The sequence below is a fragment of the Miscanthus floridulus genome, chromosome 2, assembly GCF_019320115.1.
Source record: "Miscanthus floridulus cultivar M001 chromosome 2, ASM1932011v1, whole genome shotgun sequence".
Lineage (NCBI taxonomy): Eukaryota > Viridiplantae > Streptophyta > Magnoliopsida > Poales > Poaceae > Miscanthus > Miscanthus floridulus.
Genome location: NC_089581.1, coordinates 152,826,216 through 152,887,163, shown reverse-complemented (window position 1 = coordinate 152,887,163; position 60,948 = coordinate 152,826,216). Strand labels below are relative to the sequence as shown.

At 45.9% G+C, this 60,948-nt stretch overlaps 6 protein-coding genes across 6 annotated transcripts in view; 2 read left to right on the top strand and 4 right to left on the bottom strand.

The window, feature by feature from the left end:
* Positions 1-12,885: 12,885 nt before the first annotated feature.
* On the bottom strand, positions 12,886-14,863 carry LOC136533360 (protein IN2-1 homolog B-like). Its single transcript, XM_066525920.1, has 10 exons — positions 14,799-14,863; positions 14,544-14,618; positions 14,398-14,458; positions 14,202-14,288; positions 13,984-14,082; positions 13,780-13,888; positions 13,618-13,694; positions 13,375-13,482; positions 13,120-13,200; positions 12,886-13,033 (listed from the first exon to the last, which is right to left on the bottom strand). Exons 1-10 carry the CDS (start codon positions 14,819-14,821, stop codon positions 13,025-13,027), a joined length of 729 nt encoding a protein of 242 aa, XP_066382017.1. The 5' UTR covers positions 14,822-14,863; the 3' UTR covers positions 12,886-13,024.
* Positions 14,864-16,319: 1,456 nt separating this feature from the next.
* On the top strand, positions 16,320-26,443 carry LOC136537279 (uncharacterized). The gene is made up of 8 exons (XM_066529311.1): positions 16,320-17,219; positions 17,446-17,723; positions 17,811-18,055; positions 20,834-21,170; positions 21,403-21,441; positions 21,710-21,764; positions 26,127-26,198; positions 26,270-26,443. Exons 4-8 carry the CDS (start codon positions 21,160-21,162, stop codon positions 26,441-26,443), a joined length of 351 nt encoding a protein of 116 aa, XP_066385408.1. The 5' UTR covers positions 16,320-17,219; positions 17,446-17,723; positions 17,811-18,055; positions 20,834-21,159.
* A 56-nt stretch (positions 26,444-26,499) lies between these two features.
* Positions 26,500-28,704, top strand: LOC136533343 (serine/threonine-protein phosphatase 7 long form homolog). Its single transcript, XM_066525907.1, has 5 exons — positions 26,500-27,210; positions 27,288-27,496; positions 27,595-27,889; positions 28,092-28,175; positions 28,252-28,704. Exons 1-3 carry the CDS (start codon positions 26,569-26,571, stop codon positions 27,644-27,646), a joined length of 903 nt encoding a protein of 300 aa, XP_066382004.1. The 5' UTR covers positions 26,500-26,568; the 3' UTR covers positions 27,647-27,889; positions 28,092-28,175; positions 28,252-28,704.
* A 1,717-nt stretch (positions 28,705-30,421) lies between these two features.
* On the bottom strand, positions 30,422-31,524 carry LOC136540154 (uncharacterized). The gene is made up of 3 exons (XM_066532151.1): positions 31,331-31,524; positions 30,932-31,247; positions 30,422-30,846 (listed from the first exon to the last, which is right to left on the bottom strand). The coding sequence occupies exons 1-3, from the start codon at positions 31,421-31,423 to the stop codon at positions 30,647-30,649; spliced, it is 609 nt and encodes a 202-aa protein (XP_066388248.1). The 5' UTR covers positions 31,424-31,524; the 3' UTR covers positions 30,422-30,646.
* A 22,592-nt stretch (positions 31,525-54,116) lies between these two features.
* Positions 54,117-56,596, bottom strand: LOC136537278 (uncharacterized). Its single transcript, XM_066529309.1, has 4 exons — positions 56,420-56,596; positions 55,390-55,574; positions 55,112-55,287; positions 54,117-54,712 (listed from the first exon to the last, which is right to left on the bottom strand). Exons 1-4 carry the CDS (start codon positions 56,594-56,596, stop codon positions 54,117-54,119), a joined length of 1,134 nt encoding a protein of 377 aa, XP_066385406.1.
* LOC136533336 (uncharacterized) overlaps positions 56,130-60,948 on the bottom strand; it is a 5,364-nt gene continuing 545 nt past the window's right edge. Inside the window, exons 2-3 of the mRNA XM_066525899.1 lie at positions 58,943-59,012; positions 56,130-57,528 (exon numbers count right to left, since the gene is read on the bottom strand). Of these exons, the coding sequence (XP_066381996.1) occupies positions 56,824-57,528; positions 58,943-59,012 (775 nt within the window). The 3' untranslated portion in view covers positions 56,130-56,823. The remainder of the gene's footprint in view (positions 57,529-58,942; positions 59,013-60,948) is intronic.

Here is a 60,948-nt window from a genome sequence, read left to right as displayed (position 1 = left end):
TTGTGTGGGCGCGGCGCCAAGGGGACAAGGCCGTGCCTCGGGCGTGACCCCCCCTGGCCCGCCCCTGCCACGACTATCGGCCTCCGGTCGCGCGGTAGTTGAGGCATGGGGGAAGACGACACTGTGGCGGGTGTGCGGCTGACATGCGGGGTCCAGCGGGCAGCGGCTGCGGGCGAAGCAAAAAGGGGCGCACGGGTGAGCAGCGTGTGGGGCTGGCTGCGTGGGCCGCGCGCGAGTCGGGCCGGCCTGCTGCTGCGCGCGCGCTGGGTGAAGGCGGGCGCGGTTGGGCTGGCTGGCTTGCACGGTGGGGATGGCTAGGCTGTGAAGCCGAGTGGGCCTTGGCCACAGCGAGGCTTCCTCTTCCTCATTCCCCTTTTTTTGTTTTCTTTTTCTTCTTCCTTGATTTGAATTCAAATTTGGTTTGGGTATTTGAATTCAAAATGGGTGTACCAAATTCATTGATGTTTTAGATATGAGGCCCACCATATTCTTTTATATATATATTAGGAATTTATTTAGCTATTTTGTATATCAACATAGGTGTAGTTTGTTATATATAAAAAATAGAATTAGTTTTCTCTTTTTACACATTTATCCTTTGGTTTGAATAGTAATTACTTTATGGTGTGTTTCTTTAAAAGAGTTGTTTAAGCATAACATAAAACAAATGGAAATCCAAACCACAATTTGAGTTAACCAAGTATGCATCACTTTATTTGTTAGAAATTAAATAATCATAATCAACAAATGACATGCCATGCTTATGTGTTGACTTGGGTTGGGGTTAGACCTAATGCATCTCTTAGGTTGGGTTTCTATACATGACACTCATCATCACATGTAAGTTTTAAGAAAAAAATTTTGTAGTTGGTATTTTTGGTGTATGGATTTTTGGGTTGTTACAGTCCTACCCCCTTAACAGAATCTCGTCCCCGAGATTAAAGCGTAACGTACTCTTCGAAGAGATAATGATACTGTAGCTGGAGGTCATACTCTTTCTCCCATGTTGCTTCTCTCTCAGTGTGATTACTCTATTGGATCTTGCACATAGGAATAGTCTTGCTTCGGGTCTCTTTGGTATCTCTGTCCAGAATTCTGATAGGATGTTCTTTATACTCAAGTGTATCTTAAATGTCAAGTGTATCTGTTGGAACTACTTCATCGGGCACTCTCAAACACTTGCGTAGTTGTGAGACATGAAATACGGGATGTACACCCGTCAATTCCTTAGGTAGCTCAAGTCTGTAGGCGAGCTTTCCAATCCTCTTGCAAATCTTGTATGGGCCAACAAATCTAGGGGCAAGCTTCCCTTTCACATGGAATCTGACAGTCCCACGTAGCGGCGATACCTTGAGATAGACAAAGTCTCCCACATTGAACTCAAGTTCTCTTCTCTTTTTATCAGCATAGCTCTTGTATCGACTTTGTGCAATTCTCAAATTCTCCTTCACTTGAGCAACTCCTTCTACATCTTGTATTTTAGCGGGATCAAAGAATGATCTTTCACCCAGTTGAGACCACATCAAAGGTGTCTTACAAGGTCTACCATACAGAGCTTCAAATGGCGACATCTTGATACTGGCTTGGTAGCTGTTGTTGTAAGAGAACTCTGCATAGGGTAGGCATTTCTCCCAATTAGAGCCATAATTCAGTACACTAGCGCGAAGCATGTCTTCTAAGATATGATTTACTCGTTCTGTCTATCCATCTGTCTGTGGGTGATAAGCGGTACTAAAATCAAGTTTGGTTCCAATGGACTTGTGCAGGGCTTCCCAGAATCAGGACACAAACTGAGGACCACGATCAGATACAATACTAGAAGGAGCTCCATGCAGTCTGAGAATATGCCCAATATATAGATCTGCTAATTTTTTGGCATTGGTCTTTGTCTTAACTGGTACAAAGTGAGCAATCTTGGTCAAGTGATCAACAATCACCCAGATGGAATCATTGCCTTTCTGTGAACGGGGCAATCCAACTATGAAATCTATGGATATGCTCTCCCACTTCCACTCGGGAACGTCAAGAGGCTTTAGCAAACCTGCAGGCCTTTGATGTTCAGCCTTGACTCTATTGCAGGTGTCAACGTGCCACATGTTCTGCAATGTCTGTCTTCATGCCTTTCCACCAAAAGTGTTTCTTCAAGTCTTGATACATTTTTGAACCTCTAGGGTGAATACAGTACTTGGAATCGTGAGCTTCTGACAGAATTTCCTCTCGTAGTACTGGGTCAGATGGAACACAGATTCTGTTCTTGAACCAAATGGTTCCTTATTCATCTTCTTGGTGGTTGGTCTTGTAGCCTAGTTTCATCAGACCACGGAGATATTCGACCTCTTCGTAATTTTTCTGAGCTTGACGGATGCGATCTGTGAGATCATACTGTATGCGGAGCTCATTAAACAAGCCATACGGTAGTATCTCTAGTTGGAAATCATCAATCTCTACCTTGAGCTCAGATGGTACGGATTCAGTGATTAAGGTGTGACAGTAACTCTTGCGACTGAGAGCATCTACGACTACATTAGCTTTTCCTGGGTGATAGTGAATTTCCAGGTCATAGTCCTTGATCAACTCTAGCCATTGGCGTTGCCTCATATTCAAATCTTCTTGAGTGAAAAAGTACTTCAAGCTCTTATGATCGGTGTAGATATCACACTTGTTGCCTATCAAGTAGTGTCTCCAGATCTTCAAGGCATGCACAACTGCTGCTAACTCAAGATCATGAGTAGGATAACGGTTCTCGTGTTCTTTCAACTGTCGAGATGCATATGCTATCACTCTCCCATCTTGCATCAATACACAACCAAGTCCTTGACGGGATGCATCACAATAGACTATGAAACCTTTGCTGATATCAGGCAATGCTAGCACAGGAGTTGTGGTAAGCTTCTATTTCAATTCCTGGAAGCTTTGTTCGCACTTGGGCGTCCATTCAAACTCCTTAGTCTTCTTCAGAAGGTTGGTCATTGGACGGGCTATCTTGGAGAAGTTCTCAATGAATCGGCGATAATATCCGGCCAATCCCAAGAAACTTCTAATTTCTGTCACATTACGGGGTTGATCCCACTCTTTCACGGCTTCAATCTTGGCTGGGTCAACTCCGACACCTTTGGCTGATAGTACATGGCCTAAGAAGGCAACTCCTGTAGCCAAAACTCATATTTGCTGAACTTTGCGTATAGCTGATGTTGGGCTAGTTTCTCAAGCACCGTTCTCAGATGATGTTCGTGTTCTTCAGCGGTGGATGAATAGACAAGGATGTCATCAATGAATACTACCACGAACTTATCCAGTTCATCCATGAAAACCTTATTCATCATGTTCATAAAGTATGTGGGAGCATTCGTGAGTCCAAAGGACACCACGGTGAACTCAAACTGCCCATACCTAGTTACGAAAGCTGTCTTTGAAATGTCACTCTCTCGAATCTTTATCTGATGATAGCCGGATCTGAGATCAATCTTGGAGAAATACTTGGCACCTCAAAGCTGATCAAGCAGATCATCGATTCTCGGTAGATGGTACTTGTTCTTGATGGTGACTGCGTTCAAGTTCTGGTAATCAATGCACATTCTCATCGAGCCATCCTTCTTCTTAACAAACAGAACAGGGGATCCCTAGGGTGAAGCACTGGGTCTGATATATCCTTTCGAGATGAGCTCATCAAGCTGTTTCTTGAGCTCAGCCAGTTAATCAACTGACATGCGATAGGGTCTCTTGGCAATGGGTCATGTCCTCGGCAAGAGATCAATGATGAACTCTACATCACGGTCTGAGGGCATACCCGGTAATTCTTTAGGGAATACATCGGGATAGTCTTTGACCACAGGCACATCATGAACTGTCTTCTCCTCTTTCTGTGATTCTGAACTGGCTTTAAGGGCACACAAGATAGAGGTGGACTTTTCGGACTGGGGTTCACATCTAATGACTTGGCCTGATGGGTGGGTCACTTGGACGTATCTAGGTGAACATGATATGTACCTCGGTGAATGGTTAACCAATCCATGCCTAAGATGACATCTAGGTTAGTGGAAGGTAACAAGGTTAGGTCGGCTTTAAAGGTAAGACCCTCAATGGTAAGACTCACTCCCTTATAGATGTGGGTGCATTTTAGGTCTCCTAAAGGTGAGCTGGTGATGATAGGCTTTTCACGTGGGGTTACAGGCAGGTCATGCTCTCGTGCAAACTTGGATGATATGTAAGAACAAGTTGCTCTAGAGTCAAATAGAACTGATGTAGTATTGCCATTAACTAAAAACATACCGTACACAACATCAGGGGCAACCTGTGCTTCCTCGGCGTCCAGATGGTTGAGACGTTCACGAGTAGCAGATCCCTTGAACTGAGACTTCTGAGCAGCTGAGTTCTGAGGGCACTCAGTGGCTTTGTGACCTGGTTGGCCATAAGCAAAGCAGGTGAAAGGCGTACCGCCTGTAGGGGTTGGCACGGGTGCCTTCTAGTTTCCAGTGCCTGGTGCGGAGCGGTTCTGTGCTGGACGTTCATTCGCTGAGCGGGGATGGTAAAAACGGTCCTGAGTGTTGCGGTCCTGAGCATAACGGTCCCAGGTGTAACGATCCTGAGCAGGGCGGGAGTATTTGGCGGTGTAGCCTCCACTACCCCTACTCGATCCAGGGTTGTCATCCCTGTTGTGGCGAGAGCGTTCCCTGGATGGTGCATCTCTACGGAACCTCTTGCGATCACGACCACGGAGAGACTCCTCAGGCTTACGCTTCCTCTCCCTATACTCTTCTCCAGCTTCAGTGCGATCTTTCTCAATCTGGATGCAGCGATCCACCAGAGCACGCAATGTGTTACTCTCAATACTGCCAAACTTCAGCTTGATGTGCGGGTTAAGCCCCTTGCGGTAATAGTACAGCTTCTCCTTCTCAGAGTTCACAACATAGGAAGGTGCATAGCGTAGAAGGTTGGTGAAACGAGTAGTGTACTTAGTCACCCTGTCCTTTCCCATCTTGATGTTGCGGAACTCCTCAGCTTTGGCCTCCATGATACCCTTGGGAATGTGATACTCAGTGAATGCTTCGGCGAACTCTTCCCACGAGATGTTGGCAGGGTTTTCATGGGAATCACTGAAACTATCCCACCAGGCGCGTGCTACACCTGTGAGCTGGTGTGCGGCTGTTCCAACACACTCATCATCGGTGAAAGTAGTGAGGTCAAGCTTCTTCTCCATCTCCTTAAGCCAGTCATCGGCTACAAGTGGGTCAGGGTCGGTGCCATCATAGGTAGGTGGCCTTAGCTTTAGGAATCCCTCTAGCTTCCTTTGGAAGTCATTCTGTTGACCTCCCTGGCGACGGTTTGCTCCTTCAACAAGAGCTGCAAGAAGCTAGGTCTGTTGTGCCATCACTTCTACCAGGTTCGGTGGTGGTGGTGGAGGAATGTTCTCCTCAGGCGGCGGGGTATTCTCTAGGTGGAAGGGTATCCCTCCACGACCATGGCCACGGTTGTTGTCACCACACCCCCCATTTGGTTCAACTGGTTCAGGGGTGGGCGCACGTCCACGGTTCATTAGGTGATTAGATCGACGGTTCGGCATCTGCAACACGGATCATAGAGAATTTAGTGCTTGTGCCATAAGTGCTTATAATTCAATATGATTACATGATTTTGACGATTTAAAGAAAAACATTTATACTATCCAACACTCATTACAAAGAAGCAATAAGATTCATAAAGATGCAATAAGATCCGAAACATTCATTACATGGGTTTTATTACATAGCATCATCTCCAGTAGCTACACTTGAAGACGTGCGAGAATTGTACTACGCATAATGTCTCATAATACATCTCATAAGGGGTACATCATGGGGTACAACTTACGAAAGCTACTGACATGACTCATGACCACGCAGGGTCATTCTACTCTAACTCGTACACCGCAGCTGGGATACGACTGTTCTCGATCTCGATCTCGTCAGACTTGTGAAGTCGGGACACGTACTTCAAGGCCTTGGCGAGCTCCTTAGTGGGCTTGGCTCTAGGTAGGGTAGGGCAGGCGTCTAGGTTGAGGCGAGTCAGGGCTAACTCAAACTCCGCTATCCTAGGCTTCGTCTTGCTGTGAATCTCCTTGGGTAGCTAATCCCACATACCCTTCATCTCCCTGAGGCGCTTCCTGTCAGACTTCAGCCAAGCCTGCCATGTCCTCTCACACTTGTCCTGTAGGTACTCGGTCTGCCTGAGTGCCTCGATCAGGTGTCCCTGGTTGCGAACGGCCTTCTTCTTGAACTCCTCTAGCTCGTGAGTCATGGTCTTGTTCTGGGATTGGATTTTCAGCATATCAATCCCCTTGGATCTCTCTCTGTCTCCCCTGCGGTTGAACTCGGCCTTCTTGTCGTCCAACTCTCTCTGCAACTCCAATACCTTGCTATCGAGGTAGCAGTTCCTGTTGCCTAGGTCGGCTGCTTTGTCCTGTAAGTCAGCGACCTCGGCTCTGTGGGCTTCTTCACGATGGTTGAGCTCGTCCAGTAGCTTGGCAACTGTCTCCAGTAGACTAGCCCGCTTCTAAGCTCCCTGCGAGTCTCGCTCCTGGTGCTCCCACTAAAGGGCCTGGTCCTGACGTCTCCTCTGCTCTAGCTGGGTCACGTACCTGTCCTGCTCCAGTAGGTGAATAGCTGAGACATGAAGGCATCTATCCTCCTCTGCAAGGATAACTCTGCCTGCTGCGAAACTCTACTCACTAGGGGTAAGGCTGAGGTCGAGGGCCTAGGGAAGTAGATGGAACTCTGTCGTCTTTAGGTGCTCGTAGTGGTCCCTCATCACTCTACAAAGTGTCTTGTGTGAGATAGCCTGCAGTCCTTCCTCGACTGTGTCCTCTATAGTCAACTCGGTGAAAGCTGGGACAGAAGGCAAGGTATCGCTAGCTGGGAACTCGACTGAGGTGACAATAGGTCCTTCGATTCCTCCTTCCTGAGCTGGCTTCCCGGTGAAGGTGACCTTGACAAGCTCGTCGGGGACACCTAACGTGATGAGAACTTGGCAGAGGGTCTGTGCAAAACCCTCGAGCTCACATAGGTCGAAGGTAAGCTTGGCGTGGTCCAGAGGTAGCGGTCCTAGAGGCGGCCAGTCGATGTTCGTTGCCATCTGCATGTTTTAAGGAATCAGGTGTTAGCAGGTCCATATTAGATAAGCCTTGCATAAAAGTAAATGTAGGGTCGGTATATAACCGAAAGAAGGGCTATCCATGTCCTATTCTATCGTTCGTTTCTAAGGGTTTCGTCCTATGGTCCAGTATGGCTCTAATACCAACTAAAGCGACCCTGATTTTCACGAAGGGAAATCCACAGCGTCGAAGTGTAATAAGACCGTTGTAGATCATATTACCCAAATTCTAGTCGAATATCACATCTATACAATGATAATACCAGAGTACAAATAGTACGGAATTACATGAATTATTACATCACCGCATTGGCGGAATAAAAAGTATCATTCATTCAGAATAGCTTGAAGATAAGATCGCCAAACTCGAGCGTAGGCACGGACCCCTTATCCGTCATACTCCTCAGAGCTATACTCCTCAGCAGAACCTATGTGCCAAAATTTATCAGTACGATTTGTACTGGTCACTCCCAACCCTATGAGCATTGCTTTGTGGAAATTGGATGCAAGTTGGATATAATCAAAGGAACCTATAAGGCTGGGGTTTCCTATGCATTCAGCATATCAGGTATGAATAAAAGTATAATCAAGTTTTAACACCATTCCCACTCACATTCCACCCCATTCCCATCCCAGAGCCAGGTTTTGATCCTGTGATCGATATACCACCATCTCCACACCATCACCATACCATAACCATACCATCGCTCAGTCGACAGGCTAACTTCCTCTTGGCACTGTCTCAAGGCCCGTAGCCCCTGGCTACGACCGAACACTCACTCCCAGGGGAAGAAGAGAAGGACTCATCTCACTATCTAGTTTAAGCGAAACCCAGGAAAGGTCCATAGCCGACAAGTCGGCAAATGCATCGATCGATCAACCATACACTCTGCAGAGGTTTTACATAACCACAAGATCCGCCTTCCTCGCCGACCGTCGTCAACTGGGCTGATTCCGGCCGCTTGCTAGTCTAGGATAAAGCCACTCTAACATTCAGCCCTGGTTCACCCCAAGTCTAGTCTAGGGTGGCTAAAACTGTGAGTCATGAGCCAGGTCCACAAGGTCTCCATGAAGTCTCAGAAGGGTGTGGGGGAAATCCTCCGCGCTCCGTACCTCCTTACACTGTCCGCTATCAACCTAGCAGTAGTGGCAATATCCTACCAAGTAGTCTGGTCGTCCCGCATCATATAGGGCGAGTGGTACGTAAGGCTTCCCGGTGAATCTAAGTACTAGTAAGTCCTTAGGGTTGACCAAGCTAGAATGTCTTCATTAGGGTTTCCATTTATCGTGCCACCACAACACCTCCATCTTGGGCTCCCATCACAGGTTCACACCCAGGACCACCTCATATACCATTTACCCACCACAAGTATCCATTTCAGGGGTGCCCAGGTAGCACCCCATGGCAAGACTTGCCCCAGGCTCGTCGTATACTCCAACTTGGTCAACACAACCCTCACCCTCCACGCACCCAAGTCACATACGCAGCACTCTCCCCATGGTCCAGATAACACCAGTTTTCATCACGCATCAATGTAGTGCAAGCGTAGTAGAAGTAATAAGCAATGAAATATAATAGCAAGCGTGTGACTAGCCTAACAGCTGGGTGAGTAGGGATAAGGTTGCGTCAAGGTAAAGGCCATCAAGAAAGCATACTACCATGCAAGTACTACCATAGTGTGATCACGACAATAAAGTAAAGCACTAGCATTTCTATTTTAGCCATGCGTAATAGATGCTATGAGATTAGGTGGGATGTGGCACCTTCAGTGTAGTCGTCTCCGTACTCCTCACGGTACTCACGATCCTCGTCCGTCCGGTTCTCCTCCGAGTCTGCAAACGATCGCGTTATAGTCACGTTAGCGACGTCTATAGAATAGCACAAAGAAGCAATGAAAATTCAAAAGAGCCAAATGCACTCAAACATGGGTTCATTGCGTAGAGCTCGATTTTAGATGAATTTTGGTCCTAGTTTCGTATTTTTCTGAGGTCATATGAATTAGTTATGAATTTCCGAAGTTTAAATCATTTCTGAAAATGGAAAAAGGCTGAATTAATCCTGGGCTGACACGTGTCATGCAGTGACTGGTCCACGTGGCATGATGACGTCAGCATGACGTCATCGTCTCGGTTCCGAGCTGATAGGTGGGGTCCAGCTGACGTCAGCATGACGTCATCAACGTCGTCAGTTCCAACAGGTGGGTCCAGGGGCTATTGGGTCACTGACATGTGGGTCCCGTCAAAGTCAACGTCAATCAACGGCGAGTCAACGGTCAATGGTCTACGGTCAACGGTCAGGGTCACTGACGTGTGGGGCCAGGGCTGCTGACGTCTGTAGCTGACATCACCGTGACGTCAGCATGACGTCACCCCGACTGCGTTGGCTTCTGGTGTGTGGGTCCCGCGTGACGTCATCATGACATCAGCGTCTGACGTGTGGGTCCAGAGTGCCTGTGCCACTGACATGTGGGGCCAGGTCAACAGTCAACGTTGACCAGTCAACGGTCAATACGGGTCGGGTTCAAACTGGGCCGGTTGGGCCTGGATATGGGCTAGATTTGGGCCGGGCTTGGCTCGCCACATGGCGTGCTGTGGCGCTGCCACGTCGTAGCCGTGGGCCTCTACTGGGCTTCGTCCACAGCGCTGGTTCACGGTGCGTGGTTCATGGTGGACGTAGGTTCACGGTCCATGGACCTAAGACATGGTCCATGGTGGACCGAGTCCTCCCTTCATCTCCTCCGTTGCGGTCTTCGTGAACCAGGTGTACGCGTGTGTGGCCGGGGAGGGGAAATTTCCCCTGCTTCCTCCCGGCGTGTTCCCGCCGGCGGCGAGCCTTGTCAGCGAGCCTTTCCGTAGGCGCTGGCGTCCAATTGAGGAGGGGAAAAGCTCCCCTACAGCATGGAGACTGCGATGGTAGGGTCGGGGCGTCGGCTATGGATTCCTAAGGCCTTGGCCACGGTGATCGGTGGCTCGGCGGTGCTCGCCGGTGGCGAGGTCGCGCGTGTGGGCTCCCTGGAGGCTCGGCGGGGCCGCTAAGAGCTTTTGTGGGTCCGTGGAAGCACGGTGAGGGCGTCTAGGGCTCAAGGCGGGGCTCGGGTACTCCTGTGGCCGGTGGGGGCTCCATGGCGTCCATGGCGGCATGGTGGCGGTGGCGAGGCACGCAGTAGCGCTACGGGCGCCGGTGGGGTTGTCACAGCATGCGCGTGAGTTACCAGTGGCTCCAGCGAACAGGACGGGCGAGACAAGGAGACGCCAGACGCTCCCAGCAGACCTGGCCACGGTGGAGTCGACGCGGTGGCGACGGTGCTTCGGCCGTGGCGCGGTGTGGCCTCCGGGGTCCTCCAGTGACCTACGTCTACCCTGATCGCGAGCGTGGCGTCTTCCGCGGCGAGAAGGAGCCAGCCAAGGCGGTGGCGTCGCTTCTACTGCGGTGATGCGGCCGCGGTGGCTTCGCCACGGCCGTGCGCGTGTCTACGGTGTGCGCCCGTGCGTGCTCATGTCCATGGGGCTTAGGAGGAGGTCTCAGCGGCGTATGGCTCACCGTCGGTGTTGAGGGCGAGAGGATGGCGGTGCAGTGAAGAGTCGTGGCCGTGAAGCTCCGGAAGCAGTGCCGTGCAGTGTCGTCCGCACCGGCTCTGGTGATCTCCCGGTCCTCCTCCCGGCAGCGGCTCCGCCCTCTTTGTTCTTCTCCTCCCCTCGGCCCTCGTGCTGGGTGGTCTGGTGGATGGCCACAAGTGGCGGCGGGGCGATGGAAGGGTGCTAGGGGCAACCGAGGGCCATGGCTTTATAGCCGGAGCTCCGAGCTCGAATGGCGGACGGCTGGGGATTGCGCCGAGCGCATCGAGCGGCATCGCGGGGCATGGGTGGTTGGCGCGGAGATTGTGTGGGCGTGGCGCCAAGGGGACAAGGCCGTGCCTCGGGCGTGACCCCCCCTGGCCCGCCCCTGCCACGACTGTCGGCCTCCGGTCGCGCGGCGGTTGAGGCGTGGGGGAAGACGACACTGTGGCGGGTGTGCGGCTGACATGCGGGGTCCAGCGGGCAGCGGCTGCGGGCGAAGCAAAAAGGGGCGCGCGGGTGAGCAGCGTGCGGGGCTGGCTATGTGGGCCGCGCGCGAGTCGGGCCGGCATGCTGCTGCGCGCGCGCTGGGTGAAGGCGGGCGCGGTTGGGCTGGCTGGCTGGCACGGTGGGGATGGCTAGGTTGTGAAGCCGAGTGGGCCTTGGCCACAGCGAGGCTTCCTCTTCCTCATTCCCCTTTTTTGTTTTCTTTTTCTTCTTCCTTTATTTGAATTCAAATTTGGTTTGGGTATTTGAATTCAAAATGGGTGTACCAAATTCATTGGAGTTTTAGATATGAGGCCCACCATATTCTTTTATATATATATTAGGAATTTATTTAGCTATTTTGTATATCAACATAGGTGTAGTTTGTTATATATAAAAAATAGAATTAGTTTTCTCTTTTTACACATTTATCCTTTGGTTTGAATAGTAATTACTTTATGGTGTGTTTCTTTAAAAGAGTTGTTTAAGCATAACATAAAACAAATGGAAATCCAAACCACAATTTGAGTTAACCAAGTATGCATCACTTTATTTGTTAGAAATTAAATAATCATAATCAACAAATGACATGCCATGCTTATGTGTTGACTTGGGTTGGGGTTAGACCTAATGCATCTCTTAGGTTGGGTTTCTATACATGACACTCATCATCACATGTAAGTTTTAAGAAAAAAATTTTGTAGTTGGTATTTTTGGTGTATGGATTTTTAGGTTGTTACAGACTATACATCGTTATAAAGTTACCGCAGCAATGCGCGGGGTATCATCTAGTTAACTTAATTGATGTGTACCTAAATTGTGATTATTAGAATGGATTTTAATTCCAAAGATCCAAACGGGGCCTTAGATTATTATTCGTATCATTGTCATAAGTTATATTTTGCACCTCGTACTATACTCTGGTTTCATTGTGCTGCTGTTGGAGTTTGGATTAAGTTGACCTGTCGATCAATGTTGTAATACCGTGCCTCTTTTCTTCTCATAGTGAAATATGTGCATAGCACAATGAGAAAATTGACCAGAAAGTTTAAAAATTTCTGGCGGCTGATCCTTAGCAGAACCTCAATCATTTTGTTAGTACCTTAACACTTGCATAATTGAGTAACACTTTTCCTTGGATTTCATTATTCTTTCCCTATCATCTTGAGTCTTCTTGTCATCTAGAATCTTTTTGATCGTCAATTAAGTGCCCAACAGTAATGTTACGTGATGGTATTGCCAAGGGTGGAGTGCAGATTGGCCACAAGCTCGCTCGCTCTCTCTCCCTCTCTCTCTCTCTCTCTCTCTCTCTCTCTCATTCAACTACCTGTGTACTTTCATTTAGCGAATGGAATGTTTGAGTGGTTCATCGGAGAAGCTATTGAATTGCATATTCGTGTTGCGTGGCACAACTTCAGCCTTTTCTGTATGAAAACCTGAGAAACAAATGCAAACAGGGCCCAAGCCTGCTAATGATCCATTGTGGACATTGTTACATATATTTTTCTTTCTATTCACTTGGTGATTCCTTACTGACTAACAGCACAAGGAGAATATTGGTATGAGACAAATACTGTCAAATGTTGCTGAGTGCAATGGATCAGTATTTGTCTCATTTTTTGGCAACATTTGACAGAACACACTGATGCGATCATTCTCTCTCCCCCCACCCCTTCATATACAGTGATATCAATACATTATTACAGCTAACTAGTTTATTTTCAGAAGCACAACCAGTATAGAAGGCCATGTCTTATTGAAAACCATTTATGTAATATTCAAGCGCACAAACAACTAAACGATTCTCGATCTACTATGCTGGTACTTCTGGCAAGAGTTTAATCCTTGGTCACAAGCTTTAAGCAATCTGGAGGTTAAAATGATGGTCAAATGTTTTGAAATTAGCTGAACAAATAGATCAATCAAGGCAGGAAAAACTAAGAAATATCATACCCCAAGCTGCTTCTTTGTAAGCTCAAGTATAAACTGTGGGTCCTGTTTAGTCTGTGTATATGCATCGATCTTGTTCACTTCCTGAAATATACCAATCCATGAGTTAAAGTTTCTCCTCAAGAAAGCATTATCAAGAAAACTGGTTTGCATTGGACGGACCATGCAGCCTGGTCATTAGGATAAAATGATCATTTCAAACCATGTGAGTGAATACATAAAGCTTTAGCCTATTCAATGTCCATCAGTCTGAATTACCTCGATGAACTTCTGAAGGTTGGGTCTGCCCTTTGTGATATCGTAGTTGTTTGTGTTGGGAAAGAGTATCTGAAACCTCTCGATGAATGGCACATATGCAGTGTCCACCTGTAATGAAAATACACATCACGACAAAACCACATGCCAACCGAAGCCCACATTCACAATATGAACTCTTTCTCATAGAGATTTGATTTTGAACCATGCTGCAGGGATAATGATTCCTTGTGTTCAGTGACATACCAGACTGAACTGACCAAGGAAGAATGGTCCGTCCTTGAATTTCCCCAGGGCGCCTTCTATTTTATCCAAAGGAGCAACTGATGTAAAGACATGAGACAATTAGCATCTTAGAAAAAGCCTTTTCAAATCAAACAAATCAAACATGTGAATTAGTTATGTTACCAGCTTCCTCAGACACATCTTCCTTGGAGACTATAAATGAGAATAATGCTTTGTTAAATGCATCACTATATGCTAGCAGCTCCTCAGCAAACTGCTGCTTTGCAGGATCCTGTGAAGAATTCAGAGTCCAGACGTTAACAAGCCTGAAAAAACACCATTTTTTTTTGCAAGCGCTACATTGATGGCTATCTGATGTATTCTTACCTCAGGGAGCAACGATGGGCCTTCGAAGTTGCTGTCAATGTACTTAACCAAATCCAAGCTCTCTCCTTTCACCTGGTTGTTGTGCTCCAGAGAAGGCACCTGCCGGGAAAAAAAGGGTCAATCATACATGAAAGGAAAATGTAAAACGAAGTCTCCATGGACCTGGGAAAATTTGAACATGAAAGGTCCTAAGGGGGTAGCAGATTAACCAAACACACCTTGTTTCCTGGATAAACCTTCTCCTTGTACCATGCTGGCCTGTCAGTAAGATTGATGGCGACTATCTTAATCTTGTCCTGCAAACCCTGGACAAATGACGAGGAACAGAAAAGGTTTCAGTTTTCCTTTCCAGGAAGACACCACAAAAGAGAACCGCTTCAACAAATCAAACAGTGGTGATGGTGATGGTGCCACCTTGTAGTTCCTGGCAATCCAAGTGCGCTGCGCGAACGGGCAATTATATTCAATGTACAACCTTCACGAGACTCAAAAAAGAGGGGTTAACTTCTAGCGCCTGATCTGTAAAGGTGAAATTTACAATTGATAGGTCTAAAATCTACCTGGTGGTGCCATCGAAGATGGGAGGGGGCTCGGAGGCGGAGGTCAGGGGAGACGGCAGCACTTCCTCCACGGAGCTGCACGGGGAGGAATCATTGTTCCATGAAAAAACTCAATAAAGAATCTCCTTTCATAGAAAGTTCAAGAGATAATCATTTCTATACGGGGGAAATTAGATCAGGAATCTGAACGGCAACAGCCGACAGAGACTGGATCCCGTTCTGGCGTTCTGCCGCTTGGTTCTGCTCAGTGCTCACCTTGCAGGCGCGGCGGATGCCATGGCGACGATACGGGTTCGTGAGGAGCTTCGCGCGCGGAGGTGGCGTTGAGCTGCACCTGCTCGTCGCGGACTGCGAATAGATATATACTCTCTCAAACGCCAATAAAATGGACAGCTGTCGTTGCCCTGTTCGTCCGCTCAGTGTGGAGCCCCCGGCAGTGCGACCTGCTTATTAGGCTGCCGCGGCGTTTTCTAGGCGCTGCCGCCAGCAGTCGCACGGTACTGCTCTCAGCTCCTTCGCCCGCCTCCTCGGCGGTGCCGTCGGGCTCAGTGGACGCCGCCCTCGGGTCCGTCGCCTTTCTCAGAAGTGCCGCCGCCGTTCTGCAGGTGCTCCGCTCGGCTCCTGCGCCCGCCTCGGTGCCGTCGGTATCAGCGGGGGCCGCCCTCGTTTCCGTCGCCGGCGTCGTACCATTATAATTTTCGAACTTCGAAAAAAATATCATTATTATTCATATATTTTAAAACATATTATTACAATTCTTTGTTTTCCGCGGAAGGCTTCTCCTCCGCTACTCCTTATAAAAGATACACGCATCTCCAAACAAAACAATTAAACTAATTTTTTTTTTTGTCTCTAGGTCACGCTCTGACCCAACCTGTCCAGTCCAGCCCACCTCCAAAAGTAAAGTCATGTACTGACTATCCTGTTCTGTTCGACGAAGGAGACACACCGCTGCAGCGACCATTTTGGAGCAGCGGCAACGGGCGGACTAAGCGAACAGCGGCATGCCGGTACCTCCACTCCCCTCCTCCAAGGATCTCGTTTCACCGTGTGCTGGTAGCAGGCAAGGAAGTCTGGCGGCGCCGTTCGATTTGGCGTGAGGAGGTCCGTGCCTCCATCCACGTCCTCGACGGACGACGGGGGTGCCGTTCTCGATGGGCGGCGCTTGAGGACGATGGCGGGTACACGGATGATCAGTGTTGCATGTACGCACCCATCAGTTTGCTATGGCACCTGCCGAATAGCTTTAATCATGCATGGAGTAGTCGTCGTCGTCCTCACGCGCCGTCCGTCGAGAACGGTACAGGAAGTCGACGGTGCCGGACTTCATTGCCAGCTGCCAGCACACGACGAAACGCGATCAGAGGAGGAGAGGAGTGGAGGTGCTGGCATGCCGCCATTGCTCGGTCTGCCGGTCGATCGCCGTTGCTCCGGAATGGTCGCCGTGGCCGCGCCGTCTCCTTCGTCGAGGAATAAACGACGGACCAGCACGAAAGGGGCAGAACGGAATATAGGTGGGCTGAACTCAGGTCTGGATTGGATGGGCGGGGTCCAAGCGTGACCCAAACAGAAAATAATTAAGAAAATAACTACAATTAGTTTGCTTTGAGATCCGTGCAACTTTTAAAGGGAGAAATACCGGAGCATAGCTCTCCAAAAAAAATACCACACAATATGTATGAAGAGGACTTGGGTCCAGTTGCACACGTATACCACGACGTGTATTCTCGTGTGGACTTTAAATGCCCTCGGCTCCTTATCCACAGCAGTCTCTCTCCCTATCACTGACGCGTGAGCCCTACTTATCATCTTCTTCTTCCTCCTCTTCCCTCTTCTCCTCCTCCCTTGCTGAGCAGCAGCCACTGCCATCGAGCAGCCCCGGGCACGCATGCGCACGGACGAGCTGGCCAGTTGACGCGGCCGCGGCCAAGCAGGCTCGCAGGCGAGCTGGCTAGCCGCCGCCGTGACCACGCGCGCCGCGGGCGAGCAGCCGTCGTACAGCCACCGCCGTCGAGCAGCCCCGGCCACGCGGGCGAGTTGGCAAGCTACCACCGCCGTGGCCATGCATGCGCTCGGGCGAGCCGCCGCCGCTACCACGCGCGCCGCAGGCGAGCAACCACCGTCGGCATGGTCGAAGGCACAAGCCCGAGTCCTACGGCGGGCGTCTGCGTGAGAGTCTAGCAGCGGGTGGTCGCGCTCACAGGGTTGCGGGCGGTGGGATTGGCGGGCGGCGACGAGCTGCTCACCGCCTGCGAGCTCTTCTCCGGCGGCGGCGTGCTCCAGCTCCACATCCTTAAGTCGCAGGCCAACCCAGACGGCAACAGCGCGCCTATCCCTCAGCCTTAGGCCGACGCAAGCGCGGACTTGAAGGGCGTGGGCGCGGACACCGCGGCGCTCCTATCGCCGGCAGCAGCAGCGACAGCGGTTGCTCGCACGTGACGCTCGTGGTCGCGGCAGAGGCTCGCCAGCTCGTCCGCAAGCCCGCATGGCCGCGGCTGCGGCATCTCGCCAGCTCGTCCGTGCGCCTGCGTGGCCGGGGCTGCTCGACGGCGGTGGCTGCTGCTCAGCTATGGAAGAAAAGAAAAGGAGGAAGAAGGAGATGACAGGTAGGGCCCACGCGTCAGTGAGAGGGAGAGGGGCTGCCTTGGATAGGAAGCCAAGGGCATTTAAGTTCATGTGAGTATACACGTCATCGTAGTATACGTCTACGGTTGGGTCTAAATTATCTTCATACGTATTTTATGGTATTTTTGTGGAAACAAAGAATTATAATGATATACTTTAAAATAAACGAATAGTACGGTGCTTTTTCAAAATTCAAAAATTGATGAAACAAATAAAACTTTCTTTAATCAGCCATTTCACATCCTTGCGTCTATGTGCTTGTACGATCCTTCCTCAGCACATCGTGCTCTGCCTCCGTCATTTGCGGAGCTCGGCCACGGCGGCCCCCTCGCAGGCCATGCGTCGGCGTCCCCCTCGCAGGCCATGGTAGGGGGAGCCGAGGAACGCCGACCCTCCCGCCGGAGCCCACTGTCCGTCCCCAGATTTGGGACGACGATTCAACCGAGGATAGCCGACTTGCCTTCAGACGAATCGTCGTCTCTTCCGCGACGCGAGCGATCCATGCTCCGCGTCAAGCTCAAGCCCCCGTCCATCGGCCTCCCACTTGCTGATTTGGTACATATGCTCTCTCTATATATATATATATATTGACAACAACATTTGTATTACGGCGTTGATTATTGTTTATTACCGGGTGCCTAGTTGGGGTTGCATGAAGTCGTCATCATCATCGTCCTCCTCTGAACAAGCGTGTGCCGATGGTCCTGGACAATGTGGTGGCTGCTGATGAACTGGTTGAGGTGGTAGTGTCTGAGATACACCAGTGACGTCACTTATATCAATGTTGAAATCCTCCTGTGTGGTGTGCAGGGTGAATGATTTCAATGTCCCCTGAACAAGTTTAGGAGGCCTCATTTCCTATAAAAGAATCAATAGTAAGCCATGTGGTAAGCATATTTACGACAATAGTATGAATACGTTGCAATAAGAAATATTTACGAGAATTTGCACCGAGAATTTTTTACAAGTTTTTGCACTAAGAATAGTTACGAGAACTTACAGTAATATTTATGAGAAATATTTTGCACTGAGAATAGTTACGAGAACTTACAGTATATTTACGAGACATGTGGACAGTGAATATAGTTACTAAAATTGACGGTAAAATTTAGTTAGAATGATCAAATTTACCATAAACAGTAACATCAATTACTACTTAAACTAGCTAGAATGATCCGCACAATTTTGGTTGAAAGCAGTAACATCAATTACTAAGTAAAATCACAAGAATCATGTAAACTTATGCAACTCGGTTTGAGATGCCTACTCAGACCAACAATGTGCATTGGTAAACAGGGACTGCGAAGGCAAACAAAAAAGGAAAATAAACAATTGTTCACGGAAACAAAAGGTGCAGTGGGCATCAGTGAACCAAGTATGTACAGTGTAAAATTGACACATGGATAAGATAAATCACCTCCGTAGCCTCTCTGCTAGCCTGATGTGGATCTGCAGAGTAGAGACGAGCAGGCAGCTTCCCAGCAGACAACAGAGAAACGAGCAGGCAGCTTCCCAGCGTGGATGTTTGGGGCCTCTGCAGCAGCCACCTCCGATGGAGGATTGGGGCCTCCCCAGCAGCCAATAAGAGCAGTGGACTGCGCTAATCAGGATGCTGTGGTAGGGGGCTGAAGTATAGAGGAAGCTGCAACGAAATTTGGGGGATATTCGTTCGTTTCTGGATCAATCCTGCATTGATACGGAGAAGCAGCCGAATCATATTCTTGCACGGTGATCTCGGATTGTAGCAGGATGAAGGGCGTCGGCAAATCCGATCAGGATCTTCAATGGCAAGCAGGTGCGGGGGCGAGGGGAAGGGCAGCAGGAGCGGGGGGGCGAGACGCAAGTGCGGGGGAAGAGGCGCGAGGCGCGACGAAGAGGGCGGCGTCGGCGGCAGGCACCAGCTGGAGCGGTGAATGAGGATTCATTGCGGTGAATGAGGATCGAGACGCTGGCACAACATGCGGTCGGACCGGATCAGCCCAGCGCGACACAGCGACCCGGCTACAAAATATCATATTCTATAGCCAGCTATAGAGAAATATATATATATATATATTCTCCACAGACTGATTTAGTTGGTTTCAGCCATGCCAATATGCCATGATCGAGGGCGGATTGCAGCATCGAGCCGCGGCGAGGGAAGGTCTCGCTGCTCCAGTTTGCCTGCCGCGTCACGTCGGCCTTCGGCTGACACGGTGGTTGCACCGAATCGAGGTTGGCCTCGGCATCGGCCTCTGATGTCCCATGCTACTGATGCGGCCGCCAGCCACGACGGCCTCTGTTTACCGGTACATCTACGTCCTCGCCGCCTCCGTCGCGCCGCCCTTCAGGGACAACACCGCCAGTTGGCTGATTGAGTGTGAGAAAAAAATACTGGCAGGTGGCCAGTCTTAATGAGGATTTCATAGAGTTTTATGGGCATTAAATATGCTGACATAACACTGTCTTGATGAAGAGAGAAGATAAAAGTTTTATGGGAGTAGAGAGAGTTTCATGGGGATGAAACTCTTCTGCACTGTTTTCAAAATATAGGTGCGTTGAAAACTGGGAGATAAAACCCCCATTGAGACTTGTCTAAACTAAGCCCTTGTTTAGTTCCATGAATTTGGATTTTGGGGCTACTGTAGCACGTTCGTTTTTATTTGGCAAATAGTATTCAAACATGGACTAATTAGGCTCAAAACGTTTGTCTCGCAATTTCCCACCAAACTGTGCAATTAGTTTTTCTTTTCGTCTACATTTAATGCTCCATGCACGGGCCGCAAACATTCGATGTGACAGGTACTATAGCAACTTTTTGGAAGTTGAGGAACTAAACAAGGGTTAAACGAAAGACAAATGACTCCTCGTCGTTCCCAAGGAAATTAAATCCAGTATGCTGGGTTCCCTTTCTTTCCCCTCGACCTGCTCCGTTCTCCCGATGTCGTTCTAGATCGTGTTCCTTTGTCCAATATAATGCATCAAATTGGATGAGCACAAAACTGAGAAATCACGCCGGACACACCAGGCACCATCTGGTTTCCCCATTTTCCGTACAAAACCCATCTCGTGGAAGACGCACGTTTTTTTTGTCACTATTTTCCTCATGAGAATTTGACCCCATCTATTCCTATGTATGAGGGGGTGAAATCTGGATGGTTCAATTCAAAATGTTATGTTTATCCATTATACTTTAAATGAAACCAAGGTATTTCATCTTCTATTTTCCTGGATTCCTACCTATGTTCTGTCTTTGGTCCGAGAATGCAAAAACAGCCTAAGTTCTGTTGTTTCTTCCATTGATTATACTCTTTACCTGCTTTGTACGAGAGAACATAGCCTTCAGCATGCACTATGTTGGAATGTCAGAATTAAATACAACCTTCTGCGTATGGCTCCTTTCGTTTCGCTGAAAAAACAAGTCGAAATACTATTCCAACTAATTTGTTTTGAGAGAAAAATACTGTTCCGACTAAAAAAACAAGTTGAAAAATACGGATTATAATACAAACGAACATGACCTATGTACTTCTTTCAGTATAGTAACATTTATTGTGCCTTCTATTGTGTTACTTAAGCCTGTGTTCTATTAAATGGTCTATGTAGTGTGTAATTTGTATAAATTTCTCATTTTAGACCGTCTTCAACAACCGCGACCTAAAATACAAGATCTATTCGTTTTTTAGGTTGCGTTACAGGCAAAGGGTTCAATACCTATTTTTGGTCTTCTCCAACAATAAGGTCCAAAAGACAACCCTGCAAATGGGTTCCCAGGAGAGATAATACTCATATTTGAGTTATGCCTGTCCTGACACCTAAAATAGGTCTTCCATATAGGTACTTTGTTGGAGGCTACAGGTACAGTATTGGAGACCTATTTCAAATTTGGGTTCCGCAATGAATCTCCTATCGGAGACGGTCTTAGATGTGAGCTTGGCACATATTTTGGAATTGTTTGTCACGGAGTCCAAAACCAAAACAAACAAACAAGAAAAGAGGCAACCGTGTCATTATGGGCGCTTGGTGAGATTTCTCCATTCCCCTCTTCTAATTCATGCCTACGTATCTTTGTGAGTAATCCTTTGCCATATACAGTATATTTTACAGGACATGGATTTTCTTCCGATATTTTATGGTGATTGTTCTAAACTTAGTTTCTTTTATTTTGCCTTCTTTTCAACTTTATCAACTAATCCAGGGTCCCAGACCTTCTACTCGATCATGACAAACCTAAGTTTTTTGTTTGCCTATACAGTTGTAGTTTCCTCTCTGTGCTCAACATGATCGTTCCCAGGTTAGAGCATTGTTATTGTTATCATTTTTAATTCACCTTTCTTTCTTCTTCAATGTGTACATGTCCACATCAGTTGACGTAGTTCTTTCTCTAAACACTGTCAAGAAAGTAAGTGCATACTGTTGTTTTTGGAGACCAAAACTGCTCTGTTTTTCTCTTCTCATTAGCTAATAATTGGACTGTATTGTCAGATGTTTGCATCACTATTTTTATAAATTTCTCTTACATGATAACAGACACACAAAGTAATTGGCGTGGTTGTTTTCAGAAATGTAAAAGACAATGCACTACGGTCATTTAGATTCAGCCTGCTGTTGTTTAAGGTTAATGATTGAACTTTACAAATTACAATCAGCATTAGTTCGTCATACCAAAGATGCATGATGTTGTTATTCGTTTCCAAGCTCCAGTATGAAGTTCCTTTCTCGATGCTCTGATATCTACTTGATTTTCAGACTCATTCTCTGCGTCCAGTATATTTGATTTACCTTATCAGCGAACTAATATTGCTAATGGAAACTGGGGATGGCGGCCCACCATATCCCTCATCCAGACCGAATTTTTTACTATTTGCCCCTTTTTTCGAAAGTTTCTCTCAAATAGACCCCTGGCGGAAAGAATTCCAGAAATGGACCCTTGGCTCGGCGCCAGAGTGACTGGCGCCGAGCTCGGCGCCACGGTCACTGGCGCCGAGGTCCTGGGCACGGGGAAATGGCCTGCCAGGGGCTCGGCGCCAGAGTGACTGGCGCCGAGCTCGGCGCCGTAGATCTTGGCGCCGAGCTCGGCGCCAGTCACTCTGGCGCCGAGCCCCATAATATCTACCGGCCAGTCCATTCTTCTCCATCTCGCCCCTAGCCGCCACTGCCCGCGCCGTCGCCGCTCCACGCCGCGCCGCCCGCCCATGCGACCCCCCACTCGCCTCTCGCGCCCCGCCTCGCCTGCCCTTGCGCGCTCCCTTCCCTCTTCTCCTCCCCCCGCCGCGCCTTCCCCTCGCCTCTCCTTTCGCAGATGCGCCCGCCCCTTCTAGCTCGCCTCGCTCCCCCGTCGCCCCTCGCCGCCTCGCCCCTCGCCCGAGCCCGCACGTGCCGCCGTGCCCTCGCGCTGTTGCCCTTGGTTGCTGCAGCGCCGAGCCGACCACGCTCTCCACACACCGTCCTCGCCTTTGTCTCCACCGGGCTGGCCCTCGGCCTCAGCCCCGCCTTGCCCCCTCCACCGCCGGCCTCGCCCCGGCCTTGTCCTGACGTCCACCGCCGCCCTCGCCTCGCCCCAGCACTACCCGACGGCCCGCGAGCCGGTCTCGCAGCGAGGAGCGCCGGGCACCCCGCGACCGCCGCGCACCACCTCTGTCGTTGGCCGCGCCACCGCAGGCCCGGATCTTCGCCTTGACCTACGCCCATCGTCCGTCGACCTGGAAAGGTAAAAAATATGAATATGCAATGTACCTATTTAGTTGGTGTTTGTTATTTACTAGTTATACTGTGATGACTTAGTTAGTTGATTTAGTGAGATATATATGTAGATAGATAGAAACATAGATACATTAGTAAATAGATATAGTTAGATAGCTACTTAGATATGTAGTTATATTTGTAGTTAACTACATATGATCTTGCTATTTAGTGAGTACACTATAAATATATACGTAGTTATTATCATGATTACTTAGTTTGTAGTTAGAAAGTACTTGTTAGGTACTATCTATCGTCTAATTTGGACTAAAGGACATGTGTTTCGTTACGTTTTTGAAATACATGGACAACCTAGTGACCATATATCATGGAGGCACGGTTGAAAGCGATCGTTATGGATATGTTGAGTTTCTTGACATGCAAAGCGTGCCTGTGCTATTCAATGATATGCCTTCATTTAGTGATATGGTTGCAAGGGCTCGGGAGGAGCTGCATTGCTTTGGAGATGATGATATTGCAGTTGATGGTGTACTGCACCTAGGTTGTCCTCCGAACATCTTCAGGCGAATGATCTCAATTGGTTGTGCGGATCAGTGGGACAACTATGTGAGATCGGCTATGAAGAGCCAGCTGCAATGTTTGGACGTGGTTGTTCGTCGGGTGTTAGTTGATCCAATCCCTCATGGGTTTACCCCAGCAATGGATCATCCAGCACACATCGACCCTCCCGTTTCGGAACCTTACCTGCATGTGCAGATTGCGCCTACGGTTCCTGATGCTCAATCTGCCCTCAATGCGTTATTTGGAGATGGTTGTCATACTCATGTTTTCATGGCAGATCCTCCTTATGAGATCCCTTTGACACAGAATCATCCGAGTAAGTGTCTTAACCGTATGGTTTTTGAGAGCTTATCCCGTTCCTTACATCTATTTCTTTCATTCTTTCCTCATTTCTGTAATGACGTTGTAGGAGACATTCCTGAGAATATGGATGTGCCCCATGTTGCTGCGCAAGTGCACTTTTCAGATGGATTTCGTGGCTCCAATAATGTTGAAATTATGAATGATTCGGAGCCATATGAGATGGCTAGGGCTCTTGATTCTGATGATGATCGTCCTGTTGGAGAGCTGACGGAGAGTGATGTTGAGATGATGAGGCGTATCTTTCCCGACCGCCGTAATCCTAGAGTTCATGAGTTTAGTGATCTTGCTCATTCTGATCTGGCGTTTGCAGAAGGACGTGATGATGAGCTCCTAGAAGCTCTTGAGGCTGGTCCTAACATGGTAATTGAGGAGGGGAGGGTGTTCAGTGACCTCCCTACTTTGAAGAGGTGGTTGTAGGCTTTTGCAGTGATACGAAAGAGGCCTTACAGGGTATTGCATTCATATGTGGAGCGCCGTTACACAGTTGTGTGTGACAAGGAATGCTGCCCATGGAGGGTTTGTGCAAGGAAGCAACAGGTGACCGGAAAATAGAAGATCACAAAAGTTGTTAGGCCACACAATTGTGCTGACCATGAGCTGACACTGAGGCATCGGCAGTTGACATCTACCCTCATTGCCAAGCGGTTGATGGGAATTTTGCAGGGAGAACCCAACATGAAGGTGAGAACAATTATCAGGACCGTTGAGGCGTTGTATGGAGGATATGTGATAACTTATGGTAAAGCATGGAAGGCTAAGCAGCGAGCGTGGAAGATGATATATGGGGACTAGGAGGATGGGTATGAGCAGCTGCCAGTTCTTTTCAATGCAATCAAAGCGGTGAATCCAAGCATGCATTATGAGTATATCCCAAAACCTAATGCATGGAAGGATGGGAGGCAGATATTTTTCCGTGCCTTCTGGTGCTTTCCTCAGTGTGTCGAGGCCTTTAGGCACTGTCATCCTGTCTTCTCCATTGATGGTACGTTCTTGATTGGCAAATACCAGGGCACACTTCTTATAGCCATATCCTATGACGCGAACAACAAGTTGGTTCCTTTGGCATTTGCTTTGGTTGAGAAGGAGAACAATGACAGTTGGGGATGGTTCTTGAGGCTAGTCCGGATACACGTGGTTGGCCCTGGCAGGGAGGTTAGCGTCATATCTGATAGGCATCAGGGCATACTTAATGCCATGCGAGAGCAGTTAGAGGGGTATGCACCTTTGCACCATCGTTGGTGTACTCGACACCTTGCCGAGAATCTACTACGGAAGGACGGTGTCAAGAAAAACTTTGATCTGTTCCAGGAGGCTGTTCGACAGCTTGAGGACAAGTACTTTAGGGAAAAGTTGGAGCAGGTCAGAACCACATCAAATGCAGAAGGTAGACAATGGCTCACAGGTTTGATGAGGGATTTGGAGAAATGGACGAGAGCTCATGACGACGGTGGCTGGAGGTACGAGTTTCAGTGCAGCAACATGGCAGAGTCATTCAATAAGTTGCTATTGGGGATACGTGGTATGCCCGTGAATGCAATTGTTCAATTCACCTTCTATAAGCTTGTTGCCTGATTCAACGATAGACACGCCCATGCATTGCAGTTGAGGAGTGATGGAGAGATATGGGCTCCAAAACCAAAGGCACACCTAGAGAAGGCAAGAGAAAGGGCTGGCACACATGAGGTTGCATGCTTTGACCACGCCACAGGGACTTATCAGGTCGAGCATAGGGGTGGTACAACATCCGACGGCGAGGTCCGAGAGTCGAGGATACATGTGGTTGTCCTCCAAGATTTCAAGTGCACTTGTGGTAAACCAAGGCAATACCACTTTGTATGTTCGCATTTGGTGGCAGCAGCTAGGCATCGCAACTATAATATCGAGAGGAGGATATCTCACGAGTTTAGTGTCAACACGCTTGTGAACACATGGAGCCCTCGCTTCGTGCCTTTCCGGGACCCTGGAGAGTGGCCTCCATATGATGGGCCGAAGTACATTGCGGATCCAGCTTACCATTGGAATAAGCGTGGATCAAGGCAGAGGATGAGGCATAGGATGGTTATGGATCAGATACCCAGAAGAACTAGGCATGGGAGAGGAACTCCATTTGTTACTGATCCCGAGCAGTACGAGTGCGGCAAGTGCGGTAGACTTGGCCACAACTCACGAAGTTGCCATTGGCAGATTAGTGAGGTAGGACTATTGGTTTATAGTATTATTTTATATTTGTCGTATCATATATTTAATTATGCATGTCTCAATTTATGCTTGTATTTGTGTCAATTACCTATACATTTATAAGTTCATGTTTCATTGTACATTGCAATTCTAATTCATTCACTTTTTTTATAGGATGGAGCAATTCACCTACTCGACCCGACGTACGAGGAGACCCACCGAGGACGTCTCGTTGCGCTGGGGCAGGTAATAATCTATAAGTTTTATTCATACATGTGTTCGTGAAGTAACATGTGACTATGTTATATTCGATGCAGGACCTTCCGCACCTTCGTTCTAGGACCCACAGTGGGTTCTTGGACATTCGGTACGATGATAGGTACACTCCTTTCCTGCAAAGAGCTGGCCTAGATGTCATCTCCTTTCAGGTTCGTCGTGGGTTGCCCAAGTTCAACTCAGCGGCGATAACTACGTTGGTAGATAGGTATTAAAGTGAATCATTGCCTCCATTCATGGCCATTTGTTCATGCGATTGACTTTTTGACAAGTAATCTTGCTTGGTCTTAAATATAGGTGGCGGCCGGAGACTCACAGCTTCCACCTACCTTTCGGGGAGATGACAGTCTCGCTTCAGGACTGTCAGAAGATGCTAGGCCTAAGGATTCATGGGAACCCAGTCACCGGGCAGTGCAGGTCAGAGGGCTGGAGAGCACGAGTGGAGGCCTTCCATGGGCGTGAGCTTAGCGAGCAAGGGGCTCACACTTCTGGAGTTCCCATCTCATGGCTACGTACAGAGTTTGCACAGTGCCCTGAGGAGGTAGATGAGGAGACGGTTGGGTACTACTGCCAGGCGTGGATCCTACACCTTTTTGCTTGCGTTCTATTTCCCGATGCGACGGGTGACAATGCGTCCTGGATGTGGATCCATTGCCTCAGTGACTGGGACCAGGCGGGTCAGTACAGCTGGGGCTCTGCAGTCTTGTGTTTTCTATACCGGCAGCTGTGCGAGGGGTGTCGTCGGTCTACGGCGAACCCATCACTTGGTGGATTCGTGTACCTGTTACAGCTGTGGATGTGGGCTCATTTTCTAGTTGGTCGTCTAGAGGTACTGGCTCGTCGTGAGTGGTTCCAAGGTCAGCCTCCAAGTCACCAGCCGACGTGGGCGTACCTTTGGGACCAGGTCAGGGTTTTGCACACGAGGATAGACCGGGCGTACATTGAGTACACGAACGAGCTAGATTCGCTGACGGCGTCTAGTGTAAGTAAATTTTATTTTCCATGCTGTTTTTAAAAGGATTAGTATACCATCTAACATCTTATTTGGACATGATGCAGGTGGAGTGGGAGCCGTATGGTGGAGAGGACGCACTTCCTTTTCAGCTGAGCAACGTATGTGGGGCCGACGACTACTTCTATAGGATGAGGTGCCCTCTAATCTGCTTCTATGCTGTCGAGTACCACCTGCCAGATAGGGTTGCATGCCAATTTGGAGTGAGACAGCTTTGGCCTATGCCTCTGTTCTCGATTGGCATTGACTTACACAAGTAAGTGTTTTGATATTTCAAATGTCTTATGATGATGGTCCATTTCTTATAATATGGTGCCATGTACGTGGATTAATGTAACGATGACATACGTGCAGGTTGGATCGTCAGAGGAATAAGAAGATTTTTGACTGGGAGAGGCACCCCTAGTCCTACATTGAGGAATGGGAGGAGATGCACGACAACCTAGATGACAACAACGAGCCGCACACGAACCATGAGTTCAGGCGGTACCAAGCTTGGTACCAGCGTTCGACAAGGTGCAGGCTCAGGCTACAGTGGACCGAAGCTGACTACGCCGACATCGAGTCCTCCGACAATGAAGACACGACATACGACCGATCCACTCGTGCAGGAAGGCAGGTGGAGGCAGGACCGATCTTGGACAGAGTGGTAAGCCAATCGACTTATTTTGTTATGTTTAGTTACATAACAATACATTAGGCGTTCTTGGATCGACATTAGGAGTTATCTATTGTAGTTATTGCAACCTTCGAGCCGTATAACACTTATAATAAGTTACATTCTTGTACAAAAGAAAACAAAACTAAATGATATCTGTTCATAAGTCTTATTATTGAAAACTTTGTTGCAGGGCAATACACTGAGAAGCTCAGTTGAAGAGATCGAGCGCATTCGGCCTAGAGTCAATGATGACTACATACTTGGCTTCCTAGATGTAAGATTAAAAATATTCTTTCAAACAAATCATTAATACGTTATATTCTTTCAGTTAACATAGTTTTGTACAACAGAGGCTGTCACGTCGTCTACGCCGTGCGGCTGGTCATTGTGGTTGCAGGACAAACACGACGCATGATGTGTACGATCCTTCCATAGGAAGAGGAGCCTTGGGTTCCTCTAGTCAAGCAGCTACAGGGGACGAGGAGGAGGACGAGGAGGCCGACGACGACGATGACATGGACAAGAGGCACGATGAGCTTGGGCCCTCTCAGCTCCATGACGCTCCATCGACTCATCCTACACCGCCTCTAGGCACTAGGCGACACCGGCCGCGTGACCCTTACACTCCAAGCACCAGCGCTCTGGGTCACAAGGGTAGGGGCAAGAGTAGGAGACAGTGAGGGACGTGGTAGGTGTTACTATGAACTATTGTGAATTTTGTATTTACTTTTCTTTAACTATTCGGGACTGTATGGACATTGTGGACTATTTGGACTTTGCATGACATATTATGTTGGTTGTGATATTCGTTGTGGTTGCATTATGCTTGTTGGATGATTAAATGTTTAGAATATATATTGATGTCTCTGTTTGTAACTGTGGATGCTTCTAATACAAGACCGTATCTTGTAAATTTTTTGCGTGAACCTTTAATCATACTACACTTGTACAAAGGCATAAATGTAGTACACAGATTAACTATAAATTTATTACGTTTATAATCCAGGAATATTTGTACATACGCTGTGTAGAAGAATCTAGGATTACCAAGCAATAGTGAACGAATCTATGCTTTTCAGACAATAAACATAGACTTTTCAGATACACGGACAGCATCGAATTATCACATCACTGATATAGACCTTTCAGATGCACGGACAACATGCAAGGAAGCACAACTAAACTCTATCTCCACCATCCATCTTATGACTGTTTGATCCAAGGGCTGAGGTTAAGAGACATACGGATCGCTGACATGGCACATTGACAGGCCTCCATTCCTCCTCTCAACCTATAAATAACCACTCACTCCCTCTCATTCACACAAACAATAAGGAAGAAGAACACTCCTCAACATTTGCTTTCATTGTAGTACCAATGTCTAGAGGGTCGTCCAGAGGGAGAGGAAAGAGGAAGAAAACTACCTGGGGGTGGGAGGGTCCTCTTGGTCCCGATTTCTTTGAGGAAGCTCTTTATGAGAGGTTCCCAGTTGAGAGCAAAAGTGATTTCACCAAAGAGGCACCACTGACAGGATACGATGAAAGGAAAGAAAAGTGGCCAAAATGCATGCATGGTGAGGACTACCTAGTGCAGATGTTCACCGAGGAAATAGATGGAGGTCGTCGTTTCTTCAAATGCCCGCGAGCATGGGTAATTGCTATTACTATTTGTTTCTTCAATATGTTTGTCTTGTATATCACTTACACGACATACTTTTTGTAGTCTTCCTTGGCTGAAGAAAACTATGGGTTCAGTAGGTGGGTCGATCCTCGACCTATTTATCCGCATGCCGAGTACATCTACTACCTACAAGACCGTATCTTCAATCTAGAAAGGGAAGTTAGCAGTGGTTACAAGGACGACGAACAGGATGACAACAACAATGGTGCCGATTCACAGGAGGCACTCTGCAATGATCCATATTGCACCTGCCCTAACTACAAGAAAAAGGGGTCTCCCCCATCACCCCTGCCACCACCACCAACAACAACGGGAGGCTACTATGGAGAAGGTGCAACACAATTTGCTATGTGGCCACACTACTAGGATGACTTTGTATTTTTCTTGTGGAGAACCCTAGGTTGAATTACCTAAGGCATGTTAGGTTTAATTACCGAAGGCATGATTTAATTACCTAAGGCATGTTAGGTTTAGTCAAAGAAAACTATGTACCCAGGTTCGGTACATGTAGTCACATGCCATTTAATGTGTTTCGTGTGTTGATTTCTATAATGTCGTATGTCGTTAACTGTTTTTTGCAGCACGTGTTCAAATAGAAATACGTCCGTATCATTAAGCGGAATATTAAGACCATTGATAATGAAAACAACCACATAATGAAAAGTTCGATACTATGTCACATTACACAACATATTAATAGTACAACTAAGTGCCGACAGTAGACAAAGGGGCAAATGCACTTCCAAATCCTCAATCTGAAACATACTGAGTAAGCAACTCATCATCCGAGTACTAGTCCTCTACTACAACCCTATTGCTGTGGCTAGGCTCAACTGCGTTGCTCTAACCTGCCTGTCGCTTGTAGTAAGCGGCCTCCGCTTCATCTGCAGCCGCTGCGGCCTGAGTGAAGAACGCGTCGTCATCCTCCTCTGCCTGTAAGCCCGCCTCTGCTAGAGCGATGAGCTCGCTCAGTCTGCCAGTGTCGTCGTCAGCCTCCTGCGCCTGAATGCTCGCCTCTGCTAGAGAGATGAGCTCGCTCAGTCTGCCAGTGTCGTCCTCAGCCTCCTACGCCTGTATGCCCGCCTCTGCTAGAGCAATGAGCTCACTCAGTCTGCCAGTGTCGTCCTCATCCTCGTATCCATCATCACACAGCACAATCGGTGATTGAACGGTGCAACCAGCTCGTGATCTATGGCCATCTAACTTCTTCTCCTCATACCTTGCACGAGCCACCTCTGCAGCATGTTCCCCGCTGCAACCAATCCCTTGATGTATAAAATTCAATTAGTTAGCAACTCGATAATATTACATTTAAAACCAGGCAACGAAAAAAGGTTTTCAAGCACTCACTGGCACATAATGTAGCAACATGCTCGTTCAAGACCTGCATCTGTACTCTTGTCTCCTCCCTTGCCTCATTCCTTGCCCTCTCCTCCTCTAACATCGTCCGCCTCTCCAATCCCCATTTGTTAAGCCCAACATCGATCGGGTTACAAATACCGCGCTGTCTAGCAAACTCACGCATCTTTTCTTTGTGATGTTTAACGAATAGGTTGACATAGTCAGGTTCATATCCCCTCTTCCGTGCAATTACTTGCCTCTTCTTCAGTTCATCCAAGAACTTAGCTTGACCATCATAACATTCCCAACTGCATTTCCTAGTGCTCTGTTCAAAACAAATATTATATCATATATGTCTTAGCAAAACAAACAAAATACGATTTCATGTTTACCAGAAAAATAACGAACCTCATCATACTCAATCATATGGCCGCAATAATGACCTATTCCAAGCTCCGAAGGGACTAGGCCATAGTTGGATTTTACACCACATTCGCACATGACAGGAGGTGCTTTGTAGATTACCCGTTCTTTCTTCTTTTCCTTAACCCTCCGCGGTTCTTCCGGCCATTGGTTCTTAGGACCATACAACCACTCCTTGAAACGACACTTCACCATTGAATACACCTAAATAATGAGACATTAGTACATAAACACATATAGCTCAAGATTTTAACACATACACTTTGCACTTTCTTTATGCTTGTTTGGACACACAAACTCCAACGTATTCTCAGGGTTTATCACATCTCGATCTCTACAATCGCACAGAGGAGGTTCCTCGAGTCATCTAACTGCGGCTAGGTGCTTCTCCTTAGCTGTCATTGCCAAAGGGTTAGGGGGGTGGAACCCACCGCTTGAAGTGCTCATGTGGATGTCTCCCTCTAAACCAATCATCGAAAAAGAGGTACCTAGGATCAAACTTGTCTGCACCATCGATCCACTGAAAGAAAAAGCACCTCTCATGGTCCTACACAATGAGATTCCAATAAAATATTAGTACCATACTTAAACAAATAAAGAAAAAGGATAGTACAAATAATTTCTTACATTAAACCGACTATATGTGTAGAAGCAACGCGCGGCTGTGTCTGGATGTTTCGATTGAAAAACATGGGCCGGGAAACCATAGTCACAGTTAGGGACAGGAAGGTCAGGAGGAACGGGGGCATCTTTGCTAGACGTGTCGGGGTATAATTCTCGAGGACGACCCCGTTTTCGCCAAAACTCCTCCCGAAACATTTCTTGCATCTAACAAATAGGATGTAATTTAACAAACATAAATAAAAACATCACAACAAAATATCAATGAGAACCATAACTACAATACAATCAATTTCGTTCTAAGAACCAAAAGCGGTTAACATTATACCCTAAACCTAGGGTTTCTCATTTCATCCACAACAATAAACCCATAACATAACTACATGTGGCTTGGTTTGCTAGCTTTTTCCACACCTTGAAATGAACCTACGGTTGTATAATACATATATTGAGGGATACAATGAAACCCTAAGTGATGACGATTCTTAGTTTCAAAAATCCGACTAATATATACCGAATCAATGCGAGAAAAACAAGGAGGTGAGCGAGTATACCTTGCTCTCGAAGATCTACGGATCAAATCAAGGTTTTCAAGGTCCAATATGTTGATTCGTGAGGTAGGGTGAAGTGGTGAGAAAAAAACCTGAGGAGAAATAAGAGGAAGAACGCTCGGGGAAGAAGTGCAGGCTGGGTTAAATGCAGGTGGCTAGGCGCCAGTCACTCTGGCGCCGAGCCCCTGGTAGGCCATTTCCTCGTGCCCAGGACCTCGGCGCCAGTGACCGTGGCGCCAAGCTCGACGCCAGTCACTCTGGCACTGAGCCTAGGGTCCATTTCTGGAATTCTTTCCGCCAGGGGTCTATTTGAGAGAAACTTTCGAAAAAGGGCCAAATAGTAAAAAATTCGGTCATCCTGGCATCCGAGTCAACAGTGGCCAGGTTGGTTGCAGGAGTTTTGGATAGCCCTCTATTAGTTTCCTCCCCATTCTTCTATTCTTTCCTATTTCATCAACCAAATGCACCACCACCGCAAGGCTTCAATATGTATGTTTTGGGTTGTCTGATGCAGGTCCTTTATCGCACCCAATATTGCATAGCAAAATCAAATACTCATGTATGTGCGCCTAGGATGTCCAAACACACATATACCCTCAAATTGGAATAATATCAAAGTAAAGTACTTTATTACATCGCATATCTCATCATATTGTTATCACATAGTCTTGCTCATCAGCAACATTATTACATAAAGCGGAAAACTAAGCCCAAACTACCATAGGGACTCCAACTGGTGAATATCAATCAAGTAGTCCTAGACATCTTCCAAGAACTCCACATATATGACATCTGTTACCCATCTAGGATTTTCATTGAACCTTAAACAAGTGTAAACGCACTATGCTTAGCAAGTATAACAAAGGGATCTATGAGGCTCAAAAGCTTGACACGGTTTGACTACGGTAAGCAATTTTAATTAGTCAAGTTTTATTAAACCTGTGTCACTACTTTAGTGAATAAACCCAACCCAAGTGGTGATAATGAATAATCAAGATTATGTCAATTCCCAACCATCTATAGTAACCACTAATCATGAAGGATCCAGGCTGCTCGTATCTGGGAGCCCGGCTGTTATAACAGGTTAAAGAATTCTATAGAATTTGTACAACTTTACCCACCGAGCCGTGATTCCCAATGCCGGGGTTTGCAAAGCCCACATCGCCTCTACCAAGGAAGCGTGGCAGGGTTTCACTACATAACCCTTCGCTAGTCGCACTAATAAGTCATAGTTGCTAAGGTTTTAGCTATCTAGCTGTATGTGGCCCTCCTCCAGGAGTGGCACTCATGGTCGCGACAAGGTACACACCCTAGTAGGAAAAGCAACATACCAACTAGTGCCCCCCTCTTGCCCTTACGAAAAGCTACAAACGAGCTAGTACAATCTAGTTAACAGGTTAAAGTCAGAGCCATTTGACACTCGGGGTTGTATGAAACCTCCTAGGTGGCCGCTTCAGGATTAAGTCCTTATGGAAAGGCACTAGAGCACTCAACCCAGTACTCTAGCCCTCTAAGAGTTGCTAAGAAGCACCATTTTAACATGTTGCGTAAACCTTTAGTCATGTTTAACATTTATTTTATGTTGAGCGCTGCAGCAACTATCCAAAATGCATCCCAAACCATAGGTAACAAGGATATATGGTACAAGTAGTAATCTAGGTAAAATCCTTAAAGGCAATTCAAATTTAAACACATGCATGTCTATGAATTGTAGAGTTCATAGGAACAGGGGGCCTTTGCTACACTTGCCTTCCTCAAAGTTTCTTCTTGGTACTGCTAGTCACCCAACTGATCCTTGGCAACCTCGAACTGATGACCCTCTAAACGTGTTCCAATTCACCAATCAAGCATCCATTCCGGTCATCACATGCATACAAATATACTTCTATTAGAATAGTACAACAAATAGTAAAAACATAGAGTAAAAAGCTCATAAAACTAATCTACGTATTGTTACGAACACATGAGCGAAAGAATCACTCTAATCGGACTTACAACGCAAACGTTATGCATAAAACAAGTTTCAGTGGCATTTCTATGATTAATTCAAACTCAACTTTGAATTTAAACTAATTAAATCTGAATTTAAATGTATTATGGATGGCGTGCACTATTATTTAGAAATACAAGGGCTAAATCGGAAGAAAACAGGACTAAAAAGAAATAATTTTGAACCACAGTTGGACTACGGGTTGATTACGAGAAAACATAGGGGCTAAAGCGCAAAAGTGCATGGCGGTCGTGGTTGACCGCGTCGCTGGCTAACTAGGCGGCCACATGGCGCGTGCTAGTTGGCTCGGTGCACTAGGTACGGGTGGACGCACTAGCGTGGGCACGGTGCACTGCGTCTACAGTCCACGGTGGACCCATCATGACCCTAAAGGGGTACGCTCTAATTAGAGCCGTCCACTTGTGATCTAACGGCGCCAGCGCGTCAGCATGGAGCAGTCCGCCAAGGAAGGGGCTTCCGACGGTGGCGCCATGGACGCTGGTGGCCTGAGCTCGCCGGTGATCACTGGAATGGCGATCTCGGTCGCCCTAGACCAAACCGAGGGCACAGGAGTGATGAGCGCAACAACGCGAGTTCGACACGGCATAAACGAAGGGCTAGGAGCTCATCAGAATGATGGCCCCGTGGCGGCGCCATGGCAGGCGGGCACTGGACCTGCTGATATGGCACTCTAGAGCAAAAATGCAAAATGAAGGGGACAGGGAGCACGTGGGGTATACCGTGAACACGTTGAAGGGGTTCTCGTCGTCTGGGAGGGCTCCAATGCGACCGGTGATGTGCGGCGGCAAACTGAGGAAGAGTAAGCCATCGATCAGCAACAAACGGTAAAATCCATGGTCAAAATGAGGGGGAGAGGGCACCTACTGTTATGGCGGGGTTTGGCGGAGCTCCTGGGCACGTCCCCGATGGCAACCGAGCTTCGGAGAGACGAGCTTACGGGATGGGAGTATGAGCTCGGAGTTGTGAACAGAAAGGGAGATAGGGGGGCTCGACCATGGGTTTTGTAGGTGAGCAGGAGCGGTAGAAGGGGAAATGGGCCCAACGTCAAGCACCTGGCATCACCATGGGTTTTGAACGCCTGCCATGCTGGTTCGTTGGCCCGGCGGTTGAAGCCTTCATTGATGGTAGGCACGCCATCTCCGACCGACGAGGAAGGAAGGAGAAGGGAGCGGATGACGTGCAGGTCCTACGGTGTAGTGAGAGGATAGGGGGATGGTGGGTGCGCGGGTGTGGCCACCAAGCGGGCCACTACTAGCCCAAGCGGTGCGCTGAGCTGGGCTACGTGGGCGCGCGCGTGCGGTGAAGAGAAGGGCGTAGGAGCGGGCTGCCAAGTAGGCCGCACTGCTGGGCCGCTGTAAGGTTGAGATGGCGGACTAGAGGGGGGGGTAAATAGTCATTTCTAAAATTAATCATGTCGGCTAACCGAAACAAGTGCGGAATTAAAACTATCGGTCTAGCCAAGACTACATCCCTTTTATTTATGTTCTCTAGCACCTTCCAAAGATACTAATTAAGCAACAAAGGTGCCGGGCTAGCTAGAGCTCACCTAACCAATTCTAGAAGTAAGGTCATACAAACCTATGCCACTAGTACTTCAAACAATGAGCGAGCTCCTACACATGCTAGTAAGCAAAAGCACAAAGCCAACTAAGCTCACTAGTAATGCTCAATAACAAGGCAACCAATGCCAAATTAGAGAGCGCAAATACTTAGCTACACAAACTAAGCAAAGTGACTAACAAGGTTACACAAACTAAATTAGCCATGCAAGGGAGCTACTTCTATGCTACACAAGCAAGAAGGTAACTAGTAAGCTACACAAGCTAACTAATTACAAGAGCAACTACACAAGCACAATGTATATGAAATATAAATACAAGCTTGTGAAAGGGGATTGCAAACTAACGAGAAGAACAAGGTTGACACGGTGATTTTTCTCTCGAGGTTCACGTGCTTGCCAACATGCTAGTCCCCGTTGTGTCGACCGCTCACTTGGTGGTTCGGCGGCTAATTGGCATCACCCGCCAAGCCCGCACGTCGGGCACCACAAGAACCTACCCTGAAAGTGAGGGTAGCTCAATGACACGCTCAACTAGAGTTGCTCTTCACAGCTCCTGCGGGGCGAGCACAATGCCCCTCACAAAGCTCTTCTCCGGAGCACCGCACAAGCTTCTTGCGGGCTTCGACGGAGACCACCACCAAGCCGTCTAGGAGGTGAGAACCTCCAAGAGTAACAAGCACCACCGGCTTGCAACTCGATCACCTAGTGCCACTCGATGCGACCTCACGATGCAATCGCACTAGAATCGCTCTCTCACACAATTGGATGATCACTATCAAACATATGTGAGATGGAGGGCTCCCAAGCGCTCCCAAGCACAAAGTCCCCTGAGGTGCTCAACTCCAGCCATGGCCGAGGCCACCTTCTATTTATAGCCCCACGAGCTAAACTAGTCGTTACCCCTTCACTAGACAAAACTCGAGACGACCGGACGCTCCGGTCGTATCGACCAGACACAGGACCTTAGCGTCCGATCAACAGATGCTCACCACGTGTCGCCTCCATTCAACCTCAGTCACTTGATCTCAACGGTCAAGTGATGACCGGACGCAGCTGTTCAAGCTGACCGGACGCAGCAACCCTAGAGTCTGGTCATTTCTAGTAAGGTACCAGTCACGACCGGACACATCCGATCGGTCACGATCGGACGCACCGTCAGCGTCCGGTCCTTCTCCAACTTTTCTATGTCACCTACGTCGCCGTACATCAGCCTGACTGGATGCACCCTACCAGCGTCCGGTCACTTCCAGCGCCAGCGTCCGGTCGAAGACCGACGCCTGCATGCTCTTTGGCCACCACTGACTGGACATAGGACCCCAATGTTCAATCACCACATGACCAGTGTCCGGGCCACTCTGTGAGACCCTGTCTTTTCTGTATAGGGCGCCGATGGCACCGTTGGACTGTCCGCACTCTATGGGTGCCTGGGTGGACACTCCATCGGTGGAGTTCCGAACCCTTCTCACCTCTGTTTCATCACCGAGTTGATCCACATCAACTCCAACTTCATCTCCTTTGTAAATGTGCCAACACCACCAAGTGTACACCATCATGTGTATGTGTGTTAGCAATTTCACAATCATTTTCCAAAGGATTAGCCACTCAACTTGCCACGCCACTCGATCCTACCGATGATGCAAAGTTAGATCACTCGAGTGGCACTAGATGACCAATATGCAAACAAGTTTGCCCCTCTTGATAGTATGACCATCTATCCTAAACCCGGTCATCAACTTCTCTACACGCCTATGACCGGTGAAATGAAATACCCTAGGTTATACCTTTGCCTTGCGCATTCCATTCCATCTCCTCTAATGTTGATGCAACACATGCACCAACATGATCAACAATGATATGATCCACTTCATATCATCACGTGATCATATTGGTTCATTGATCTTAACTTCACTTGCTTTTCACCATTGCCTTTGTCCATCGACGCCAAGTCTTGCTCAAGCTTCACCGCCACATGGTCCATCGCTCCAAAGCCTCCGACTTGCCTTTCACACTTGCAACCGGTCCATCAAGCCAAGTTTTGTCTTGATCTTCTCCACCTTGATCACATGACTCAATGTCATGTCTCATGTGCAATAAGCTCCTTCATCATCACATGTGTGAGCTTTGCAACATCTCCAAGCCATTTTCACCTTCATGGCATATGTTGCTCACACACATGTACCTGTGGACTAATTACCTGTGTATCTCACATAAACACAATTAGTCCACCTAGGTTGTCACTCAATTACCAAAACCACACAAGGACCTTTCAATCTCCCCCTTTTTGGTAATTGATGACAACTCTATAAAGATATGGAAATTAAGCTCTTTTGGATTCATGTTGCTTGCCTAAGCAATTTTACCATGTGTAAATGATTTTGGACACGTACCACAAACCTGAGATTGTAGTATTAGCTCTCCCTACATATGTGCTAGAGTGTTTGGTTTGAAGCTCGCACATATGCATAGATTGGAAATGTGGGAGAGTAATTACTACTGAATGATGCTAAGGTGTATAGAGTAAACCTTTGAAGTGTGATACCAATCGGAGTTGCACCTTTAAGTTCATCCTTAGCACCATAGTTAGCTATATAACACTTGAAAAAACAAAAAGCACTAGATACCTCGTGAGATCAACATTTAAGAGCAAGGTACTAGCATTACTTGAAAAGTATACCAAGTGTCTAGCTATCATCCTATGCATGCTAGTTATCAAATCATCATTCAAGTTCTATAACTAGCATACACCACACAAGCATGCATATTGAGTTTAAGAACTTATGCAATGCAAGCAAGCACATGAATATGCACATATCAAATGCAATCAATCAAAGTTCATGAGCTTGCTCCCCCTCTTGTGTGCTTCTCTTGTCCAAGAATTTTGATCCATCTCTTTTCTCCAATGTTGCTCCCTCTTTGTCCATGTCCATGTCCAACCTCTATTTCTTTGAAGCTTTTATATCTTATCTCTACCCCTTGTACAATCTCAAACTCAAAGCTTTCATATCTTTGTACAATCTCTCCCCCTTTCTCATCAATTTCCATAAGAGGTGTGCTTCTCATTAATGCAAAGGTATGCATTTTGGGGTAGATGGCTGAGGCTTGAATCTTGCATTTTTTATGGACATCACTTGATTGTTGGAATGACACCACTTATAGATACCACTTGTAACTTGTACCACTTGTATCTTGTGTAGGGCTTCTTAAGATACCACACATAAGATTTTTTATCTTAAGATCAATTTGTGGGACACCTCCTCCTATGTGATAGCATTGGTCATCCATTTGATACACTTGAGCTCTTGTAGGTGAAGGATGCATTCTTCATTTGATGATCACTTAAAGTTGAGGATCACTTGTGGAACCATCGTCTTGCATGATTGATACCATGTGTAGATATGATATCACTTGAAAGAATTTTCTAGTATGGAACCACTTGTTGGATTTATCAATAAAAACCATTTCTTGAACATTTGCTATCTTCATGAGTACCACTTATAGGATATCACTTGTGAGTTGATCTAGACATCATTTGTAGATTCTTGATGAAATGCTTGAGTCTAGATACCACTTGAAACAAACGAACTAAATATCCATTTGCATTGTTGTTTGGTGCTTGTACTCTTATCACTATCATGAGCTTCTTTGGTTAACTTGAACTAAATTGATTTGCCTAAGCTTTCAAGTCCGGTTTGAACCAATGACAAGCTTCTTCACACCTCTTACAAGGGTTATCTTGCCAATGTTGTACTTGTCACTTGTTAGCAATCCAAATTAGATCAAGTGCTTAGGATCACTAGCTCATGAACAAATTCATATACTAACCACTAGATCAAGTAATAATTCAAGCAATAGTGGTAGGTTATGAATTTAAACTTTTCATTTGTTATGCATGATCCTATGAAGCATGTACTATATGCACTAACCGCATACTAGTAAGGGATGAAATGATCATGCACATTACAATGATACCTTTGCTATGTTGGAGTAGAGGATAGTCACATAGATTCCAATTCATTACTCCAATAGCAATGTGAAGTCCAATTATAAGCTTGGTGAAGACCAATAGACATCATTTTGAATTTCACTCTTCACCCATATGAAATAAATACCACTTATGATCAAGTGCACTTTCTTGTTGCGGTTGGCTTGCTTCATCTTTTGATCAATGCTTGCATGAGAGCATCAACATGAGAATACCACTTGAAATATTATGACTAGCTCTCTATTGGGTGTTGCTTGCTTTTCTTGATCAACCCTTTTGATTGCTTCAACTAAGCATCTCAAATGTTCCTCGGATCACCACTTCCATGTTAGCCTTCCAAGTACCACACTTGGTTCACCTACACCTAGGCGGCAAGCCCCTACACTAGGGAGAAGTGACCTCTCTCCAAAAACCATCATTGACACTCATTTGAAATAACTTGATTGATTGATCCAAGTGATGGACTTAACTTGATGAGTAACCTTGATTCCTTCTTTAAGTCCTTTTCTTTCTACCAAATGATCTCCAATCATATCTAGAACTTAAATTTCATCTTCAACTTGAGTTTGATCTTGATCTTCATCTTGAGTACCAAAAGTGTGCAAAGTACACTCCACAATCAAATGGCCTTGTAATATTTGCTTGTCAAGCTTCTAGATCTTCTTAGAACCAAACTTATATGCCTCAATTACTTATAAACATGTTTCCAATTTGAGGACCTTTTAATCAAAGTGACTCTAGATCAATCTAATATTTGTCACTTTTCTAGCAGATTTTGTACTCTTCAAAGAAAAATGTATATGTCCCAAAGTACAAATCCAAATGCCACAAAATTTGGTGGAGATGTGAATAACTAAGTTATCTAGCAGCTGTAAAAATTTGAGATTCATTTGACTTCTAGATTGCTACCATATTTCAATTCTTCCACCACTGCTACATGCTGAAAACTGCTGCACTATAGCTGATAAGATCCACTCCAAAACCGAAGCATTTATTATCCAATCCTCATGAAAATTATACAGCATATTATACCATAAGTCTAGAGCATGTACACAAAATTTCATGCCAATCCAAAAAGTTTTGATCACTCAAACATGGCTAAGGTCACAGCTCACTCAGATTTTTAATATAGGACATATTTCAATCACTTGAGCCATACTTCATCAAATATGAATCAAACTTGAAACTAACTCGTTTGAATACTTTCATAAGACATAAATCCATTCAATCCACTTACTAAATGTCATCTTATGAACTTATCCAACACAAATCAATCCAAACTTGACTACTAATCAATTATCCATTCAAACATCTTATAGCAAGCAACATTGCATATTTGTCCAATTCAATCAACTCATATGCACCCAAATGAAATAATCAACAAGAGATATACCTTGGTTAGCTCATGATCAACCAGCTTGCAAGCTTCAACTCAATCATTTGCAAGCCATCAAATATATCCAATGAATCACCAACAACTTGAATTATAGCACTTGTATGATGTAGCACATTTGGACTTCACTCAATTTATCATGGCATTGGGATATTGATCATCACTTAGCAATACTTGGCTAAACTATATGATCAACAAGATGAATATCATTTGAACCAAGCCTCCAATGTCGATGGTATCTACAAACAATCATCCACTTTTTGATGGTACTCAAACAACTTTGGGTCCTCTCAAGTTAGGTGCAACATACTTAGGCATAGCCTTAGTATGAATAGCGCGATGTTTTACAATAGCAACTATAGAGTTACCATTACCACCCTTCCTAAGCATAGAATCATCATTAATTGAAATATGCTTAGGGGTGTTACCTAGGGGACATGAATATTCCATGTGTCCCCTTTCCCGGCATGAGTAGCACTTTCTCTTTGCTTGAGCCTTTTCTTCCTTGCTCATGTTGTGCTTCTCATTGCCTTGCTTCTCCTTGTTTGCTTGAGCCTTCTTCTCAAGCTTGTTTGGACAACCCAAAGCTAGGTGGCCCAATGTGTCACAACTATAGCATCTCATGTGAGCAATCTTCTCTATTTTCTCTTCTTTGTTCTTGCTCACTTGCTTTGCATCTTGATTCATCCTTGGACACATTGATCTTTCTCTTACTTTTCCACCCCTTCTAGTTTTCTTCTTCTTTATCATAAAATCACCACCATCTTCATGGTTGATCTTGATTTGCTCTTGGGGTGTCTTCTCTTGCTCAATTTGTGGCTTTGGTTGAGGCTCTTCTAGTCGCTTCACTAATTGCTTGGTTGGACACATTGAGGTAAGATGACCCCAAGTGTGACACTTGAAGCACTTAACATGCCTTAGCCTCTCTTCTTCTTTCTTCAACTTGAACTTTTCTTCATTGGGGCAACCATTTGCAAGATGTCCCACTTCATGGCACTTGAAGCACATGAAATGAGAGAGCTTCTCTTGTTCTTGCTTCTTTATCTCTCTTTCATATCTTCTTTTGCCCCATCTTTTACCCTTGATCTTGCTCTTGTTGAAGCCAATGCCACTTATGTCATTGTGGCTTTCTTGATGATTAACTTTGCTAGTCTTGAAGCTGACTCCACTCTTGTCACCAAAGTTTCTTTGAGCCTTCAACATATGCTCAAAGGTGACTTGAGAGTTGTAGCATCTCTCTAACTTGTTGCTCAATTTCTTCACTTGTTCATTGAGCTCATTGTTTTCCTTCAAAAGGTTAGTCTCACAAGACATAGAAGTAGAACAAGCATCTATATGTGAAGAACATGGCATTTCTAATAAATCATCACAAGAGGTGGATACATGCTTCTTGCCTACATCACAAGGGTTAGCAACATTTTGCAATTTATCATTTGATCCATGTGATGAGCTCTCATTATTTTTAAGTTTCTGTAACACCCTAGGTGTTTAGGCTTCTACTAATTGCATTTTGTCTCATAAACATGTGCATCATCTATCTCATCATGTCATTTTCCCTGAAACATACATATGAAACATTCGCATATTCTGTTTGTTTCGTACTAGATTGCTGGTGAATGGTAGTAGTGCAACATATGAATGCAACATGAATTTCCCATGTCTTGAAGCATGGCAACATGGTAGTAATGTGACAAGTATAGGATAACAACAAGGCCATGCAACATGTGAAACATTGTATTGAAACATATGTATGAATTGCTTGTTTTACTTTCTTTATCACATGTGATCAGTAGAAGTGGTATAACAACTTTGTAAAATGGTTGATCATGGTATAATACACCTTAACTATACTTAGTTTACTTGTTGGAACATTGTTCATGTAGACCAAAATGACCAAAATGCCCTCAAGTACAAGTTTGACTTAAATTGACCCATGGAGTGTCATCGTTTGACTAATTCAAAAGTCCAACTTAGAAGCTTTGCATGGCTGTGCACTCTTTACAAAAGTTGTAGCTAATTTATCAAGGAACAAAATTTGTTTTATGACCAACTCATGAAAATGGCTAGAACATGCTCAAACATGGCCCACAAGTCAGATGTACATGCTGATTTCATACTTAGCAAATTTTTCTAACTCCCAAGCAGATTTCAGTTTCATGAGCTGAAGTTTGGAGCACTATATCTCACTGACCAAGCCTAACTAGCTCGAGCTCCAATTAGCAAACTTGTAGTACTTATGTAGATCTCCAACTTTGTTAACTACGATTTAACCTGGATCGCCACGGTTTAAGAGCTCCAACGCGTCGAATACGTGCTGTCAGTCACCCTCGCTAAACACTGAATCGCGTTGTTTTCAGAAATCGTTCAGTCGCCGTGGCCGACCGTTTCAGAAAAACGACGCCGCGTGTCCGCCACCCGTCGCCGCTCGCCTGAGCGCGCTGGCCACGCGCCGTGCGCATCCTGCCGTCGTAGCCGCGCCTTGAAGCCGCCCCGCGCCTGCCCGAACACACTCGCCGTCCCATTTCGCATTTCCCCTCCTTCCTCCGCGTGCACGGCGACCGGAACACCAAGCACCGTCGAGCAAATTCCACCCAAACCCGAGCGCCATTGCCCGATTTCTCTGAACCACAGCTCCTTCGTGAGTCTCTCCACGTCCCCGACCCCACCGCCACTCCATTTTCGCCTCAGGTAGCTCTCACCTTGAGCGCGGCTCCACCGGGTCGCCATGACCGCCGCCGGCCTAGCGCGCGCATGGCCGTGCTGCTTGAGCCCCTTCCATCCCTTTCTCCCCCTTGCGTTGGATTCTGTGAACTCTACTGAAGCTCGTAGAGTTGGCCATTAGGGTCGAGACGCCTTGGCCTCGCCGGAGCCGGCCGTGCCGTGGCCGAGCGCCGCCATGGCCATCGCCACCCCTCCTTGTCGTGTCAATAGCCACGAATAAGGGTTCCCCTAGGTCCGCTAGGATGAGGCAAGCACGTAGACACCCTTGCCTTCGCCGGAGAAGCTCCCGGCGATGAGCTTCGCCGCCGTCCCCTTCTCCTCCCCTGCTTCTCTCGCTGACACGCGGGTCCGCCCTGTCAGCCGTTGACGCGCGCGGCGGGAGCACGCTGGGCCACGCCGTCGTCTTGGGCCGTGACTGCGTACTCGTGGGCCGCCGTTCCTTGGGCTGGCCCAACCGCGGCTGAAAGTTGTTTTCTTATTTTGTTTTGCTTTATTATTTCACAGATTTGTGTTGTTATTCAAAAATACGTATTTCCTTGTATATAGATCCTAATGCTATGGTTCTAATTTTGTTGAGTTCCTAGTATTGTCTAGTATTTAACAAAAATAGAATATGAGCACATGTTTTAGAAAAATTGGATGAATTAAATAGGAGTTTGAAATGTGTTTTTAGAAGCATGCAAACTTGTTTGAATTTTATCTTGAGTTTCTGTGGTCCAAAAATTATGAAATTTTGTGGGAAGTCTGTTATTGCTTATTAGAAGCTCTAGTAAAAATTTCAGAGCTAGTGCATGTGTAGTTTTTAAGTTATAGAATTTCCTTTTATTAATAGGTGGATCTTGTGTGAATTTTCATAATTTTTCTATAGATCCAGTGAAGGTGAAATTTTATGGGTGCTATTCTTATGCTAGAAGGATGCTAGGAAAAATGGGAAATCTGTTGCTTGACACTTTTTAATAAGGTTTCCTAATTATGCTAGAAATAGACATGTCATCTGTTATTTTGGATACAGCAAGTTATGTTGGTCCAATGGCTTTGAAATTTTTATGGTAGTCTATGTGAAGCATGAGATAGCTACTGTAATTTTTGTAGATTTTTCTGAACAGTTTTACTATATATTGCTTAAATCACCTAATTAACTAAATAAATTGGAAAAGGATATTAGCTAATTTATTTAGAAGTTGGCACTATACTTTCTAATGTTTCTTAGGTATGAAAAACAAGTTGGTAAACTTGGTTTGGTCAAATTAGGCTTTTGCACCATCATTAAATAATTAAGTTAGCAACCCTATCATTGCGGGACAGATTCTAGGTCTACTGGAATTGGATTTGGTTAACTTCAGAATCATGCTTTGATGTTTACAAATGAATTGTAGAGAATTTCATAAGATTTCCAGAATGTCCTCTTGCAAGTCATTTGGAGTTATAGAACTCTGGTTATGATAGAATTAAGTTACTACTTGTTGCATATGAAGCTTTAACTGTTATTTTAAGTATGTCTTTACTATTCTAAGTTCATGGTACTGTTCCTAGGTGTTAGGCCCTTAACTGAAGATGAGCATCTTTATCTTAGGTTATGCAAGTTAGGTAAGTTAATCTTGTTCTTTCAGTTAAGTTAGAAATATGCTTAAAGTGATGTGAATAGAGCTAGTCTTACTCGGTAAACGAGTGTCCAGTGATGTGTTCGTAAACACTTACTATGATCCATTCATCATGAGCATCATGTCATACCTTATGCATCCATGGTATTTATCTTTTGCATCGGCATGCAATAGGTGTACCGGAAGGAGTGACCCTGCTGGAATTCGAGGAACCGAACGAGCAGCAGCAGCCGACACCGGAGATTCAGGAGGAGCAGCCTTCAGGAGAAGTGCCAGACGAGGTCGCTGTTGAGTGCCCTGATCACCGTCCTTGCAACTTTGTGAAAGGCAAGCCCCGGAGCATATTAAGCCTCCTAATTTCCGAAATGCAGTTACAGTATTATTATTACATATATTGTTGCATTAAGTTTAGGTGTTGGATGCAAACACTTGCTGCATTGGTTACCCATTCCTTGTCCAGATATTGTTACCCTGAATCCTATGTAGCTCAGGCTCAAGTAGTGCTTAGCCCTGCTTAAACGTGGTAGAAGTCGGGTGATTTCCTGTCACCTGTGAGATATAGGATGATACATGTGGCACGGTTGGCTATATTTGCTATCGTGGAAAAGAACCAGTCTTAATTTGAAATAAAGACCGGGCGGAGGCTTGCCGGTTTGCAGTGACTCCATCTGTGTCGATTAAGGACTGGATCTTGGAGCCTTTCCTATTCATGTTGAACGCATGCCTCTCTCTTAGTTGGCCGGCCTGAAGACCGACCGCGAAGCCGAGTAGCTCACCTCAGGCCGGGAGTTGATAAGTATAAAGTGCGCCTCGGAAGGGAGCCGTAGGCGTGAGTCCAAGGGCAGGTGATTTAAAAGTCCTGATCGTCCTGGCAGAAGGGTAATCCCTGAGAGTGCTGGCGCTGATCGAACCCGCGAATTTGGTTCCTGAGATGTTCCAAAGGTGACCCACGGCTACCCTTGCAAAGTATGCCAGGGTGAGAGTTAGGAATACCCCCTCAGCTGAGTTGTAATTCGATTCGAGTCGCCATCTCTCCCGGTTAGTGAGAACTTGACGAGCTTATCTCCAATGTAGATACACTTAATAACATAATGGTTCGGAAATGATGATATGATGATGACAGCCTTATTATACCTGCTATGGTTAATATTGTTTGCTCCTAATAAGTGAGTGCTCTAGTACAGGTGCTAATCTAGTGGACAGGCAATTAATGATAAGCTTGATAATCAGTTTAAATTGGTTACTATAATCATAAGCTCTTTTATGCAACTGTGTCAAGCTAGCCCACCTGAAAAGCCTTGCATAATCCTTGGTGTCCTTTATTTCTGATTTTTGTCGGGTAAGTCTAGCTGAGTACCTTCTCGTACTCAGGGTTTATCTCCCACCTGTTGCAGATGACCAGTTCTACTTTGGTTGCTGCAAGTACTGCCTTCTCCCAGCTGGGGATGAAGACTAGACTGTTGGGCGTGGTCTCTACTAGTTCTCGTACCTGATAATGCTTTTGTGGGACATGACTCAGACCTGGCAATGTAATGGAAAACTATGATGTGTTGTACCAAACTATGTTGCTTCCGCGCACTCAAACTTGGTTTGTAAAATTCTATTTAACTCTGATGGATGTAATCCGAATGCTACTTATGAAATGTTGTAACGGATGATGTGTTGTGTTGAATCACTATGATCTTGGTTTGTATGTCGAGAGTTGGTTGAAATCCTTCGTGATTTCCGGACTACCGGGATTATGGGAGCTTAAGTACAGGAATTTGATCGCTTCGGTGATTGTTTTTGTACTTACGTTCTTATGATTTGGTCGGTTCTATTACAGTTTCTTTGTAAACACTTTAATGAGAGAAGCATGTTGTTCTAATAATTTATCATGAGATGCAAGTAGTGTCTCATGATTTAATTTTAGCTCATCATGTGAAGATTTAAAAGCATCAAGTAATTTCTTATGTTCTTCACAAGAATTCTTTAGAAATGAGTTTTCATTTTCTAATTTCATTGTTTTAGCTTTCTCATTTTCTAAAGACATGGTCATGCTAGCAAATCTACTAACAAGCTCATCATATGAATCAACATGATCAACCACATTATTATTTAATACCTTGGTGTCACCTTGTGACATGAAGCAATGTGGTGATGGAGAAGAGCTTGTAGTAGCATCACAATCATGGCCCGAGCATGAACCATCATCATCAAGATCACCATCAAGTGTGCTTGAGGTAGAATCTTTATGTGCAACACTTGTGGCATCATCATCAACCTTGTCAAGTGAACTTGTGGTAGATCGATCATCATCATCATCACTTGACCATGAGGTGGAGCAATATTCCACAATCACCAAATTGTGGTTATGCTCAACACACTCATGTGCCTCCTTCTTAGGCTCATCCTCCTTCTTAAATTTGCCATCATCCCATGTGGAGGAATCACCATAGAAGGCTTGGAGTGCCATCCACATATCATGAGCACTCTCCAAGTCCCACACACGTCTAAAAACATCATCATGTAAAGCACACGTTAAATAATAAAGAGCACGATGATCAAGTTGTAAGCAATCCTCTTGTGCTTGGGTTAGGTTGTCCTTATCCAAAGCATCAAGAGAAAAACCAACAACAATGATCCACCATGCCTTGGGACCCACATCACGGAAATGATCAAGCATATGATGTTTCCACCGTGCATAGTGTGTGCCATAAAAAATGTGTGTGTCATAAACAACTTCTAGCCCAAAGTTTGCCATCCTCTCGGGTCGGTAAGGACCACAAATAAGAGACCTAGCTCCGATACCACTTGTAAGGTCGAGATGGTGTACTAGAGGGGGGGTGAATAGTCCTTTCTAAAATTAATTGCGTCGACTAACCGAAACAAGTGCGGAATTAAAACTATTGGTCTAGCCAAGACTACACCCCTTTTATTTATGTTCTCTAGCACCTTCCAAAGATACTAATTAAGCAATAAAGGTACCAGGCTAGCTAGAGCTCACCTAACCAATTCTAGAAGCAAGGTCACACAAATCTATGCCACTAGTACTTCAAGCAATGAGGGAGCTCCAACACATGCTAGTAAGCAAAAGCACAAAGTCAACTAAGCTCACTAGCAATGCTCAATAATAAGGCAACCAATGCCAAATTAGAGAGCACAAATACTTAGCTACACAAACTAAGCAAAGTGACTAACAAGGTTATACAAACCAAATTAGCCACACAAGGGAGCTACTTCTATGCTACACAAGCGAGAAGGTAACTAGTAAGCTACACAAGCTAACTAATTACAAGAGCAACTACACAAGCACAATATATATGAAATATAAATACAAGCTTGTGAAAGGGGGTTGCAAACTAACGGGAAGAACAAGGTTGACACGGTGATTTTTCTCCTGAGGTTCACATGCTTGCCAACACGCTAGTCCCCGTTGTGTCGACCGCTCACTTGGTGGTTCGGCGGCTAATTGGCATCACCCGCCAAGCCTGCACGTCAGGCACCGCAAGAACCTACCCCGAAAGTGAGGGTAGCTCAATGACACGCTCAACTAGAGTTGCTCTTCGCGGCTCCCGCGGGGCGAGCACAATGCCCCTCACAAAGCTCTTCTTTGGAGCACCACACAAGCTTCTTGCGGGCTTCAACAGAGACCACCACCAAGTCGTCTAGGAGGTGGCAACCTCCAAGAGTAACAAGCACCACCGGCTTGCAACTCGATCACCTAGTGCCACTCGATGCAACCTCACGATGCAATCGCACTAGAATCGCTCTCTCACACAATTGGATGATCACTATCAAGCATATGTGAGATGGAGGGCTCCCAAGCACTCACAAGCATGGACACAAAGTCCCTCGAGGTGCTTAGCTCTAGCCATGGCCGAGGCCACCTTCTATTTATAGCCCTACGGGCTAAACTAGCCATTACCCCTTCACTAGGCAAAACTCGAGACGACCGGACGCTCCAGTCGTATCGACCGGGCGCTTTGGTCATATCGACCGGACGCAGGACCTCAGCGTCTGATCAACAGATGCTTGCCATGTGTTGCCTCCATTAAACCTCAGTCACTTGACCTCAACAGTCAAGTGATGATCGGACACAGCTACTCAAACTAACCGGACGTAGCAACCCTAGCGTCCGGTCGTTTCTAGTAAGGTACCAGTCATGACCGGACACGTCCGGTCGGTCACGATCGAACGTAGCGTTAGCGTTCGGTCCTTCTCCAACTTTTCTATGTCGCCAACGTCACCATATGTTAGCCTGACCGGACGTCCCCTACCAGCTTCCGGTCACTTCCAGCACTAGCGTCCGGTCGAAGACCGATGCCTGCACGCTCTTTGGCCGCCACTGACCAGACGTAGGACCCCAGTGTCCAGTCACCACATGACCAGCGTCCGGTCCACTCTATGAGACCCTGTCTTTTCTGTATAGGGCGCCGGTGGCACCATCGGACTATCCGCACTCTATGGGCGGACACACCGCCGGTGGAGTTCCTAACCCTTCTCGCCTCTATTTCATCGCCGAGTTGATCCACATCAACTCCAACTTCATCTCCTTTGTAAATGTGCCAACACCACCAAGTGTACACCATCATGTTTATGTGTGTTAGCATTTTCATAATCATTTTTCAAAGGATTAGCCACTCAACTTGCCATGCCACTCGATCCTAGCGATGATGCAAAGTTAGATCACTCGAGTGGCACTAGATGACCGATATGCAAATAAGTTTGCCCCTCTTGATAGTACGGCCATCTATCCTAAACTCGGTCATCAACTTCTCTACACATCTATGACCGGTGAAATAAAATGCCCTAGGTTATACCTTTGCCTTGCGCATTCTATTCCATCTCCTCCAATGTTGATGCAACACATGCACCAACATGATCAACAATGATACGATCCACTTCATATTATCACGTGATCATATTGGTTCATCGATCTTGACTTCACTTGCTTTTCACCGTTGCCTTCGTCCATCGGCGCCAAGTCTTGCTCAAGCTTCACCGCCACGCGGTCCATCGCTCCAAAGCCTCCGACTTGCCCTTCACGCTTGCAACCGGTCCATCAAGCCAAGTCTTGTCTTGATCTTCTCTACCTTGATCACATGACTCATTGTCATGTCTCATGTGCAATAAGCTCCTTCATCATCACATGTGTGAGCTTTGCAACATCTCCCAGCCATTTTCACCTTCATGGCATATGTTGCTCACACACATGTACCTATGGACTAATTACCTGTGTATCTCACATAAACATAATTAGTCCACCTAGGTTGTTACTCAATTACCAAAACCACATAAGGACCTTTCAGCCGCCAATGGCCCAAGGCCAGAATGCGTGCAAGAAAAAGAAAACGAGAAGGTGGGCTGGCTTTGTTGTTGGGCTAGAAAGAGATACTGGGAAAAAAAGAAAAACCTTTTCATTTTCTGGTTTTTACAAACTTGCTCCAAATTCAAACTAGATTTAAATTCAAAGCCACTCAACTCTAACCCTACACTCAGACAAAAACCAAAATTCCTCGGCATAAATGCAGCAATCATGTTACTAAATCTTATAATAAATTTTAATTAGCCAAAAAATATTATTTAACCTAGGTTAAAATGCATAAAAATTAATTAAATGCTCAAATTTAATTACTAAATTATAATAAATTCTTAGAGTGTTACAAACCTACCCCCTTAAGATGAATCTCGTCCTCGAGATTCGGATGTTTCAAAAAGATAGGGATACTCAGATTTCAGATCATCCTCTCTTTCCCAAGTTGCCTCATCTACCGAATGTCTATTCCATTGAACTTTACACATCCTCATAACCTTGCTCCTTGTGACTCTCTCAGCTATTTCCAAAATTCTCACTGGACATTCTTTGTATGAAAGGTCTTTCTAGATATCAAGTTCATCCAAAGGTAACTGTTCCTCAGGTACCCTCAAACATTTCTTGAGCTGTGACACATGGAAAACATCGTGTACACTTGAGAGCTGTTCTGGTAATTCTAGCTGGTAAGCAACTTCTCCTCTCCTGTTAATGATCTTGAAAGGTCCCACATATCTAGGAGACAACTTTCCCTTAGTATGAAACCTGTTAACTCCTCTCATAGGTGAAACTTTGAGATAAACAAAATCACCAATCTCAAACTCCAAATCCCTTCTTCTCGTGTCAGCATAACTCTTCTATTGAGACTATGCAACCCTCAAGTTATGTCTCACTGTTTGTACCTGTTTCTCAGCCTCTTGTAATATGTCTAGCCCGAAAACTTGACTTTCCCCCGTTTGATTCCAAAATAATGGTGTCCTGCATTTTCTGCCATACAACACTTCAAACGGTGCCATCTTAAGACTTTTCTGGTAACTATTATTGTAAGAGAATTCAGCATAAGACAAACTCTTATCCCAACTTGTCTCGTACTGTAGAGCACAAGCTCTCAACATATCCTCTAAAATCTAATTTGTTCTCTCGGTCTGCCATCTGTCTATGGATGATAAGCTAAGCTAAAGTTCAACTTTGTGTCCATGGACTCATGTAACTTCTACCAAAAATGAGATGTGAACTGTGTACCCCTATCAAAACAATTTTCTTTGGTACCCCATGCAAACATATAATCATTTCCATCTATCAGAAACAATTTTCTTTGGCCTCTGATGCTCTGCCTTTACTCTCTGGCATGTATCGCATATGGCCACATATTTAGCTACATCTCTCTTTAGTCCGTACCACCAATATCTCTCTCTAAGATCAAGATACATCTTAGTACTTCTCGTGTGTATAGAATAAGCTGAGTCATGAGCTTCCCTTAAGATATAGTCCCTAATAGATTTCACTTCTGGCACACAAATCCTTTTACCAAACCACACTGTTCCCTGATCATCCATATGGAATCCTAGTTCTTTACTAATCACTATATGCTCAGCAATGTCCTTGATTTTCTCATCATCTAGCTGCCCCTTATGAATCTCTTGTTCTAAGGTAGGTTCCACCTCTAATTCCATACTATTAGCCACAATACTCAAATTCAAGTGTTCAAACTCTTCACATAACTCCTTGGGTAATTGAGTTGCATAGGCCATGTTGACATAACTCTTCCTACTCAGAGCATCTGCTACTATGTTAGCTTTACCCGGATGATAGTGTATCTCCAAATCATAATCCTTGATTAACTCTAGCCATCTGTGCTGCCTCAAATTTAGATCTGACTATGTGAATATATACTTCAAACTCTTATGATCCATATAAATCTCACACTTATGACCAATCAGGTAATACCTCCAAATCTTGAGAGCATGTACTACAACAACTAACTCTAGAGCATGGGTTGGATAATTTAACTCATGTTTTCTCAGCTGTCTGGATGCATATGCAACAACTCTACCCTCTTGCATAAGAACACAACCAAGACCTTACCGTGAGGCATCACAATAGATAGAGAAGTTTTTAGTAACATCAGGTAAGATGAGCACTAGGGCAGAAGTCAGTCTCTTCTTCAACTCTTCAAAACTAGCCTAACACTCTTTAGACCACATAAACATAGCATTCTTCTCCAACAGAGCAGTCATAGGTTCTGCTATCTTAGAAAACCCCTTGATAAATCTCCTATAATACCCAGCCATACCAAGGAAACTTCGTATCTCACTAACATCCTGAGGCGGATTCCAACTCAACACATCTCTAACTTTCTTGGGATCTACCGCTACTCCTCCATTAGAGATGATGTGGCCAAGGAAAGATACTTCTTTTAGCCAGAACTCACATTTACTAAACTTAGCATAGAGCTGATATTCTCTAAGCTTTTGCAAGACTAGCCTCAAATGATCCTCATGCTCTTCCTTATTTTTAGAGAAGACTAATATATCATCAATAAACACAACTACGAACTTATCGAGATACTCCATGGATACTTTGTTCATCAAATACATGAAGTATGCAGGTGCATTTATCAGACCAAAAGACATAACTGTGAACTCATATAGTCCATATCGGGTCACAAAGCGGTTTTGGGAATGTCAGAACATCTTATTCTCAACTGATGGTATCCAGATCAGAGGTCGATCTTGGAAAACACACAAGCTCCTTTCAACTGGTCAAATAAGTCATCGATTCTAGGTAGCGGATACTTGTTCTTAATTGTTACCTCATTAAATGATCTGTAATCTATACACATTCTTTGTGTTCCATCCTTCTTTTCTACAAACAACACTGGTGCTCCCCAAGGTGAAGAACTAGGTCATACATAACCCTTATCTAGCAGTTCCCTTAATTGTTTCTTAAGTTCCGCTAGTTCATTCACTCCTATTCTATACAGTCTCTTAGCTATGGGTGCAGTTCCAGGTAAAAGTTCAATTATTAACTCAATATCTCATTCAGGTGGCATACTTGGTAACTCATTAGGGAAGACATCTGGATACTCATTTACTATCTGTATATCCTTTATGGATGTTCCCTTCAATTGATTAACCCAACTGATTTCTAAAGCTGACTGTGTTGCTGCATACTCAACTTTCTCTCCAGATGGAGCGGTTAGAATCACAGAACTGTTCTCACAATGTATAACTGCCCTTTGTGGCCTCAACCAGTCCATACCCAAGATGACATCAATTCCAGATGAGTCTATGACTATAAGGTTGGCTTCAAATTCTACCCCCCTTATGGTGAAACTAGCAGCTAAACACACCCAATTTGCTTTCATTTCCCCTCTGGGTGAGTTTACTAAAATGGGTTTCTTCATAACACATATGGGTATGCCATGCTTCTTTATGAAAGTATATGCTATGAAAGAATGCGAAGCACCAGAATCGAAAAGAACTGTAGCTGAGTTTGAGTTGACCGGAAATGTACCGATCACCACATCAGGTGCCTCCTGAGCTGTCTCTGCAGTCACATGATTAACCTTTCCACGAACATAATTTTGCTGCATATTAGCCAACTTGTTAGGACATCTATTGGAGTAATGTCCTAGTTCACCACAGCTAAAACATTTGTTGTCATTGATAGCATTTGGTGCCTTTGGTGCGCCATTCTTCGGTGGAGCATTAGGAACGTTGCCCTTCATAGGAACATTGTTAGCTTGTTGCTGACACTGAACTGGTGCCCTATACTACTGCTACTATGCACGTTGTGGCTGCTGGTTACGATTGATCGGGCTTGACTGGCCTTGATAGCGCTGTTGTGGATGAGTCTGTTGAGAATTGGTACGGAAGCGAGAGTTGCTCCTGGATTGTTGTCCCTAGAACTTCCATTTCTTGTCCTCCATCTTATGGCGCTTGTTCTCAATGACCAAGGCTTTGTCTACTAGTTGCTAAAAACTAGGAAAGGTATGAGATAACAATTGGTACTGGAGGCCATCATTCAAACCTTCCATGAACAGTTCCTGCCTCTTGTCATCATCCTCCACTTCAGTAGGTGCGTACCGTGACAATTGTATGAACTTGCCACAATACTCAGCAACAGACATGCTCCCCTGCTTGAGAGCCAAGACCTCCTTCTTGAGTTTCATTAATCCAGTAGGCACATGATGAGAGCGGAAAGCACTGCGAAACTCTTGCCAAGTGATGGGATTAACTTCATTACGGCCGAAACGGAAAGAGTGCCACTAGTCAAGTGCAGCCCCCTACAGCTGCCTAGAAGCATACAAAACCTTCTCTCTGTCATCACATTGTGCAATCTCAAGTTGCCTCTCAACTGCACGTAACCAGTCATCAGCTTGGAGAGGGTCAGTGGAATGCTTGAAGACAGGCAGATGTCCCTTCAGAAACTCTCCCCTCTTATCTCTAACTTTAGGGGGTGCATTCCCATTGTTCTGCATGTTCTGAGCCATCTGTTGTAGCAGTTGAGTTTGCATCATCATCAGTTGCTCCATAGTGATAGGGGGTGGTGGCGGCAAGTTCTCACCCCCTTGGTTGTTCCTCCTAGTGTTCACCATTTGTAGATACATCATATAAGTCTCATATGTCCAGGATATGTGATATTTAAGAGATAACAACATGCTGAAGGTAGATGATATAGAACCAAAGTCAAGAGATATATAACGAATACAAGAAAGATAAGCAGTCTGAACTTTTCTGGCGAGTTGTCAGACAGCAGTCCGGTAAAATGAACATGTCTTGCTCTTTGTTTATCGTCTGAATGCGAAGTTTACATTTTTGGAAAGCTTATAAAATTATCTATAACTTTTATTTATAATACATTCCTAGATTCTGACATTTAATTAGGCAAAAATAGATGACAATCAGTACTGCTCCAGATTTCTTACAGCACAGAAACATCAATCTTGCAATAGCTATATCTCACAAACCGTAATAGGTATTAAGGTGATTCTAGAGCCAAAAGAAAGATATAGAAGTCTACTCTTATCCATTAAATTTTCATGACCATTGAACATCCAGGACATGAGATATGAACTAATAAAGATGGACTGCTCAGAATGATACAGAACGAACAGCAGGATAAAAAGAAACCCAACTATTTATTCATATTATCCTTAAGCCTTAGTCTTAAACTAAATGACAATGGACATGCCCACAAATTACCACAATCATGACAAAAATCCAAATCAAACATTATCCATCATGACAATCATCCAACCACTTAAGTGACAATTGTTCAACCATTGAAAAGAAAGGAAACTAAACACACTCTCGCACATCTATGCGTGTTTATTACATATTGGTGGGAAATCCTCCTATGGGTCAATGTTGGTGCTGGTGTTGGGGTCTCCATGGCCTCATCTGTTCCTTGGGGTGATTCAGTAAGAATACTTGGCGCCTCCACATCAGGACCACCTTGCTGCTGCTTCAACATGGCATTCTCAAGTGCAACCTGCAGGTATGCCTTCCCCATGGCATCTAGCTCATCCAAGGTCTGGTCCAAGTCAGTGTTGGTCTAAGACAAGTTCACTAGAGTAGGCCTAAGCCTGAAGTTCTCCTCCCCAAGTGGTGCAACGATGTTGCAGGTGGACTGACCGCTCCGACGACGAGGAAGATAGCAATCCTCGTCCCATGCAATGTCATCGAAGTGGTGGTCGCGATTGACCACCAACGCCTGCCTAGCAGCATCTCGGATGGCAGCTACACGTGTGAGCCATGCTGTGATAGCATGGTGGATGTAGCGCACCCGACTCCCTTCGTGGATGTACACCTCCGTCTCCCAGAAGCCGGTGTAGTCGGGGTGGGTCCAATGCTCTGTCCCGTACTGCACGGTGCATCTGGTGTGGTAGCGGCGTACAAGGGAGAGAAGCTTTGGGTGGTAGTAGGCATCACCCTACAAATCATAGTGGATCTCCATGGTCCACCTCTTAGCCAGCAGTGCGGCATGGTAGTCATCACAGTCATCTCCACCATCTCCTCCATCACCGTCACCATCATCACCATTATCTCTACTATCATCACCATCATCTCCATCATCACTACCATCATTACCCCCATCATTAGAATCAGAGTTGTCAGAAGCATCACCTTCTTTAGGATCACCAGCTCCATCCTGACCCCCTGTTCATCTTCCTCCATGGGCTCCTCATCAGATTCTTCTATCTCCATGAGCTCCTCAAACATGGGCCCCTCTTCTGTCTCCTCATCCATGGGTTCATCTTCCAACTTTTCCTCTAGAGGTTCCTTTATGGGCACCTCCACAGGCTGTTCCTCCTGGGGTTCCTCCACCATGTTCCTCAATGCCTCAACTAGGTGTGGAGGAACGCACTTGCCCAGCGTGAACCTCATCCTCCTTGTTGGCATCATAATGGTACGCTTGCGGGCTGTCAACTTGGTGCAGGCCATCTATAAAATTGAAAAGGTTGAGTATTAGAATAAGATAATTTTTTTGCAATAGATAATATACAAAATATAAGCAAAAAAATTTATAGTAAATTAAAAGTAACAAAATAAAGATAATGTGATTCTAAAAACATCCATTTCTAACTAGGTTGATCGTCCTACAATCAATTATAGCTCTGATACCAATTTGTTGCACCCAATTTTGCATAGCAAAATCAAGTACTCATATATGTGCGCCCAGGATGTCCAAACACACATATACCCTCAAATTGTAATAATATCAAAGTAAAGTACTTTATTACATCGCATATCTCATCATATTGTTATCACATAGTCTTGCTCATCAGCAACATTATTACATAAAGCGGAAAACTAAGCCCAAACTGCCACAGGGACTCCAACTGGTGAACATCAATCTATTAGTCCTAGACATCTTCTGGGAACTCCACATATATGACATCTGTTACCCATCCAGGATTTTAATTGAATGTGAAACAAGTGTAAGCACACCATGCTTAGCAAGTATAATAAAGGGATCTATGAGGCTCAAAGGCTTGACACGGTTTGACTGCGGTAAGCAATTTTAGTTGGTCAAGTTTTATTAAACCTGTGTCACTACTTTAGTGAATAAACCCAACCCAAGTGGTGATAATGAATAATCAAGATTATGTCAATTCCCAATCATCCATAGTAACCACTAATCATGAAGGATGCAGGCCGCTCGTATCCGTGAGCCCGGCTGTTATAATAGGTTAAAGAATTATGCAGAATTTGTACAACTTTACCCACCGAGCCGTGATTCCCAATGTCGGGGTTTGCAAAGCCCACATCGCCTCTACCAAGGAAGCATGGTAGGGTTTCACTACATAACCCTTCGCTAGTCGCACTAACAAGTCGTAGCTGCTAAGGTTTTAGCCGTCTAGCTATATGTGGCCCTCCTCCAGGAGTGGCACTCATGGTCACGACAAGGTACACACCCGAGTAGGAAAAACAACATACCAACTAGTGCCCCCCTCTTGCCCTTATGAAAAGCTACAGACGAGCTACTACAATCTAGTTAACAGGTTAAAGTCAGAGCCATTTGACACTCAGGGTTGTACGGAACCTCCTGGGTGGCCGCTTCAGGATTAAGTCCTTATGGAGAGGCACTAGAGCACTCAACCCAGTACTCTAGCCCTCTAAGAGTTGCTAAGAAGCACCATTTTAACATGTTGCGTAAACCTTTAGTCATGTTTAACATTTATTTTATGTTGAGCATTGCAGCAACTATCCAAAATGCTTCCCAAACCATAGGTAATAAGGATATATGGTACAAGTAGTAATCTAGGTAAAATCCTTAAAGGTAATTCAAATTTAAACACATGCATGTATATGAATTGTAGAGTTCATAGGTACAAGGGGCATTTGCTACACTTGCCTTCCTCAAAGTTTTCTTCTTGGTACTGCTGGTCACCCAAGTGATCCTCAGCAACCTCGAACTGATGACCCTTTAAACGTGTTCCAATTCACCAATCAAGCATCCATTCCAGTCATCATATGCATACAAACATACTTCTCTTAGAATAGTACAACAAACAGTAAAAACATAGACTGAAAAGCTCCTAAAACTAATCTACGTATTGTTATGAACACATGAGCGAAAGAATCACTCTAATCGGACTTACAACGCAAACGTTATGCATAAAACAAGTTTTAGTGGCATTTCTGTGATTAATTCAAACTCAACTTTGAATTTAAACTAATTAAATATGAATTTAAATGTATTATGGATGGCGCACACTATTATTTAGAAATACATGGGCTAAATCGGAAGAAAACAGGACTGAAAAGAAATGATTTTGAACCACGGTTGGACTGCGGGTTGATTACGGGAAAACATAGGGGCTAAAGCGCAAAAGTGCATGGCGGTCGCAGTTGACCGCGTCGCTGGCTGACTGGGCGGCCATGTGGCGCGTGCTGGTTGGCTCGGTGCACCAGGTGCGCGTGGACGCCCTGACGTGGGCACGGTGCACTGCGTCTACGGTCCACGGTGGACCCGTCATGACCCGGAAGGGGTACGCTCTAATCAGAGCCGTCCACTTGTGATCTAACGGCGCCAACGCGTCAGCGCAGAGCAGTCCGCCGAGGAAGAGGCTTCCGACGGTGGCGCCATGGATGCCGGTGGCCCGAGCTCGCCGGTGATCACCGGAACGGCGATCCCAGCCGCCCCAGACCAAACCGAGGGCACGAGAGTGACGAGCGCAACAACGCGAGTTTGACACAGCATAAACGAAGGGCAGGAGCTCGTCGAAACGACGGCCCCATGGCGGCGCCATGGCCGGAGGGCACTGGACCTGCCGATACGGCACTCCAGAGCACAAAACGTAAAACGAAGGGGACGGGGAGCACGTGGGGTATAGCGTGAACGCGTTGAAGGGGTTCTCGCCGTCTGGGACGGTTCCAATGCAACCGGTGATGTGCGGCGGCGGACTGAGGAAGAGTAAGCCGCCGGTGAGCACCAAACGATAAAATCCGTGGCCAAAATGAGGGGGAGAGGGCACCTACTGTTACGGCGGGGTTCGACGGAGCTCCTGGGCGCGTTCTCGATGGCAACCGAGCTCCGGAGTGGCGAGCTTGCGAGAGGGAAGTACGAGCTCGGAGTTGCGAACGGAAAGGGAGAGGGGGGGTCTCGACCGCTGGTTTTGTAGGTGAGCAGGGGCGGTAGAGGGGGAAACGGGCGTGACGTCAATCGCCCGGCGTCACCGCGGGTTTTGAACGTCTGCCATGCTGGTTCGTTGGCTCGGCGGGTGAAGCCGCCATTGATGGCAGGCGCGCCATCTCCGGCCGACGAGGAAGGAAGGAGAAGGGAGCGACTGACGTGCGGGTCCTGCGATGTAGTGAGAGGACAGGGGGAACGGCGGGTGCGCGGGTGTGGCCGCCGAGCGGGCTACTGCTGGGCTGAGCGGTGCGCCGAGCTGTGCTGCGTGGGCGCGCGCGTGCGGTGAAGAGAAGGGCGCAGGAGCGGGCTGCCTAGCAGGCCACGCTGCTGGGCCGCCAATGGCCCAAGGCCAGAATGGGGTGCGGGAAAAAGAAAAAGAGAAGGTGGGCTGGCTCTGTTGTTGGGCTAGAAAGAGAGAGCGGGAAAAAGAAAAGAAAAACCTTTTTTATTTTCTGTTTTTTACAAACTTGCTCTAAATTCAAACTAAATTTGAATTCAAAGCCATTCAACTCTAACCCTACACTCAGACAAACCAAAATGCATCGGCATGAATGCAGCAATCTTGTTACTAAATCTTATAATAAATTTTAATTAGCTAAAAGTTATTATTTAACCTAGGTTAAAATGCATAAAAATTAATTAAATGCTCAAATTTAACTACTAAATTATAATAAATTCTTAGGGTGTTACATCCTTGGTGATCACTATAGCTAACGATGCAATGG

Bases quoted from the DNA above. Each gene is read 5' to 3' on its own strand.
- LOC136537279 (XM_066529311.1), top strand. The intron at 21,442-21,709 runs GTTAGAGCATTG...GGTTGTTTTCAG, and splicing joins CTCAACATGATCGTTCCCAG to AAATGTAAAAGACAATGCAC. The intron at 26,199-26,269 runs GTAATAATCTAT...TATTCGATGCAG, and splicing joins GTCTCGTTGCGCTGGGGCAG to GACCTTCCGCACCTTCGTTC.
- LOC136540154 (XM_066532151.1), bottom strand. From the start codon at position 31,423: ATGTGCGAATGTGGTGTAAAATCCAACTATGGCCTAGTCCCTTCGGAG. The intron at 31,248-31,330 runs GTTCGTTATTTT...TGTTTTGAACAG, and splicing joins ATATGATTGAGTATGATGAG to AGCACTAGGAAATGCAGTTG. The intron at 30,847-30,931 runs GTGAGTGCTTGA...TTATACATCAAG, and splicing joins TGTTGCTACATTATGTGCCA to GGATTGGTTGCAGCGGGGAA.
- LOC136533343 (XM_066525907.1), top strand. From the start codon at position 26,569: ATGACAGTCTCGCTTCAGGACTGTCAGAAGATGCTAGGCCTAAGGATT. The intron at 27,211-27,287 runs GTAAGTAAATTT...GACATGATGCAG, and splicing joins ATTCGCTGACGGCGTCTAGT to GTGGAGTGGGAGCCGTATGG. The intron at 27,497-27,594 runs GTAAGTGTTTTG...ACATACGTGCAG, and splicing joins ATTGGCATTGACTTACACAA to GTTGGATCGTCAGAGGAATA.
- LOC136537278 (XM_066529309.1), bottom strand. From the start codon at position 56,596: ATGGGGAAGGCATACCTGCAGGTTGCACTTGAGAATGCCATGTTGAAG. The intron at 55,575-56,419 runs GTAATAAACACG...CTGCTACAACAG, and splicing joins GGAGGATTTCCCACCAATAT to ATGGCTCAGAACATGCAGAA. The intron at 54,713-55,111 runs GTTTGAATGATG...GTGGTGAACTAG, and splicing joins GCAGGAACTGTTCATGGAAG to GACATTACTCCAATAGATGT.
- LOC136533360 (XM_066525920.1), bottom strand. From the start codon at position 14,821: ATGGCATCCGCCGCGCCTGCAAG. The intron at 13,695-13,779 runs GTAACATAACTA...TCTTTACATCAG, and splicing joins AGATGTGTCTGAGGAAGCTG to TTGCTCCTTTGGATAAAATA. The intron at 13,483-13,617 runs GTATGTCACTGA...TTTTCATTACAG, and splicing joins TCCTTGGTCAGTTCAGTCTG to GTGGACACTGCATATGTGCC.